The following is a 72,089-nucleotide window of genomic DNA, read 5'->3' as shown; positions in this document are numbered from 1 at the left end:
GGAAATCGTAAAAAAATGGAACTACGCAGACTCTTCCTAGAGCTGGCCTTCCGACCAAACTGAGGAACCGGGCAAGAAGGACCTTGGTCAGAGAGGTGACCAAGAACCCAATGGCCACTCTGACAGAACTACAGAGTTCCTTGGCTGAGATGGGAGAACCTGCCAGAAGGACAACAGTCTCTACAGCACTTCACCAATCTGGGCTTTAAGGGAGAGTGGCCAGATGGAAGCCACTCCTGAGAAAAAGGCACATGACAGCACGCCTGGAGTTAGCAAAAAGGCAGGTGAAAGACTCCGATCATAAGGCAGAAGATTCTGTGGTCTGATGAGACAAAATGGAATTCTTTGGCCTGAATGCAAAGCGCTATTTCTGGAGAACCAGGCACAGCTCATCACCCATCTAACTCCTATCCCTACTGTGAAGCATGGTGGTGGCAGCATCATGCTATGGGGATGCTTTTCAGCGGCAGGGACTGGGAGACTGGTAAGGATAGAGGGAACAATGAATGGAGCCAAATGCAGGCAAATCCTTGATGGGAACCTGCTTCAGAGTGCAAACGACCTTAGACTGCCCCGAAGATTTACGTTTCAACAGAACAATGCCCCCAAGCATATAGCCAAAGCAACGCTTGAATTATTCAGAACAAGAATGTGAAAGTCCTTGAGTGGCTTAGAATTCAGGCTGTAACACAACATTTACATTTACGTCATTTAGCCGACGTTCTTATCCAGAGCGACTTACAAATTGGTGCATTCACCTTATAGCCAGTGGGATAACCACTTTACAATATGTTTATTTTTTTTATTTTTTTGTGGGGTAAGGGGGGATAGAAGGATTACTTTATCCTAACCCAGGTATTCCTTAAAGAGGTGGGATTTCAAGTGTCTCCGGAAGGTGGTGAGTGACTCCGCTGTCCTGGCGTCGTGAGGGAGCTTGTTCCACCATTGGGGTGACAGAGCAGCGAACAGTTTTGACTGGGCTGAGCGGGAACTGTGCTTCCGCAGAGGTAGGGGGGCCAGCAGGCCAGAGGTGGATGAACGCAATGCCCTCGTTTGGGTGTAGGGACTGATCAGAGCCTGAAGGTACAGAGGTGCCGTTCCCCTCACAGCTCCGTAGGCAAGCACCATGGTCTTGTAGAAGATGCGAGCTTCAACTGGAAGCCAGTGGAGTGTGCGGAGGAGCGGGGTGATGTGAGAGAACTTGGGAAGGTTGAACACCAGACGGGCTGTGGCATTCTGGATGAGTTGTAGGGGTTTAATGGCACAGGCAGGGAGCCCAGCCAACAGCGAGTTGCAGTAATCCAGACGGGAGATGACAAGTGCCTGGATTAGGACCTGTGCCGCTTCCTGTGTAAGGCAGGGTCGTACTCTCCGAATGTTGTAGAGCATGAACCTACAGGATCGGGTCACCGCCTTGATGTTAGCGGAGAACAACAGGGTGTTGTCCAGGGTCACGCCAAGGCTTTTTGCACTCTGGGAGGAGGACACAACGGAGTTGTCAACCGTGATGGCGAGATCATGGAATGGGCAGTCCTTCCCCGGGAGGAAGAGCAGCTCCGTCTTGCCGAGGTTCAGCTTGAGGTGGTGATCCGACATCCACACTGATATGTCTGCCAGACATGCAGAGATGCGATTCGCCACCTGGTTATCAGAAGGTGGAAAGGACAAAATGAATTGTTTGTCGTCTGCGTAGCAATGATAGGAGAGACCATGTGAGGACATGACAGAGCCAAGTGACTTGGTGTATAGCGAGAATAGGAGAGGGCCTAGAACTGACACCAGTGGTGAGAGCACGTGGTGCGGAGACAGATTCTCGCCACGCCACTTAGTAGGAGCGACCTGTCAGGTAGGACGCAATCCAGGAGTGAGCAGTGCCGGAGATGCCCAACTCGGAGAGGGTGGAGAGGAGGATCTGATGGTTCACAGTATCAAAGGCAGCAGACAGGTCTAGAAGGACAAGAGCAGAGGAGAGAGAGTTAGCTTTAGCAGTGCGGAGAGCCTCCGTGACACAGAGAAGAGCAGTCTCAGTTGAACGACCAGTCTTGAAACCTGACTGGTTTGGATCAAGAAGGTCATTCTGAGAGAGATAGCAAGAGAGTTGGTTAAAGACAGCACGCTCAAGAGTTTTGGAGAGAAAAGAAAGAAGGGATACTGGTCTGTAGTTGTTGACATCAGAGGGATCGAGTGTAGGTTTTTTGAGAAGGGGTGCAACTCTCGCTCTCTTGAAGGCTTAAGGGACATAGCCAGCGGTCAAGGATGAGTTGATGAGCGAGGTGAGGTAAGGGAGAAGGTCTCCGGAAATGGTCTGGAGAAGAGAGGAGGGGATTGGGTCAAGCGGGCAGGTTGTTGGGCGGCCGGCCGTCACAAGTCGCAAGATTTCATCTGGAGAGAGAGGGGAGAAAGAAGTCAAAGCATAGGGTAGGGCAGTGTGAGCAGGACCAGCAGTGTCATTTGACTTAACAAACGAGGATCGGATGTCGTCAACCTTCTCTTCAAAATGGTTGACGAAGTCATCCACAGAGAGGGAGGAGGGGGGGGGGGGGGGGGATTCAGCAGGGAGGAGAAGGTGGCAAAGAGCTTCCTAGGGATGGGAAGCTATACTAGGAATTGGAACTGTATTAGGTATGGGAACTATACTCGGAATGGGAACTATACTAGGAATGGGAACTATACTAGGTATGGGTATGGGAACTATACTAGGAATGGGAACTATACTAGGAAGGGGAACTATACTAGGTATGGGAACTATACTAGGTATGGGAACTATACTAGGAATGGGAACTATACTAGGTATGGGAACTATACTAGGAATGGGAACTATACTAGGAATGGGAACTATATTAGGAATGGGAACTATACTAGGTATGGGAACTATACTAGGTATGGGTATGGGAACTATACTAGGAATGGGAACTATACCAGGTATGGGAACTATACTAGGTATGGGAACTATACTAGGAATGGGTACTATACTAGGTATGGGAACTATACTATGAATGGGAACTATACTAGGTATGGGAACTATACTAGGTATGGGAACTATACTATGAATGGAAACTATACTAGGAATGGGAACTATACTAGGAGTGTAGTGTCTTGAAGAGTTGATGATCCTGTTAGATCAGTGTTTTTACTGTAGTGTCTTGAAGAGTTGATGATCCTGTTAGCTCAGTGTTTTTACTGTAGTGTCTTGAAGAGTTGATGATCCTGTTAGCTCAGTGTTTTTACTGTAGTGTCTTGAAGAGTTGATGATCCTGTTAGCTCAGTGTTTTTACTGTAGTGTCTTGAAGAGTTGATGTCTCTGTTAGCTCAGTGTTTTTACTGTAGTGTCTTGAAGAGTTGATTATCCTGTTAGCTCAGTGTTTTTACTGTAGTGTCTTGAAGAGTTGATGATCCTGTTAGCTCAGTGTTTTTACTGTAGTGTCTTGAAGAGTTGATGATCCTGTTAGCTCAGTGTTTTTACTGTAGTGTCTTGAAGAGTTGATTATCCTGTTAGCTCAGTGTTTTTACTGTAGTGTCTTGAAGAGTTGATGATCCTGTTAGCTCAGTGTTTTTACTGTAGTGTCTTGAAGAGTTGATGATCCTGTTAGCTCAGTGTTTTTACTGTAGTGTCTTGAAGAGTTGATGATCCTGTTAGCTCAGTGTTTTTACTGTAGTGTCTTGCAGAGTTGATGATCCTGTTAGCTCAGTGTTTTTACTGTAGTGTCTAGAAGAGTTGATGTCTCTGTTAGCTCAGTGTTTTTACTGTAGTGTCTTGAAGAGTTGATGATCCTGTTAGCTCAGTGTTTTTAATGTAGTGTCTTGAAGAGTTGATGATCCTGTTAGCTCAGTGTTTTTACTGTAGTGTCTTGAAGAGTTGATGATCCTGTTAGCTCAGTGTTTTTACTGTAGTGTCTTGAAGAGTTGATGATCCTGTTAGCTCAGTGTTTTTACTGTAGTGTCTTGAAGAGTTGATGATCCTGTTAGCTCAGTGTTTTTACTGTAGTGTCTTGAAGAGTTGATGTCTCTGTTAGCTCAGTGTTTTTACTGTAGTGTCTTGAAGAGTTGATGAACCTGTTAGCTCAGTGTTTTTACTGTAGTGTCTTGAAGAGTTGATGATCCTGTTAGCTCAGTGTTTTTACTGTAGTGTCTTGAAGAGTTGATGATCCTGTTAGCTCAGTGTTTTTACTGTAGTGTCTTGCAGAGTTGATGATCCTGTTAGCTCAGTGTTTCTACTGTAGTGTCTTGAAGAGTTGATGTCTCTGTTAGCTCAGTGTTTTTACTGTAGTGTCTTGAAGAGTTGATGATCCTGTTAGCTCAGTGTTTTTACTGTAGTGTCTTGAAGAGTTGATGATCCTGTTAGCTCAGTGTTTTTACTGTAGTGTCTTGAAGAGTTGATGATCCTGTTAGCTCAGTGTTTTTACTGTAGTGTCTTCCTGGTGGGCCATCTATTGATAAACATTTAAATTAAACAAATACCTAACGCAACAATGCTGTAACGTTGATTTATGATTCAGCAAAGTACTTTAAGTAGGAAGCAAAGTACTTTAAGCATACAAAGGAGCTGATCGTGGACTTCAGGAGACAGCAGAGGGAGCTTGGCCCCTAAGAACCTCACAAACTTTTACAGATGGACCATTGAGAGCATCCTGTCGGGCTGTTTCATCGCCTGGTATGGCAACTGCACTGTCTGCAACCGTAGGGCTCTACTGAGGGTGGTGCGGTTGTTGGTGATTTTTCTGTAAACGATTAGATAAACAAAGTTAATTACACACATGACAAACAAGGAGTCATAATTAAACATTGGTACATTGCTGTTGCTAGGCAAGAACTTAGTTAATTCCTCTCACTATGTTTGTGTGTGTGTAAAATGGGCATCTGCCCTGTCATTGGGTCAAATTCTACAGTTGTCTTATGTTATCTATGACTGGAACCAGACTATGACCCTGTGGCTCTCCTTGGGCATATCCCTGGAGTGAACCAGGGTTGAACAGAGTTCAGGCTAAAACTTTGTCTCTCCTTGGGCGTCTTCTTGACTGATTACAGCATGATGGGGTGGGGTTTGTGTATGTTTGAAAGATTAAGTATAGACCTGTCATGTCCAACAATCAGTCTTCAGGTCAAGCCCGGGGGAGCCGGGGTTGAACGGAGTTTAAACTAAACATGAGTGTTTTTGCAAGATAAGGGTGTGATTGATTGTAATAATATGGTTTCTAAACTGAATGACAGTTAAATTAAGCCACTATCATAGACGAAGGGAGTGGGCGGAGCGGTAGAGAGACGAAGGGAGTGGGTGGAGCGGTAGAGAGATGAAGGGAGTGGGCGGAGCAGTAGAGAGACGAAGGGAGTGGGTGGAGCAGTAGAGAGACGAAGGGAGTGGGCGGAGCGGTAGAGAGACGAAGGGAGTGGGTGGAGCGGTAGAGAGACGAAGGGAGTGGGTGGAGCGGCAGAGAGACGAAGGGAGTGGGTGGAGCGGTAGAGAGACGAAGGGAGTGGGTGGAGCGGTAGAGAGACGAAGGGAGTGGGTGGAGCGGTAGAGAGAAACGAAGGGAGTGGGTGGAGCGGTAGCGAGACGAAGGGAGTGGTTGGAGCGGTAGAGAGACGAAGGGAGTGGGTGGAGCGGTAGAGAGACGAAGGGAGTGGGTGGAGCGGTAGAGAGACGAAGGGAGTGGGTGGAGCTGTAGAGAGACGAAGGGAGTGGGTGGAGCGGTAGAGAGACGAAGGGAGTGGGTGGAGCGGTAGAGAGACTAAGGGAGTGGGCGGAGCGGTAGAGAGACGAAGGGAGTGGGCGGAGCGGTAGAGAGACGAAGGGAGTGGGCGGAGCGGTAGAGAGACGAAGGGAGTGGGCGGAGCGGTAGAGAGACGAAGGGAGTGGGCGGAGCGGTAGAGAGACGAAGGGAGTGGGTGGAGCGGTAGAGAGACGAAGGGAGTGGGTGGAGCGGTAGAGAGACGAAGGGAGTGGGTGGAGCGGTAGAGAGACGAAGGGAGTGGGTGGAGCGGTAGAGAGACGAAGGGAGTGGGTGGAGCGGTAGAGAGACGAAGGGAGTGGGTGGAGCGGTAGAGAGACGAAGGGAGTGGGTGGAGCGGTAGAGAGACGAAGGGAGTGGGTGGAGCGGTAGAGAGACGAAGGGAGTGGGTGGAGCGGTAGAGAGCGGGAAACTGAAGACAATGGTAGGAGAACCCAAGAGGGAGGGGCTTTTAAGCTAGGATGTGTGGGAATGAGACTATCGAGGAGGAGCAGAGAGAGAGAAGGGAGGATGCTTTGCAAATCACCCCGGCTTTGTCCATTGTAATAAAGTCTCTAGATTCTACAAAAACTCTGTAAGAACTTTGATTTTTAATAAAGTATAGTGACAATTTTCCACATCACAGTCTGCCCAATGCATCACCGGGGGTACATTGCCTGCCCTCCAGGACATATACAGCACCAGGTGTCTCAGGAAGGCCAAGAAGATCATTAAGGACCTCAGCCACCCGAGCCACTGCCTGTTCACCCCGCTACCATCCAGAAGGAGAGGTCAGTACAGGTGAATCAGCTGGGACCGAGAGACTGAAAAACAGCTTCTATCTCAAGGCCATCAGACTGTTAAATAGCCATCACTAGCCGGCCTCCACCCAGTACCCTGCCCTGAACTTAGTCACTGGCACTAATCGGCCTCCACCCAGTACCCTGCCCTGAACCTAGTCACTGGCACTAGCCGGCTACCACCTGGTTACTCATTCCTGCACCTTAGAGGCAGCTGCCCTATGTACATAGACATGGAACACTGGCCACTTTAATAATGGAACACTGGTCACTTTAATGTTTACATCCTGTTTTACCCACTTCATGTGTATATACTGTATTCTAGTCAAGGCCATCATTTAACTATTGCTGTACATATAGTATTCTATCCATTTATTCTACAGATATACCATATATTCTATCCATATACTGTCCATAATGTCTATACATCCCATCACATATATATACACAGTGCATTCGGAAATTATTCAGACCCCTTGATTTTTTCCACATTTTGTTACGTTACAGCCTTATTCTAAAATGGATCAAATAGCAGCTTTATGGTAGAGTGGCCAAACGGAGTTTGCCAAAGGCACTTAAAGGACTCTCAGACCGTGAGAAACAAGATTCTCTGGCCTGATGAAACCAAGATTTAACTCTTTGCCCTGAATGCCAAATGTCACGCCTGGAAGAAAGCAGGCACCGCTCATCACCTGGCCAATCTTGATGGTTGTAAAGTCGTCTCAAATAAAACTGTGAAGGACCTAGGCGTTACTCTTGACCCTGATCTCTCTTTTGACGAACATATCAAGACTGTTTCAAGGACAGCTTTTTTCCATCTACGAACATTGCAAAAATCAGAAATGTTCTGTCCAAAAATGATGCAGAAAAATTAATCCATGCATTTGTTACTTCTAGGTTAGACTACTGCAATGCTCTATTTTCCGGCTACCCGGATAAAGCACTAAATAAACTTCAGTTAGTGCTAAATACGGCTGCTAGAATCCTGACTAGAACCAAGAAATTTGATCATATTACTCCAGTGCTAGCTTCCCTACACTGGCTTCCTGTTAAGGCAAGGGCTGATTTCAAGGTTTTACTGTTAACCTATAAAGCGTTACATGGGCTTGCTCCTACCTATCTTTCCGAGTTGGTCCTGCCGTACATACCAATACGTACGCTACGGTCACAAGACGCAGGCCTCCTAATTGTCCCTAGAATTTCTAAGCAAACAGCGGGAGGCAGGGCTTTCTCCTATAGATCTCCATTTTTATGGAACAGTCTGCCTACCCATGTGAGAGACGCAGACTCGGTCTCAACCTTTAAGTCTTTACTGAAGACTTATCTCTTCAGTAGGTCATATGATTGAGTGTAGTCTGGCCCAGGAGTGTGAAGGTGAACGGAAAGGCTGGAGCAACGAACAGCCCTTGCTGTCTCTGCCAGGCCGGTTCCCCTCTCCACTGGGGTTCTCTGCCTCTAACCCTGTTGCAGGGGCTGAGTCACTGGCTTGCTGGTGCTCTTTCATGCCGTCCCTGGGAGGGGTGCGTCACTTGAGTGGGTTGAGTTACTGACGTGATCTTCCTGTCTGGGTTGGCGCCCCCCCCTTGGTTTGTGCTGTGGTGGAGACCTCTGTGGGCTATACTCGGCCTTGTCTCAGGATTGTAAGTTGGTGGTTGGGGATATCCCTCTAGTGGTGCGGGGGCTGTGCTTTGGCGGAGTGGGTGGGGTTATATCCTTCCTGTTTGGCCCTGTCCGGGGGTTTCTTCGGATGGGGCCACAGTGTCTCCGGACCGCTCCTGTCTCAGCCTCCAGTATTTATGCTGCAGTAGTTTATGTGTCGGGGGGCTGGGGTTAGTTGGTTATACCTGGAGTACTTCTCCTGTCTTATCCAGTGTCCTGTGTGAATTTAAGTATGCTCTCTCTAATTCTCTCGTTCTCTCTTTCTCTCTGAGAACCTGAGCCCTAGGACCATACGTCAGGACTACCGGGCATGATGACACCTTGCTGTCCCCAGTCCGCCTGGCCTTGCTGCTATTCCAGTTTCAACTGTTCTGCCTGCGGCTACGAAACCCCTACCTGTCCCAGACCTGCTGTTTTCAACTCTAAATGATCGGCTATGAAAAGCCAACTGAGAGACCTGAGCCCTAGGACCATACGTCGGGACTACCGGCCGTGGTGACTCCTTGCTGTCCCCAGTCCGCCTGGCCTTGCTGCTATTCCAGTTTAAACTGTTCTGCCTGCGGTTATGGAACCCCTACCTGTCCCAGACCTGCTGTTTTAAACTCTAATGATCGGCTATGAAAAGCCAACTGAGATTTATTCCTGATTATTATTTGACCATGCTTGTCACTTATGAACATTTTTGAACATCTTGGCATGGTTCTGTTATAATCTCCACCCGGCACAGCCAGAAGAGGACTGGCCACCCCTCATAGCCTGGTTCCTCTCTAGGTTTCTTCCTATGTTTTGCCTTTCTAGGGAGTTTTTCCTAGCCACCGTGCTTCTACACCTGCATTACTAGCTGTTTGGGGTTTTAGGCTGGGTTTCTGTACAGCACTTCGAGATATTAGCTGATGTAAGAAGGGCTATATAAAATAAAATTGATTGATTGATTGAATACCATCCCTACGGTGAAGCATGGTGGTGGCAGCATCATGCTGTGGGACTGTTTATCAGCGGCAGGGACTGGGAGACTAGTTAGGATTGAGGGAAAGATGAACGGAGCAAATTACAGCGAAATCCTTGATGAAAACCTGCTCCAGAGCACTCAGGACCTCAGACTGGGGCGAAGGTTCACCTTCCAACAGGACAACGACCCTAAGCACACAGCCAAGACAACGCAGGAGTGGCTTCAGGACAAGTCTCTGAATGTCCTTTAGTGGCCCAGCCAGATCCCGGACTTGAACCCGATCGAACATCTCTGGAGAGAACTGAAAATAGCTGTGCAGCGACGCTCCCCATCCAACCTGACAGAGCATGAGAGGATCTGCAGAGAAGAATGGGAGAAACTCCTCAAATACAGGTGTGCCAAGCTTGTAGCGTCATACCCAAGAAGACTCAAGGCTGTAATCACTGCCAAAGGTGCTTCAACAAGTACTGAGTAAAGGGTCTGAATACTTATGTAAATTGATATTTCCGTTTTTTGTTTTTTTTTATAAATTGGAAAAAAATACAAATACACGTTTATTGCTTTGTCATTATGGGGTATTGTGTGTAGATTAATGAGGGGGGGGGAACTATTTTATCAATTTTAGAATAAGGCTGTAACGTAACAAAATGTGGAAAAAGTCAAGGGGTCTGAATACTTTCCGAATGCACTGCACCTAGTATTAAGCCATCTGAGCTGCTTCAATATTCATATATATTAGGCCTATAGGCTACTATTATCTAAAAGCGACTTTGACTTTATTAATTCTTGTTCAAAAACTGAAGAAATGCAGAATTTACATAATCAAACATCGCAAACAAAATAGCAGGAGAAAACACTTAGAATACAGAACACATGGCCAACATAAAACAAACACTTAGAATACAGAACACATGGCCAACATCATACAAACACTTAGAATACAGAACACATGGCCAACATAATACAAACACTTAGAATACAGAACACATGGCCAACATCATACAAACACTTAGAATACAGAACACATGGCCAACATCATACAAACACTTAGAATACAGAACACATGGCCAACATAATACAAACACTTAGAATACAGAACACATGGCCAACATAATACAAACACTTAGAATACAGAACACATGGCCAACATCATACAAACACTTAGAATACAGAACACATGGCCAACATCATACAAACACTTAGAATACAGAACACATGGCTAACATCATACAAACACTTAGAATACAGAACACATGGCCAACATAATACAAACACTTAGAATACAGAACACATGGCCAACATAAAACAAACACTTAGAATACAGAACACATGGCCAACATAATACAAACACTTGAATACAGAACACATGGCCAACATCATACAAACACTTAGAATACAGAACACATGGCCAACATAATGCAAACACTTAGAATACAGAACACATGGCCAACATCATACAAACACTTAGAATACAGAACACATGGTCAACATAATACAAACACTTAGAATACAGAACACATGAACAACATAATACAAACACTTAGAATATAGAACACATGGCCAACATCATACAAACACTTAGAATACAGAACACATGGCCAACATCATACAAACACTTAGAATACAGAACACATGGCCAACATCATACAAACACTTAGAATACAGAACACATGGCCAACATCATACAAACACTTAGAATACAGAACACATGGCCAACATAAAACAAACACTTAGAATACAGAACACATGGCTAACATAATACAAACACTTAGAATACAGAACACATGGCCAACATCATACAAACACTTAGAAAACAGAACACATGAACAACATAATACAAACACTTAGAATACAGAACACATGGCCAACATCATACAAACACTTAGAAAACAGAACACATGGCCAACATCATACAAACACTTAGAAAACAGAACACATGGCCAACATCATACAAACACTTAGAAAATAGAACACATGAACAACATAATACAAACACTTAGAATACAGAACACATGGCCAACATCATACAAACACTTAGAATACAGAACACATGGCCAACATCATACAAACACTTAGAATATAGAACACATGGCCAACATAATACAAACACTTAGAATACAGAACACATGGCCAACATCATACAAACACTTAGAATACAGAACACATGGCCAACATAATACAAACACTTAGAATACAGAACACATGGCCAACATCATACAAACACTTAGAATACAGAACACATGGCCAACATAATACAAACACTTAGAATACAGAACACATGGCCAACATCATACAAACACTTAGAATACAGAACACATGGCCAACATCATACAAACACTTAGAATACAGAACACATGGCCAACATAATACAAACACTTAGAATACAGAACACATGGCCAACATAATACAAACACTTAGAATACAGAACACATGGCCAACATAATACAAACACTTAGAATACAGAACACATGGCCAACATAATACAAACACTTAGAATACAGAACACATGGCCAACATCATACAAACACTTAGAATACAGAACACATGGCCAACATCATACAAACACTTAGAAAACAGAACACATGAACAACATAATACAAACACTTAGAATACAGAACACATGGCCAACATCATACAAACACTTAGAAAACAGAACACATGGCCAACATCATACAAACACTTAGAATACAGAACACATGGCCAACATCATACAAACACTTAGAATACAGAACACATGGCCAACATAATACAAACACTTAGAATACAGAACACATGGCCAACATCATACAAACACTTAGAATACAGAACACATGGCCAACATAATACAAACACTTAGAATACAGAACACATGGCCAACATCATACAAACACTTAGAATACAGAACACATGGCCAACATAATACAAACACTTAGAATACAGAACACATGGCCAACATCATACAAACACTTAGAATACAGAACACATGGCCAACATCATACAAACACTTAGAATACAGAACACATGGCCAACATCATACAAACACTTAGAATACAGAACACATGGCCAACATCATACAAACACTTAGAATACAGAACACATGGCCAACATCATACAAACACTTAGAATACAGAACACATGGCCAACATCATACAAACACTTAGAATACAGAACACATGGCCAACATCATACAAACACTTAGAATACAGAACACATGGCCAACATAATACAAACACTTAGAATACAGAACACATGGCCAACATCATACAAACACTTAGAATACAGAACACATGGCCAACATAATACAAACACTTAGAATACAGAACACATGGCCAACATAATACAAACACTTAGAATACAGAACACATGGCCAACATCATACAAACACTTAGAATACAGAACACATGGCCAACATCAAATCAAATGTTATTTGCCACATGCGCCGAATACAACAGGTGTAGACATTACAGTGACATGCTTACTGACAAGCCCTTAACCAACAATGCAGTTTTAAGAAAAATAATAGTTAAGTACAAAATATATCAGTAAAAAAAAAAAAAAAAAAAAAAAAATTAAAGAGCAGCAGTAAAATAACAGTAGGGAGGCTATATACTGGGGGGTACCGGTACAGAGTCAATGGGAAATAACAGTAGGGAGGCTAAATACAGGGGGGTACCGGTACAGAGTCAATGGGCAATAACAGTAGAGAGGCTATATACAGGGGGTACCGGTACAGAGTCAATGTGTAATAACAGTAGAGAGGCTATATACAGGGGGGTACCGGTACAGAGTCAATGTGAAGTAACAGTAGAGAGACTATATACAGGGGGTACCGGTACAGAGTCAATGTGAAATAACAGTAGGGAGGCTATATACAGGGGGGTACCGGTACAGAGTCAATGTGTAATAACAGTAGGGAGGCTAAATACAGGGGGGTACCGGTACAGAGTCAATGTGAAATAACAGTAGGGAGGCTATATACAGGGGGGTACCGTACAGAGTCAATGTGAAATAACAGTAGGGAGGCTATATACAGGGGGGTACCGGTACAGAGTCAATGGGAAATAACAGTAGGGAGGCTATATACAGGGGGTACCGGTACAGAGTCAATGTGAAATAACAGTAGGGAGCCTATATACAGGGGGTACCGGTACAGAGTCAATGGGAAATAACAGTAGCGAGGCTATATACAGGGGGCACCGGTACAGAGTCAATGTGAAATAACAGTAGGGAGGCTATATACAGGGGGTACCAGTACAGAGTCAATGTGAAATAACAGTAGGGAGGCTATATACAGGGGGGTACCGGTACAGAGTCAATGGGAAATAACAGTAGAGAGGCTATATACAGGGGGTACCGGTACAGAGTCAATGTGTAATAACAGTAGGGAGGCTAAATACAGGGGGGTACCGGTACAGAGTCAATGTGAAATAACAGTAGGGAGGCTATATACAGGGGGGTACCGTACAGAGTCAATGTGAAATAACAGTAGGGAGGCTATATACAGGGGGGTACCGGTACAGAGTCAATGGGAAATAACAGTAGGGAGGCTATATACAGGGGGTACCGGTACAGAGTCAATGTGAAATAACAGTAGGGAGCCTATATACAGGGGGTACCGGTACAGAGTCAATGGGAAATAACAGTAGCGAGGCTATATACAGGGGGTACCGGTACAGAGTCAATGTGAAATAACAGTAGGGAGGCTATATACAGGGGGTACCAGTACAGAGTCAATGTGAAATAACAGTAGGGAGGCTATAAACAGGGGGGTACCGGTACAGAGTCAATGGGAAATAACAGTAGAGAGGCTATATACAGGGGGTACCGGTACAGAGTCAATGTGCGGGGCGCAGGTTTGTCGACGTAAATGATGTAATATGTACATGTGAGTAGAGGTAAAGTGACTAGGCATAAATAATTAACAGAGTAGCATCAGCGTAAAAAGATGGGGTTGGGGGGCAAATAGTCTGGGTAGCCATGATTAGCTATTCAGGAGTCTTATGGCTTGGGGGTAGAAGCTTGGTGGAGACCTACACGGTATAAATAGGGGGTGGAGACCTACATGGTATAAATAGGGGGTGGAGACCTACATGGTATAAATAGGGGGTGGAGACCTACACGGTATAAATACGGCTCCGGTGCCACACAACGTCACCTGCCTACACCCCTTCACTACGGAGAGAATGTGGAACTTTACACGACTGACTCTCGCACTCCTCTGTGTTGCCGGTGAGTGTTGTTCAATTTTACTTAATTAGTTTCAAGTGGCAGTCAAATAGTTTTATTAAATAACATTAACTTCTAAGAGCAGTTTAGACAAACAGTCAATACTACCCCCGGACTGCCTCTGTTGGCGCCCGCGCAAATCTACGACTAGAGAAAAGATGCGCTATCTGTCGTTTAGATTAGAACGGCTGGAAATCAAATCTGATGTTAAATCATAATTAGTCTAAGGCTTGACATCTTTCTCCATTTTAGTTTTGGCACGAGGAGCGAGTATCCCTGACGGCAGCATAGAGGTAAGCAGGCTAAACCGTTTCTTTTTTTGGAGGGAAAGGCTATGCGCATTCATAAAACACTTTGTCCTATGTGCTGGATTGACAGTAGTTAATAGTGTAGAACACTGGTATGGGCCTTACTCTGTACAAGATTCAATTGTTCACCAAGTACACCTGTATGTATACAGTCACTTCCTGGTCAACAACTAGTTGACATGACAGTCAGGGGTGTATTCATTAGTCCGATTCTGTTGCAAAACGTTTTTCAACCAATGAGAATTTCTATTGGGCAAATTCCCTGTTTGTGTTGCGTTTGCTTCAATTTGTTTGCTTGAGTGAAACGTTTTGCAATAGAATCTGAGAAATGAATACACCCCAGGTGCACTGTGGAAGGGGTGGAAAACGTATGGCTTGTTCCCTGTTATCCATGTTCTCTTCATATGGTGTCATACTAGTACACTATATTACCAACACCTCTTATTTATTTATTACATAACCTGGTTTTTGTCCAACAGCCTAACTGTTCCAAGTACAACCTGCCCGCGTGCAACAAGCTATATGATCCAGTGTGTGGAACCGATGGCATCACCTACGGTAGCGAATGCGAGCTGTGCTATGAAAACATGTAAGTAACCAACTAAAGCTTTCAACAACTTGTCTTGTTCTGTGCTTGTCTGTCTGTGCCTCTGTCTCGTTCTGTGTTTGTGCGTGTCTTTAATTCTGCTCCGTGTGTGTTCCCAGGGTGCATAATCGTCACGTTCACATCAGGAGTAACGGAGAGTGCTGAACCAGACGTGACCGTCCATTGTCTCAGCGACACACCAGGCCCTCAACATTACTTTGAACCATTTCCTGTTGCCTTGTCAAAACACTGACATGTTTTCTGCTGCCTTCTAAAAAACCGGTCTCAAGTGCCTCAATAAACTTTGAACAATTTCTTCAATGCCTGTTTCCTTCTCCAACCCTTATTGGCTCCCTGTTTGTCATAGTCTTCTGTAGAGCACTTCACTACCTAGTCTTTAAGACTTGTGTAGTGTACTTCTTGGTGGTAAAATTGTCAACTTGTAAAATTGTATTTTAAATGGAATAGTCTTCATAGTGTGTGCTTTATTTCTCCACCTTTTTATCTGTAATTAAAACTATTTTAGCAAAGTCAATTGTTTCCTTGTCAACCGGAATAGTCTGGATGAATGGTTGAAATGTGGAGGAACTGGTTCTGCTGCACCCATGACAACTTGTTTGTTTAGTCATTATGATTCCTACAAAGGTACAGTGGGAATGGAAAATGATGACCTTTAAAAGAAAAGGTCAAGTGAAATGTTGTGATAGCCGTACGGGCTGTTGAATTGGGATGGTTACATAGTGGCTGGCTGAGTTACAATGGTTATCACTTTTCAATGCCGAGGCTGCCCCCCTGGGCGTGAATGAACTAAATACACCATACTCACAACACCTGCATGAAGTTAGGGGATGTTTATCTTAGTTAGTGAAAACACCCTCAATCACATCTTGATTCCTGTGCACCATAGAATAAGGGCTCTATTCAAGCAGAAGTACTACAGATTCCACGCTAGAAACGTAAAGGTCATTTCCGATTGAGCCGACATGCAGCGTTTAGTCTCTGCTAGAGCAGGGACGTTGCCTTTAAATGTCAATCACGCTGTAAAGCTGAACTTTTGTGGTAAGGATTGAATAGAGCCCTTAGTAAATACGGTCTTCACATTAGCATTACTCTGAACTCTCCTCATGACCTCAAGGATTTGACCTGGTTGAAATTTGGCTGAAATGTCTGTTTTGTTTAGGCCTGCTGACATCGTCTCTGTCTCTGCATAGACCTCTCTTTAATAGCAAGTTCAATGTGCAATATTAACCATTCCTCACTGATAGTCTTAATGTTTCAATGTATATTTACCGCGCCTTCAGAAAGTATTCATACCCCTTGACCTACTCCACATTTAGTCATACACAAAATGGAGTAAATAGATTTTTCATCCTCCCCCATCTACACACAATACCCCATAATGACAAAGTGAAATCATGTTTTTAGACATTTTGGCAAATGTTTGTTTTGAAAATTAGATCCAGAAATATCTAACTTATATACAGTACCAGTCAAGTTTGGACACCTACTCATTCAAGGGTTCCTTTATTTTTACAATTTTCTACATTGTAGAATAATGGTGAAGACATCAAAACTGAAGTAACATATGGAATCATGTAACCAAAAAAAGTGTTAAACAAATCGAGATATGAGATTCTTCAAAGTAGCAACCATTTGCCTTGATGACAGCTTTGCACACTTGGCATTCTCTCAACCAGCTTCACCTGGAATGCTTTTCCAACAGTCTTGAAGGAGTTCCCACATATGCTGAGCACTTGTTGGCTGCTTTTCCTTCACTCTGCCGTCCGACTCATCCCAAACCATCACAATTGGGTTGAGGTTTGGTGATTGTGGAGGCCAGGTCATCTGATGCAGCACTCCATCACTCTCCTTATTGGTAAAATAGCCCTTACATAGCCTGGAGGTGTGTTGGGTCATTGTCCTGTTGAAAAACCCAAATGATAGTCCCACTAAGCCCAAACCAGATGGGATGGCGTATCGCTGCAGAATGCTGTGGTAGCCATGCTGGTTAAGTGTGCCTTGAATTCTAAATAAATCACAGACAGTGTCACCAGCAAAGCACCCCCACACCATAACACCTCCTCCATGCTTCACGGTGTGAACACCGCGTCTCACAAAGTCACGGCAGTTTGAACCAGAAATCTCACATTTGGACTCAAGACCAAAGGACACATTTCCACCGGTCTAATGTCCATTGCTCGTGTTTCTTGGCCCAAGCAGGTCTCTTCTTCTTATTGGTGTCCTTTAGTAGTGGTATCTTTGCAGCAATTCAACCATGAAGGCCTGATTCACACAGTCCCATCTGAACAGTTGATGTTGAGATGTGTCTGTGACTTGAACTCTGTGAAGCATTTATTTGGGCTGCAATTTCTGAGGCTGGTAACTCTAATGAACTTATACTCTGCAGCAGAGTTAACTCTGGGTCTTCCATTCCTGTGGCGGTCCTCATGAGAGCCAGTTTCATCATAGCACTTGATGGTTTTTGCGACTGCACATGAAGAAACTTTCAAAGGTCTTGACATTTTCCGTGTTGACTGACCTTCATGTCTTAAAGTAATGATGGACAGTTGTTTCTCTTTGCTTATTTGAGCTGTTCTTGCCATAATATGAACTTGGTCTTTTACCAAATCTTCTGTATACCACCCCCCCTACCTTGTCACAACACAACTGATTGGCTCAAACGCATTAAGAAGGAAGAAATTCCACAAATTAACTTTTAACAAGGCACACCTGTTAATTGAAATGCATTCCAGGTGACTACCGCATGAAGCTGGTTGAGAGAATGCCAAGAGTGTGCAAAGCTGTCATCAATGCAAAGGGTGTCTATTTGAAGAATCTCAAATATAAAATATATTTTGATTTGTTTAACACTTGTTTGGTTACTAAATGATTCCATATGTGTTATTTCATAGTTTTGATGTCTTCACTATTATTCTACGATATAAAAAACAGTAAAAATAAAGAAAAACCCTTGAATGAGTAGGTGTGTCCAAACTTGACTGGTAGTGTAAGTATTCACACCCCTTTGCTATCACACTTTGAGATCTGGCACATCCAATTTCCTTTGATCATCCTTGAGATGTCACTACATCTTGATTGGAGTCCACCTGTGGCCAATTCAATTGTTTGGACATGATTTAGAAAGAAACCCACCTGTCTATATAAGGTCCCACAGTTGACAGGTCATGTCAGAGCAGAAACTATACCATGAAGTCCAAGGAACTGTCCGTAAATCTCAGAGATAGAATTGTGATGAGGCATATATCTGGGGAAGGGTATAAAACAATGTCTAGGGTTTTGAAAGTTTCCAAGAACACAGTGGTCTCCATCATTGGGAAATCGTAAAAAAATGGAACTACGCAGACTCTTCCTAGAGCTGGCCTTCCGACCAAACTGAGGAACCGGGCAAGAAGGACCTTGGTCAGAGAGGTGACCAAGAACCCAATGGCCACTCTGACAGAACTACAGAGTTCCTTGGCTGAGATGGGAGAACCTGCCAGAAGGACAACAGTCTCTACAGCACTTCACCAATCTGGGCTTTAAGGGAGAGTGGCCAGATGGAAGCCACTCCTGAGAAAAAGGCACATGACAGCACGCCTGGAGTTAGCAAAAAGGCAGGTGAAAGACTCCGATCATAAGGCAGAAGATTCTGTGGTCTGATGAGACAAAATGGAATTCTTTGGCCTGAATGCAAAGCGCTATTTCTGGAGAACCAGGCACAGCTCATCACCCATCTAACTCCTATCCCTACTGTGAAGCATGGTGGTGGCAGCATCATGCTATGGGGATGCTTTTCAGCGGCAGGGACTGGGAGACTGGTAAGGATAGAGGGAACAATGAATGGAGCCAAATGCAGGCAAATCCTTGATGGGAACCTGCTTCAGAGTGCAAACGACCTTAGACTGCCCCGAAGATTTACGTTTCAACAGAACAATGCCCCCAAGCATATAGCCAAAGCAACGCTTGAATTATTCAGAACAAGAATGTGAAAGTCCTTGAGTGGCTTAGAATTCAGGCTGTAACACAACATTTACATGTACGTCATTTAGCCGACGCTCTTATCCAGAGCGACTTACAAATTGGTGCATTCACCTTATAGCCAGTGGGATAACCACTTTACAATATGTTTATTTTTTTATTTTTTTGTGGGGTAAGGGGGGATAGAAGGATTACTTTATCCTAACCCAGGTATTCCTTAAAGAGGTGGGATTTCAAGTGTCTCCGGAAGGTGGTGAGTGACTCCGCTGTCCTGGCGTCGTGAGGGAGCTTGTTCCACCATTGGGGTGACGGAGCAGCGAACAGTTTTGACTGGGCTGAGCGGGAACTGTGCTTCCAAAGAGGTAGGGTGGCCAGCAGGCCAGAGGTGGATGAACGCAATGCCCTCGTTTGGGTGTAGGGACTGATCAGAGCCTGAAGGTACAGAGGTGCCGTTCCCCTCACAGCTCCGTAGGCAAGCACCATGGTCTTGTAGCAGATGCGAGCTTCAACTGGAAGCCAGTGGAGTGTGCGGAGGAGCGGGGTGATGTGAGAGAACTTGGGAAGGTTGAACACCAGACGGGCTGTGGCATTCTGGATGAGTTGTAGGGGTTTAATGGCACAGGCAGGGAGCCCAGCCAACAGCGAGTTGCAGTAATCCAGACGGGAGATGACAAGTGCCTGGATTAGGACCTGTGCCGCTTCCTGTGTAAGGCAGGGTCGTACTCTCCGAATGTTGTAGAGCATGAACCTACAGGATCGGGTCACCGCCTTGATGTTAGCGGAGAACAACAGGGTGTTGTCCAGGGTCACGCCAAGGCTTTTTGCACTCTGGGAGGAGGACACAACGGAGTTGTCAACCGTGATGGCGAGATCATGGAATGGGCAGTCCTTCCCCGGGAGGAAGAGCAGCTCCGTCTTGCCGAGGTTCAGCTTGAGGTGGTGATCTGACATCCACACTGATATGTCTGCCAGACATGCAGAGATGCGATTCGCCACCCGGTTATCAGAAGGTGGAAAGGAGAAAATGAATTGTTTGTCGTCTGCGTAGCAATGATAGGAGAGACCATGTGAGGACATGACAGAGCCAAGTGACTTGGTGTATAGCGAGAATAGGAGAGGGCCTAGAACTGACACCAGTGGTGAGAGCACGTGGTGCGGAGACAGATTCTCGCCACGCCACTTAGTAGGAGCGACCTGTCAGGTAGGACGCAATCCAGGAGTGAGCAGTGCCGGAGATGCCCAACTCGGAGAGGGTGGAGAGGAGGATCTGATGGTTCACAGTATCAAAGGCAGCAGACAGGTCTAGAAGGACAAGAGCAGAGGAGAGAGAGTTAGCTTTAGCAGTGCGGAGAGCCTCCGTGACACAGAGAAGAGCAGTCTCAGTTGAACGACCAGTCTTGAAACCTGACTGGTTTGGATCAAGAAGGTCATTCTGAGAGAGATAGCAAGAGAGTTGGTTAAAGACAGCACGCTCAAGAGTTTTGGAGAGAAAAGAAAGAAGGGATACTGGTCTGTAGTTGTTGACATCAGAGGGATCGAGTGTAGGTTTTTTGAGAAGGGGTGCAACTCTCGCTCTCTTGAAGGCTTAAGGGACATAGCCAGCGGTCAAGGATGAGTTGATGAGCGAGGTGAGGTAAGGGAGAAGGTCTCCGGAAATGGTCTGGAGAAGAGAGGAGGGGATTGGGTCAAGCGGGCAGGTTGTTGGGCGGCCGGCCGTCACAAGTCGCAAGATTTCATCTGGAGAGAGAGGGGAGAAAGAAGTCAAAGCATAGGGTAGGGCAGTGTGAGCAGGACCAGCAGTGTCATTTGACTTAACAAACGAGGATCGGATGTCGTCAACCTTCTCTTCAAAATGGTTGACGAAGTCATCCACAGAGAGGGAGGAGGGGGGGGGGGGGATTCAGCAGGGAGGAGAAGGTGGCAAAGAGCTTCCTAGGGATGGGAAGCTATACTAGGAATTGGAACTGTATTAGGTATGGGAACTATACTCGGAATGGGAACTATACTAGGAATGGGAACTATACTAGGTATGGGTATGGGAACTATACTAGGAATGGGAACTATACTAGGAAGGGGAACTATACTAGGTATGGGAACTATACTAGGTATGGGAACTATACTAGGAATGGGAACTATACTAGGTATGGGAACTATACTAGGAATGGGAACTATACTAGGAATGGGAACTATACTAGGAATGGGAACTATACTAGGTATGGGAACTATACTAGGTATGGGTATGGGAACTATACTAGGAATGGGAACTATACCAGGTATGGGAACTATACTAGGTATGGGAACTATACTATGAATGGGAACTATACTAGGTATGGGAACTATACTAGGTATGGGAACTATACTATGAATGGAAACTATACTAGGAATGGGAACTATACTAGGAGTGTAGTGTCTTGAAGAGTTGATGATCCTGTTAGATCAGTGTTTTTACTGTAGTGTCTTGAAGAGTTGATGATCCTGTTAGCTCAGTGTTTTTACTGTAGTGTCTTGAAGAGTTGATGATCCTGTTAGCTCAGTGTTTTTACTGTAGTGTCTTGAAGAGTTGATGATCCTGTTAGCTCAGTGTTTTTACTGTAGTGTCTTGAAGAGTTGATGTCTCTGTTAGCTCAGTGTTTTTACTGTAGTGTCTTGAAGAGTTGATTATCCTGTTAGCTCAGTGTTTTTACTGTAGTGTCTTGAAGAGTTGATGATCCTGTTAGCTCAGTGTTTTTACTGTAGTGTCTTGAAGAGTTGATGATCCTGTTAGCTCAGTGTTTTTACTGTAGTGTCTTGAAGAGTTGATGATCCTGTTAGCTCAGTGTTTTTACTGTAGTGTCTTGAAGAGTTGATGATCCTGTTAGCTCAGTGTTTTTACTGTAGTGTCTTGAAGAGTTGATGATCCTGTTAGCTCAGTGTTTTTACAGTAGTGTCTTGCAGAGTTGATGATCCTGTTAGCTCAGTGTTTTTACTGTAGTGTCTTGAAGAGTTGATGTCTCTGTTAGCTCAGTGTTTTTACTGTAGTGTCTTGAAGAGTTGATGATCCTGTTAGCTCAGTGTTTTTAATGTAGTGTCTTGAAGAGTTGATGATCCTGTTAGCTCAGTGTTTTTACTGTAGTGTCTTGAAGAGTTGATGATCCTGTTAGCTCAGTGTTTTTACTGTAGTGTCTTGAAGAGTTGATGATCCTGTTAGCTCAGTGTTTTTACTGTAGTGTCTTGAAGAGTTGATGATCCTGTTAGCTCAGTGTTTTTACTGTAGTGTCTTGAAGAGTTGATGTCTCTGTTAGCTCAGTGTTTTTACTGTAGTGTCTTGAAGAGTTGATGAACCTGTTAGCTCAGTGTTTTTACTGTAGTGTCTTGAAGAGTTGATGATCCTGTTAGCTCAGTGTTTTTACTGTAGTGTCTTGAAGAGTTGATGATCCTGTTAGCTCAGTGTTTTTACTGTAGTGTCTTGCAGAGTTGATGATCCTGTTAGCTCAGTGTTTTTACTGTAGTGTCTTGAAGAGTTGATGTCTCTGTTAGCTCAGTGTTTTTACTGTAGTGTCTTGAAGAGTTGATGATCCTGTTAGCTCAGTGTTTTTACTGTAGTGTCTTGAAGAGTTGATGATCCTGTTAGCTCAGTGTTTTTACTGTAGTGTCTTGAAGAGTTGATGATCCTGTTAGCTCAGTGTTTTTACTGTAGTGTCTTCCTGGTGGGCCATCTATTGGTAAACATTTAAATTAAACAAATACCTAACGCAACAATGCTGTAACGTTGATTTATGATTCAGCAAAGTACTTTAAGCAGGAAGCAAAGTACTTTAAGCATACAAAGGAGCTGATCGTGGACTTCAGGAGACAGCAGAGGGAGCTTGGCCCCTAAGAACCTCACAAACTTTTACAGATGGACCATTGAGAGCATCCTGTCGGGCTGTTTCATCGCCTGGTATGGCAACTGCACTGTCTGCAACCGTAGGGCTCTACTGAGGGTGGTGCGGTTGTTGGTGATTTTTCTGTAAACGATTACATAAACAAAGTTAATTACACACATGACAAACAAGGAGTCATAATTAAACATTGGTACATTGCTGTTGCTAGGCAAGAACTTAGTTAATTCCTCTCACTATGTTTGTGTGTGTGTAAAATGGGCATCTGCCCTGTCATTGGGTCAAATTCTACAGTTGTCTTATGTTATCTATGACTGATACCAGACTATGACCCTGTGGCTCTCCTTGGGCATATCCCTGGAGTGAACCAGGGTTGAACAGAGTTCAGGCTAAAACTTTGTCTCTCCTTGGGCGTCTTCTTGACTGATTACAGCATGATGGGGTGGGGTTTGTGTATGTTTGAAAGATTAAGTATAGACCTGTCATGTCCAACAATCAGTCTTCAGGTCAAGCCCGGGGGAGCCGGGGTTGAACGGAGTTTAAACTAAACATGAGTGTTTTTGCAAGATAAGGGTGTGATTGATTGTAATAATATGGTTTCTAAACTGAATGACAGTTAAATTAAGCCACTATCATAGACGAAGGGAGTGGGCGGAGCGGTAGAGAGACGAAGGGAGTGGGTGGAGCGGTAGAGAGATGAAGGGAGTGGGCGGAGCAGTAGAGAGACGAAGGGAGTGGGTGGAGCAGTAGAGAGACGAAGGGAGTGGGCGGAGCGGTAGAGAGACGAAGGGAGTGGGTGGAGCGGTAGAGAGACGAAGGGAGTGGGTGGAGCGGCAGAGAGACGAAGGGAGTGGGTGGAGCGGTAGAGAGACGAAGGGAGTGGGTGGAGCGGTAGAGAGACGAAGGGAGTGGGTGGAGCGGTAGAGAGACGAAGGGAGTGGGTGGAGCGGTAGCGAGACGAAGGGAGTGGTTGGAGCGGTAGAGAGACGAAGGGAGTGGGTGGAGCGGTAGAGAGACGAAGGGAGTGGGTGGAGCGGTAGAGAGACGAAGGGAGTGGGTGGAGCTGTAGAGAGACGAAGGGAGTGGGTGGAGCGGTAGAGAGACGAAGGGAGTGGGTGGAGCGGTAGAGAGACTAAGGGAGTGGGCGGAGCGGTAGAGAGACGAAGGGAGTGGGCGGAGCGGTAGAGAGACGAAGGGAGTGGGCGGAGCGGTAGAGAGACGAAGGGAGTGGGCGGAGCGGTAGAGAGACGAAGGGAGTGGGTGGAGCGGTAGAGAGACGAAGGGAGTGGGTGGAGCGGTAGAGAGACGAAGGGTGTGGGTGGAGCGGTAGAGAGACGAAGGGAGTGGGTGGAGCGGTAGAGAGACGAAGGGAGTGGGTGGAGCGGTAGAGAGACGAAGGGAGTGGGTGGAGCGGTAGAGAGACGAAGGGAGTGGGTGGAGCGGTAGAGAGACGAAGGGAGTGGGTGGAGCGGTAGAGAGACGAAGGGAGTGGGTGGAGCGGTAGAGAGACGAAGGGAGTGGGTGGAGCGGTAGAGAGCGGGAAACTGAAGACAATGGTAGGAGAACCCAAGAGGGAGGGGCTTTTAAGCTAGGATGTGTGGGAATGAGACTATCGAGGAGGAGCAGAGAGAGAGAAGGGAGGATGCTTTGCAAATCACCCCGGCTTTGTCCATTGTAATAAAGTCTCTAGATTCTACAAAAACTCTGTAAGAACTTTGATTTTTAATAAAGTATAGTGACAATTTTCCACATCACAGTCTGCCCAATGCATCACCGGGGGTACATTGCCTGCCCTCCAGGACATATACAGCACCAGGTGTCTCAGGAAGGCCAAGAAGATCATTAAGGACCTCAGCCACCCGAGCCACTGCCTGTTCACCCCGCTACCATCCAGAAGGAGAGGTCAGTACAGGTGAATCAGCTGGGACCGAGAGACTGAAAAACAGCTTCTATCTCAAGGCCATCAGACTGTTAAATAGCCATCACTAGCCGGCCTCCACCCAGTACCCTGCCCTGAACTTAGTCACTGGCACTAATCGGCCTCCACCCAGTACCCTGCCCTGAACCTAGTCACTGGCACTAGCCGGCTAATACCTGGTTACTCATTCCTGCACCTTAGAGGCAGCTGCCCTATGTACATAGACATGGAACACTGGCCACTTTAATAATGGAACACTGGTCACTTTAATGTTTACATCCTGTTTTACCCACTTCATGTGTATATACTGTATTCTAGTCAAGGCCATCATTTAACTATTGCTGTACATATAGTATTCTATCCATTTATTCTACAGATATACCATATATTCTATCCATATACTGTCCATAATGTCTATACATCCCATCACATATATATACACAGTGCATTCGGAAATTATTCAGACCCCTTGATTTTTTCCACATTTTGTTACGTTACAGCCTTATTCTAAAATGGATCAAATAGCAGCTTTATGGTAGAGTGGCCAAACGGAGTTTGCCAAAGGCACTTAAAGGACTCTCAGACCGTGAGAAACAAGATTCTCTGGCCTGATGAAACCAAGATTTAACTCTTTGCCCTGAATGCCAAATGTCACGCCTGGAAGAAAGCAGGCACCGCTCATCACCTGGCCAATCTTGATGGTTGTAAAGTCGTCTCAAATAAAACTGTGAAGGACCTAGGCGTTACTCTTGACCCTGATCTCTCTTTTGACGAACATATCAAGACTGTTTCAAGGACAGCTTTTTTCCATCTACGAACATTGCAAAAATCAGAAATTTTCTGTCCAAAAATGATGCAGAAAAATTAATCCATGCATTTGTTACTTCTAGGTTAGACTACTGCCATGCTCTATTTTCCGGCTACCCGGATAAAGCACTAAATAAACTTCAGTTAGTGCTAAATACGGCTGCTAGAATCCTGACTAGAACCAAGAAATTTGATCATATTACTCCAGTGCTAGCTTCCCTACACTGGCTTCCTGTTAAGGCAAGGGCTGATTTCAAGGTTTTACTGTTAACCTATAAAGCGTTACATGGGCTTGCTCCTACCTATCTTTCCGAGTTGGTCCTGCCGTACATACCAATACGTACGCTACGGTCACAAGACGCAGGCCTCCTAATTGTCCCTAGAATTTCTAAGCAAACAGCGGGAGGCAGGGCTTTCTCCTATAGATCTCCATTTTTATGGAACAGTCTGCCTACCCATGTGAGAGACGCAGACTCGGTCTCAACCTTTAAGTCTTTACTGAAGACTTATCTCTTCAGTAGGTCATATGATTGAGTGTAGTCTGGCCCAGGAGTGTGAAGGTGAACGGAAAGGCTGGAGCAACGAACAGCCCTTGCTGTCTCTGCCAGGCCGGTTCCCCTCTCCACTGGGGTTCTCTGCCTCTAACCCTGTTGCAGGGGCTGAGTCACTGGCTTGCTGGTGCTCTTTCATGCCGTCCCTGGGAGGGGTGCGTCACTTGAGTGGGTTGAGTTACTGACGTGATCTTCCTGTCTGGGTTGGCGCCCCCCCCTTGGTTTGTGCTGTGGTGGAGACCTCTGTGGGCTATACTCGGCCTTGTCTCAGGATTGTAAGTTGGTGGTTGGGGATATCCCTCTAGTGGTGCGGGGGCTGTGCTTTGGCGGAGTGGGTGGGGTTATATCCTTCCTGTTTGGCCCTGTCCGGGGGTTTCTTCGGATGGGGCCACAGTGTCTCCGGACCGCTCCTGTCTCAGCCTCCAGTATTTATGCTGCAGTAGTTTATGTGTCGGGGGGCTGGGGTTAGTTGGTTATACCTGGAGTACTTCTCCTGTCTTATCCAGTGTCCTGTGTGAATTTAAGTATGCTCTCTCTAATTCTCTCGTTCTCTCTTTCTCTCTGAGAACCTGAGCCCTAGGACCATACGTCAGGACTACCGGGCATGATGACACCTTGCTGTCCCCAGTCCGCCTGGCCTTGCTGCTATTCCAGTTTCAACTGTTCTGCCTGCGGCTACGAAACCCCTACCTGTCCCAGACCTGCTGTTTTCAACTCTAAATGATCGGCTATGAAAAGCCAACTGAGAGACCTGAGCCCTAGGACCATACGTCGGGACTACCGGCCGTGGTGACTCCTTGCTGTCCCCAGTCCGCCTGGCCTTGCTGCTATTCCAGTTTAAACTGTTCTGCCTGCGGTTATGGAACCCCTACCTGTCCCAGACCTGCTGTTTTAAACTCTAATGATCGGCTATGAAAAGCCAACTGAGATTTATTCCTGATTATTATTTGACCATGCTTGTCACTTATGAACATTTTTGAACATCTTGGCATGGTTCTGTTATAATCTCCACCCGGCACAGCCAGAAGAGGACTGGCCACCCCTCATAGCCTGGTTCCTCTCTAGGTTTCTTCCTAGGTTTTGCCTTTCTAGGGAGTTTTTCCTAGCCACCGTGCTTCTACACCTGCATTACTAGCTGTTTGGGGTTTTAGGCTGGGTTTCTGTACAGCACTTCGAGATATTAGCTGATGTAAGAAGGGCTATATAAAATAAAATTGATTGATTGATTGAATACCATCCCTACGGTGAAGCATGGTGGTGGCAGCATCATGCTGTGGGACTGTTTATCAGCGGCAGGGACTGGGAGACTAGTTAGGATTGAGGGAAAGATGAACGGAGCAAATTACAGAGAAATCCTTGATGAAAACCTGCTCCAGAGCACTCAGGACCTCAGACTGGGGCGAAGGTTCACCTTCCAACAGGACAACAACCCTAAGCACACAGCCAAGACAACGCAGGAGTGGCTTCAGGACAAGTCTCTGAATGTCCTTTAGTGGCCCAGCCAGATCCCGGACTTGAACCCGATCGAACATCTCTGGAGAGAACTGAAAATAGCTGTGCAGCGACGCTCCCCATCCAACCTGACAGAGCATGAGAGGATCTGCAGAGAAGAATGGGAGAAACTCCTCAAATACAGGTGTGCCAAGCTTGTAGCGTCATACCCAAGAAGACTCAAGGCTGTAATCACTGCCAAAGGTGCTTCAACAAGTACTGAGTAAAGGGTCTGAATACTTATGTAAATTGATATTTCCGTTTTTTGTTTTTTTTTATAAATTGGAAAAAAATACAAATACACGTTTATTGCTTTGTCATTATGGGGTATTGTGTGTAGATTAATGAGGGGGGGGAAACTATTTTATCAATTTTAGAATAAGGCTGTAACGTAACAAAATGTGGAAAAAGTCAAGGGGTCTGAATACTTTCCGAATGCACTGCACCTAGTATTAAGCCATCTGAGCTGCTTCAATATTCATATATATTAGGCCTATAGGCTACTATTATCTAAAAGCGACTTTGACTTTATTAATTCTTGTTCAAAAACTGAAGAAATGCAGAATTTACATAATCAAACATCGCAAACAAAATAGCAGGAGAAAACACTTAGAATACAGAACACATGGCCAACATAAAACAAACACTTAGAATACAGAACACATGGCCAACATAATACAAACACTTAGAATACAGAACACATGGCCAACATCATACAAACACTTAGAATACAGAACACATGGCCAACATAATACAAACACTTAGAATACAGAACACATGGCCAACATCATACAAACACTTAGAATACAGAACACATGGCCAACATCATACAAACACTGAGAATACAGAACACATGGCCAACATCATACAAACACTTAGAATACAGAACACATGGCGAACATAATACAAACACTTAGAATACAGAACACATGGCCAACATAATACAAACACTTAGAATACAGAACACATGGCCAACATAATACAAACACTTAGAATACAGAACACATGGCCAACATCATACAAACACTTAGAATACAGAACACATGGCCAACATCATACAAACACTTAGAATACAGAACACATGGCCAACATAATACAAACACTTAGAATACAGAACACATGGCCAACATCATACAAACACTTAGAATACAGAACACATGGTCAACATAATACAAACACTTAGAATACAGAACACATGAACAACATAATACAAACACTTAGAATATAGAACACATGGCCAACATCATACAAACACTTAGAATACAGAACACATGGCCAACATCATACAAACACTTAGAATACAGAACACATGGCCAACATCATACAAACACTTAGAATACAGAACACATGGCTAACATAATACAAACACTTAGAATACAGAACACATGGCCAACATCATACAAACACTTAGAATACAGAACACATGGCCAACATCATACAAACACTTAGAATACAGAACACATGGCCAACATCATACAAACACTTAGAATACAGAACACATGGCCAACATAAAACAAACACTTAGAATACAGAACACATGGCTAACATAATACAAACACTTAGAATACAGAACACATGGCCAACATCATACAAACACTTAGAAAACAGAACACATGAACAACATAATACAAACACTTAGAATACAGAACACATGGCCAACATCATACAAACACTTAGAAAACAGAACACATGGCCAACATCATACAAACACTTAGAAAACAGAACACATGGCCAACATCATACAAACACTTAGAAAACAGAACACATGAACAACATAATACAAACACTTAGAATACAGAACACATGGCCAACATCATACAAACACTTAGAATACAGAACACATGGCCAACATCATACAAACACTTAGAATATAGAACACATGGCCAACATAATACAAACACTTAGAATACAGAACACATGGCCAACATAATACAAACACTTAGAACACAGAACACATGGCCAACATCATACAAACACTTAGAATACAGAACACATGGCCAACATCATACAAACACTTAGAATACAGAACACATGGCCAACATCATACAAACACTTAGAATACAGAACACATGGCCAACATCATACAAACACTTAGAATATAGAACACATGGCCAACATCATACAAACACTTAGAATACAGAACACATGGCCAACATCATACAAACACTTAGAATACAGAACACATGGCCAACATCATACAAACACTTAGAATACAGAACACATGGCCAACATCATACAAACACTTAGAATACAGAACACATGGCCAACATCATACAAACACTTAGAATACAGAACACATGGCCAACATCATACAAACACTTAGAATACAGAACACATGGCCAACATCATACAAACACTTAGAATACAGAACACATGGCCAACATAAAACAAACACTTAGAATACAGAACACATGGCTAACATAATACAAACACTTAGAATACAGAACACATGGCCAACATCATACAAACACTTAGAAAACAGAACACATGAACAACATAATACAAACACTTAGAATACAGAACACATGGCCAACATCATACAAACACTTAGAAAACAGAACACATGGCCAACATCATACAAACACTTAGAAAACAGAACACATGGCCAACATCATACAAACACTTAGAAAACAGAACACATGAACAACATAATACAAACACTTAGAATACAGAACACATGGCCAACATCATACAAACACTTAGAATACAGAACACATGGCCAACATCATACAAACACTTAGAATATAGAACACATGGCCAACATAATACAAACACTTAGAATACAGAACACATGGCCAACATAATACAAACACTTAGAACACAGAACACATGGCCAACATCATACAAACACTTAGAATACAGAACACATGGCCAACATCATACAAACACTTAGAATACAGAACACATGGCCAACATCATACAAACACTTAGAATACAGAACACATGGCCAACATCATACAAACACTTAGAATATAGAACACATGGCCAACATCATACAAACACTTAGAATACAGAACACATGGCCAACATCATACAAACACTTAGAATACAGAACACATGGCCAACATCATACAAACACTTAGAATACAGAACACATGGCCAACATCATACAAACACTTAGAATACAGAACACATGGCCAACATCATACAAACACTTAGAATACAGAACACATGGCCAACATCATACAAACACTTAGAATACAGAACACATGGCCAACATCAAATCAAATGTTATTTGCCACATGTGCCGAATACAACAGGTGTAGACATTACAGTGACATGCTTACTGACAAGCCCTTAACCAACAATGCAGTTTTAAGAAAAATAATAGTTAAGTACAAAATATATCAGTAAAAAAAAAAAAAAAAAAAAAAAATTAAAGAGCAGCAGTAAAATAACAGTAGGGAGGCTATATACAGGGGGGTACCGGTACAGAGTCAATGGGAAATAACAGTAGGGAGGCTAAATACAGGGGGGTACCGGTACAGAGTCAATGGGAAATAACAGTAGAGAGGCTATATACAGGGGGTACCGGTACAGAGTCAATGTGTAATAACAGTAGAGAGGCTATATACAGGGGGGTACCGGTACAGAGTCAATGTGAAATAACAGTAGAGAGACTATATACAGGGGGTACCGGTACAGAGTCAATGTGAAATAACAGTAGGGAGGCTATATACAGGGGGGTACCGGTACAGAGTCAATGTGAAATAACAGTAGGGAGGCTATATACAGGGGGTACCAGTACAGAGTCAATGTGAAATAACAGTAGGGAGGCTATATACAGGGGGGTACCGGTACAGAGTCAATGGGAAATAACAGTAGAGAGGCTATATACAGGGGGTACCGGTACAGAGTCAATGGGAAATAACAGTAGGGAGGCTATATACAGGGGGTACCGGTACAGAGTCAATGTGTAATAACAGTAGAGAGGCTATATACAGGGGGGTACCGGTACAGAGTCAATGTGAAATAACAGTAGGGAGGCTATATACAGGGGGGTACCGGTACAGAGTCAATGTGAAATAACAGTAGGGAGGCTATATACAGGGGGGTACCGGTACAGAGTCAATGTGTAATAACAGTAGGGAGGCTATATACAGGGGGGTACCGGTACAGAGTCAATGTGAAATAACAGTAGGGAGGCTATATACAGGGGGGTACCGTACAGAGTCAATGTGAAATAACAGTAGGGAGGCTATATACAGGGGGGTACCGGTACAGAGTCAATGGGAAATAACAGTAGGGAGGCTATATACAGGGGGGTACCGGTACAGAGTCAATGGGAAATAACAGTAGGGAGGCTATATACAGGGGGGTACCGGTACAGAGTCAATGGGAAATAACAGTAGCGAGGCTATATACAGGGGGTACCGGTACAGAGTCAATGTGAAATAACAGTAGGGAGGCTATATACAGGGGGTACCAGTACAGAGTCAATGTGAAATAACAGTAGGGAGGCTATATACAGGGGGGTACCGGTACAGAGTCAATGGGAAATAACAGTAGAGAGGCTATATACAGGGGGTACCGGTACAGAGTCAATGTGCGGGGCGCAGGTTTGTCGACGTAAATGATGTAATATGTACATGTGAGTAGAGGTAAAGTGACTAGGCATAAATAATTAACAGAGTAGCATCAGCGTAAAAAGATGGGGTTGGGGGGCAAATAGTCTGGGTAGCCATGATTAGCTATTCAGGAGTCTTATGGCTTGGGGGTAGAAGCTTGGTGGAGACCTACACGGTATAAATAGGGGGTGGAGACCTACATGGTATAAATAGGGGGTGGAGACCTACACGGTATAAATACGGCTCCGGTACAACACAACGTCACCTGCCTACACCCCTTCACTACGGAGAGAATGTGGAACTTTACACGACTGACTCTCGCACTCCTCTGTGTTGCCGGTGAGTGTTGTTCAATTTTACTTAATTAGTTTCAAGTGGCAGTCAAATAGTTTTATTAAATAACATTAACTTCTAAGAGCAGTTTAGACAAACAGTCGATACTACCCCCGGACTGCCTCTGTTGACGCCCGCGCAAATCTACGACTAGAGAAAAGATGTGCTATCTGTCGTTTAGATTAGAACGGCTGGAAATCAAATCTGATGTTAAATCATAATTAGTCTAAGGCTTGACATCTTTCTCCATTTTAGTTTTGGCACGAGGAGCGAGTCTCCCTGACGGCAGCATAGAGGTAAGCAGGCTAAACCGTTTCTTTTTTTGGAGGGAAAGGCTATGCGCATTCATAAAACACTTTGTCATATGTGCTGGATTGACAGTAGTTAATAATGTAGAACACTGGTATGGGCCTTACTCTGTACAAGATTCAATTGTTCACCAAGTACACCTGTATGTATACAGTCACTTCCTGGTCAACAACTAGTTGACATGACAGTCAGGGGTGTATTCATTAGTCCGATTCTGTTGCATAACGTTTTTCAACCAATGAGAATTTCTATTGGGCAAATTCCCTGTTTGTGTTGCGTTTGCTTCAATTTGTTTGCTTGAGTGAAACGTTTTGCAATAGAATCTGAGAAATGAATACACCCCAGGTGCACTGTGGAAGGGGTGGAAAATGTATGGCTTGTTCCCTGTTATCCATGTTCTCTTCATATGGTGTCATACTAGTACACTATATTACCAACACCTCTTATTTATTTATTACATAACCTGGTTTTTGTCCAACAGCCTAACTGTTCCAAGTACGACCTGCCCGCGTGCAACAAGCTATATGATCCAGTGTGTGGAACCGATGGCATCACCTACGGTAGCGAATGCGAGCTGTGCTATGAAAACATGTAAGTAACCAACTAAAGCTTTCAACAACTTGTCTTGTTCTGTGCTTGTCTGTCTGTGCCTCTGTCTCGTTCTGTGTTTGTGCGTGTCTTTAATTCTGCTCCGTGTGTGTTCCCAGGGTGCATAATCGTCACGTTCACATCAGGAGTAACGGAGAGTGCTGAACCAGACGTGACCGTCCATTGTCTCAGCGACACACCAGGCCCTCAACATTACTTTGAACCATTTCCTGTTGCCTTGTCAAAACACTGACATGTTTTCTGCTGCCTTCTAAAAATCGGTCTCAAGTGCCTCAATAAACTTTGAACAATTTCTTCAATGCCTGTTTCCTTCTCCAACCCTTATTGGCTCCCTGTTTGTCATAGTCTTCTGTAGAGCACTTCACTACCTAGTCTTTAAGACTTGTGTAGTGTACTTCTTGGTGGTAAAATTGTCAACTTGTAAAATTGTATTTTAAATGGAATAGTCTTCATAGTGTGTGCTTTATTTCTCCACCTTTTTATCTGTAATTAAAACTATTTTAGCAAAGTCAATTGTTTCCTTGTCAACCGGAATAGTCTGGATGAATGGTTGAAATGTGGAGGAACTGGTTCTGCTGCACCCATGACAACTTGTTTGTTTAGTCATTATGATTCCTACAAAGGTACAGTGGGAATGGAAAATGATGTCCTTTAAAAGAAAAGGTCAAGTGAAATGTTGTGATAGCCATATGGGCTGTTGAATTGGGATGGTTACATAGTGGCTGGCTGAGTTACAATGGTTATCACTTTTCAATGCCGAGGCTGCCCCCCTGGGCGTGAATGAACTAAATACACCATACTCACAACACCTGCATGAAGTTAGGGGATGTTTATCTTAGTTAGTGAAAACACCCTCAATCACATCTTGATTCCTGTGCACCATAGAATAAGGGCTCTATTCAAGCAGAAGTACTACAGATTCCACGCTAGAAACGTAAAGGTCATTTCCGATTGAGCCGACATGCAGCGTTTAGTCTCTGCTAGAGCAGGGACGTTGCCTTTAAATGTCAATCACGCTGTAAAGCTGAACTTTTGTGGTGCGGATTGAATAGAGCCCTTAGTAAATCCGGTCTTCACATTAGCAGTACTCTGAACTCTCCTCATGACCTCAAGGATTTGACCTGGTTGAAATTTGGCTGAAATGTCTGTTTTGTTTAGGCCTGTTGACATCGTCTCTGTCTCTGCATAGACCTCTCTTTAATAGTAAGTTCAATGTGCAATATTAACCATTCCTCACTGATAGTCTTAATGTTTCAATGTATATTTACAGCGCCTTCAGAAAGTATTCATACCCCTTGACCTACTCCACATTTAGTCATACAGCCTGAATTCAAAATGGAGTAAATAGATTTTTCATCCTCCCCCATCTACACACAATACCCCATAATGACAAAGTGAAATCATGTTTTTAGTACATGTTTGTATTGAAAATTAGATCCAGAAATATCTAACTTATATACAGTACCAGTCAAGTTTGGACACCTACTCATTCAAGGGTTCCTTTATTTTTACAATTTTCTACATTGTAGAATAATGGTGAAAACATCAAAACTGAAGTAACATATGGAATCATGTAACCAAAAAAAGTGTTAAACAAATCGAGATATGAGATTCTTCAAAGTAGCCACCATTTGCCTTGATGACAGCTTTGCACACTTGGCATTCTCTCAACCAGCTTCACCTGGAATGCTTTTCCAACAGTCTTGAAGGAGTTCCCACATATGCTGAGCACTTGTTGGCTGCTTTTCCTTCACTCTGCCGTCCGACTCATCCCAAACCATCACAATTGGGTTGAGGTTGGGTGATTGTGGAGGCCAGGTCATCTGATGCAGCACTCCATCACTCTCCTTATTGGTAAAATAGCCCTTACATAGCCTGGAGGTGTGTTGGGTCATTGTCCTGTTGAAAAACAAATGATAGTCCCACTAAGCCCAAACTAGATGGGATGGCGTATCGCTGCAGAATGCTGTGGTAGCCATGCTGGTTAAGTGTGCCTTGAATTCTAAATAAATCACAGACAGTGTCACCAGCAAAGCACCCCCACACCATAACACCTCCTCCATGCTTCACGGTGTGAACACCGCGTCTCACAAAGACACGGCAGTTTGAACCAGAAATCTCACATTTGGACTCAAGACCAAAGGACACATTTCCACCGGTCTAATGTCCATTGCTCGTGTTTCTTGGCCCAAGCAGGTCTCTTCTTCTTATTGGTGTCCTTTAGTAGTGGTATCTTTGCAGCAATTCAACCATGAAGGCCTGATTCACACAGTCCCCTCTAAACAGTTGATGTTGAGATGTGTCTGTGACTTGAACTCTGTGAAGCATTTATTTGGGCTGCAATTCTGAGGCTGGTAACTCTAATGAACTTATACTCTGCAGCAGAGTTAACTCTGGGTCTTCCATTCCTGTGGCGGTTCTCATGAGAGCCAGTTTCATCATAGCACTTGATGGTTTTTGCGATTGCACATGAAGAAACTTTCAAAGGTCTTGACATTTTCCGTGTTGACTGACCTTCATGTCTTAAAGTAATGATGGACAGTTGTTTCTCTTTGCTTATTTGAGCTGTTCTTGCCATAATATGAACTTGGTCTTTTACCAAATCTTCTGTATACCACCCCCCCTACCTTGTCACAACACAACTGATTGGCTCAAACGCATTAAGAAGGAAGAAATTCCACAAATTAACTTTTAACAAGGCACACCTGTTAATTGAAATGCATTCCAGGTGACTACCGCATGAAGCTGGTTGAGAGAATGCCAAGAGTGTGCAAAGCTGTCATCAATGCAAAGGGTGTCTATTTGAAGAATCTCAAATATAAAATATATTTTGATGTGTTTAACACTTTTTTGGTTACTAAATGATTCCATATGTGTTATTTCATAGTTTTGATGTCTTCACTATTATTCTACAATATAAAAAATAGTAAAAATAAAGAAAAACCCTTGAATGAGTAGGTGTGTCCAAACTTGACTGGTAGTGTAAGTATTCACACCCCTTTGCTATCACACTTTGAGATCTGGCACATTCAATTTCCTTTGATCATCCTTGAGATGTCACTACATCTTGATTGGAGTCCACCTGTGGCCAATTCAATTGTTTGGACATGATTTAGAAAGAAACCCACCTGTCTATATAAGGTCCCACAGTTGACAGGTCATGTCAGAGCAGAAACTATACTATGAAATCTCAGAGATAGAATTGTGATGAGGCATATATCTGGGGAAGGGTATAAAACAATGTCTAGGGTGTTGAAAGTTTCCAAGAACACGGTGGTCTCCATCATTGGGAAATCGTAAAAAAATGGAACTACGCAGACTCTTCCTAGAGCTGGCCTTCCGACCAAACTGAGGAACCGGGCAAGAAGGACATTGGTCAAAGAGGTGACCAAGAACCCAATGGCCACTCTGACAGAACTACAGAGTTCCTTGGCTGAGATGGGAGAACCTGCCAGAAGGACAACAGTCTCTACAGCACTTCACCAATCTGGGCTTTAAGGGAGAGTGGCCAGACTGAAGCCACTCCTGAGAAAAAGGCACATGACAGCACGCCTGGAGTTAGCAAAAAGGCAGGTGAAAGACTCCGATCATAAGGCAGAAGATTCTGTGGTCTGATGAGACAAAATGGAATTCTTTGGCCTGAATGCAAAGCGCTATTTCTGGAGAACCAGGCACAGCTCATCACCCATCTAACTCCTATCCCTACTGTGAAGCATGGTGGTGGCAGCATCATGCTATGGGGATGCTTTTCAGCGGCAGGGACTGGGAGACTGGTAAGGATAGAGGGAACAATGAATGGAGCCAAATGCAGGCAAATCCTTGATGGGAACCTGCTTCAGAGTGCAAACGACCTTAGACTGCCCCGAAGATTTACGTTTCAACAGAACAATGCCCCCAAGCATATAGCCAAAGCAACGCTTGAATTATTCAGAACAAGAATGTGAAAGTCCTTGAGTGGCTTAGAATTCAGGCTGTAACACAACATTTACATGTACGTCATTTAGCCGACGCTCTTATCCAGAGCGACTTACAAATTGGTGCATTCACCTTATAGCCAGTGGGATAACCACTTTACAATATGTTTATTTTTTTATTTTTTTGTGGGGTAAGGGGGGATAGAAGGATTACTTTATCCTAACCCAGGTATTCCTTAAAGAGGTGGGATTTCAAGTGTCTCCGGAAGGTGGTGAGTGACTCCGCTGTCCTGGCGTCGTGAGGGAGCTTGTTCCACCATTGGGGTGACAGAGCAGCGAACAGTTTTGACTGGGCTGAGCGGGAACTGTGCTTCCAAAGAGGTAGGGTGGCCAGCAGGCCAGAGGTGGATGAACGCAATGCCCTCGTTTGGGTGTAGGGACTGATCAGAGCCTGAAGGTACAGAGGTGCCGTTCCCCTCACAGCTCCGTAGGCAAGCACCATGGTCTTGTAGCAGATGCGAGCTTCAACTGGAAGCCAGTGGAGTGTGCGGAGGAGCGGGGTGATGTGAGAGAACTTGGGAAGGTTGAACACCAGACGGGCTGTGGCATTCTGGATGAGTTGTAGGGGTTTAATGGCACAGGCAGGGAGCCCAGCCAACAGCGAGTTGCAGTAATCCAGACGGGAGATGACAAGTGCCTGGATTAGGACCTGTGCCGCTTCCTGTGTAAGGCAGGGTCGTACTCTCCGAATGTTGTAGAGCATGAACCTACAGGATCGGGTCACCGCCTTGATGTTAGCGGAGAACAACAGGGTGTTGTCCAGGGTCACGCCAAGGCTTTTTGCACTCTGGGAGGAGGACACAACGGAGTTGTCAACCGTGATGGCGAGATCATGGAATGGGCAGTCCTTCCCCGGGAGGAAGAGCAGCTCCGTCTTGCCGAGGTTCAGCTTGAGGTGGTGATCTGACATCCACACTGATATGTCTGCCAGACATGCAGAGATGCGATTCGCCACCCGGTTATCAGAAGGTGGAAAGGAGAAAATGAATTGTTTGTCGTCTGCGTAGCAATGATAGGAGAGACCATGTGAGGACATGACAGAGCCAAGTGACTTGGTGTATAGCGAGAATAGGAGAGGGCCTAGAACTGACACCAGTGGTGAGAGCACGTGGTGCGGAGACAGATTCTCGCCACGCCACTTAGTAGGAGCGACCTGTCAGGTAGGACGCAATCCAGGAGTGAGCCGCGCCGGAGATGCCCAACTCGGAGAGGGTGGAGAGGAGGATCTGATGGTTCACAGTATCAAAGGCAGCAGACAGGTCTAGAAGGACAAGAGCAGAGGAGAGAGAGTTAGCTTTAGCAGTGCGGAGAGCCTCCGTGACACAGAGAAGAGCAGTCTCAGTTGAACGACCAGTCTTGAAACCTGACTGGTTTGGATCAAGAAGGTCATTCTGAGAGAGATAGCAAGAGAGTTGGTTAAAGACAGCACGCTCAAGAGTTTTGGAGAGAAAAGAAAGAAGGGATACTGGTCTGTAGTTGTTGACATCAGAGGGATCGAGTGTAGGTTTTTTGAGAAGGGGTGCAACTCTCGCTCTCTTGAAGGCGGAAGGGACATAGCCAGCGGTCAAGGATGAGTTGATGAGCGAGGTGAGGTAAGGGAGAAGGTCTCCGGAAATGGTCTGGAGAAGAGAGGAGGGGATTGGGTCAAGCGGGCAGGTTGTTGGGCGGCCGGCCGTCACAAGTCGCAAGATTTCATCTGGAGAGAGAGGGGAGAAAGAAGTCAAAGCATAGGGTAGGGCAGTGTGAGCAGGACCAGCAGTGTCATTTGACTTAACAAACGAGGATCGGATGTCGTCAACTTTCTCTTCAAAATGGTTGACGAAGTCATCCACAGAGAGGGAGGAGGTGGGGGGGGATTCAGCAGGGAGGAGAAGGTGGCAAAGAGCTTCCTAGGGTTAGAGGCAGATGCTTGGAATTTAGAGTGGTAGAAAGTGGCTTTAGCAGCAGAAACAGAGGAAGAAAATGTAGAGAGGAGGGAGTGAAAAGATGCCAGGTCAGGACAGGCGTAGGCTCAGGTTTTCTGGGTCTCTATGTTTTTGGTTGGATAGGTTTCTCAATTTCTTTCTAAGTTTTTAGCATTCTACATCAAACCATTTTTCATTGTTGTTAACTTTAGTTGGCTGTCTTGACATTTTTATATTTGATAGGGAAGCTGAAATTAATAGGGTTTTTGTTTCCCAATAGTTTTTTGGTAGGTTTCGACACTATTTTCCTTCCATCTATAGTGTTTCTTAATACTATGTAGTTTATTCGGCTTTGATGCCTCATGATTGAGTATTGCTCTGATTTTGCTGTGATCTGATAGGGGTGTCAGTGGGCTGACTGTGAACGAGACTCTGGGTTGAGGTCTGTGATAAAGTAGGTCACCACAGACTAGTATGTAATAAAGTATGGGGATTCTATTGGGGTGACCTTCTCCCCTACCTCACCTCGCTCATCAACTCATCCTTGACCGCTGGCTATGTCCCTTCCGTCTTCAAGAGAGCGAGAGTTGCACCCCTCCTCAAAAAACCTACACTCAATCCCTCCGATGTCAACAACTACAGACCAGTATCCCTTCTTTCTTTTCTCTCCAAAACTCTTGAGTATTTAGTCAACTCTCCTGCTATCTCTCTCAGAATGACCTTCTTGATCCAAACCAGTCAGGTTTCAAGACTGGTCATTCAACTGAGACTGCTCTTCTCTGTGTCACGGAGGCTCTCCGCACTGCTAAAGCTAACTCTCTCTCCTCTGCTCTTTTCCTTCTAGACCTGTCTGCTGCCTTTGATACTGTGAACCATCAGATCCTCCTCTCCACCCTCTCCGAGTTGGGCATCTCCGGCACTGCTCACTCTTGGATTGCGTCCTACACGACCGGTCGCTCCTACCAGGTTGCGTGGCGAGAATCTGTCTCCGCACCACGTGCTCTCACCACTGGTGTCCCCCAGGGCTCAGTTCTAGGCCCTCTCCTATTCTCTCTATACACCAAGTCACTTGGCTCTGTCATATCCTCACATGGTCTCTCCTATCATTGCTACGCAGACGACACACAATTCATTTTCTCCTTTCCACCTTCTGATAACCAGGTGGCGAATCGCATCTCTGCATGTCTGGCAGACATATCAGTGTGGATGTCGGATCACCACCTCAAGCTGAACCTCGGCAAGACGGAGCTGCTCTTCCTCCCGGGGAAGGACTGCCCACTCCATGATCTCGCCATCACGGTTGACAACTCCATTGTGTCCTCCTCCCAGAGTGCAAAGAACCTTGGCGTGACCCTGGACAACACCCTGTCGTTCTCCGCTAACATCAAAGCTGTGACCCGATCCTGCAGGTTTATGCTCTACAACATTCGCAGAGTACACAGAAAGCGGCACAGGTCCTAATCCAGGCACTTGTCATCTCCCGTCTGGATTACTGCAACTCGCTGTTGGCTGGGCTCCCTGCCTGTGCCATTAAACCCCTACAACTCATCCAGAACGCTGCAGCCCGTCTGGTGTTCAACCTTCCCATGTTCTCTCATGTCACCCCGCTCCTCCGCACACTCCACTGGCTTCCAGTTGAAGATCGCATCTACTACAAAACCATGGTGCTTGCCTACGGAGCTGTTAGGGGAACGGCACCTCCTTACCTTCAGGCTCTGATCAGACCCTACACCCAAACAAGGGCACTGCGTTCATCCACCTCTGGCCTGCTGGCTCCCCTACCTCTACGGAAGCACAGTTCCCGCTCAGCCCAGTCAAAGCTATTCGCTGCTCTGGCACCCCAATGGTGGAACAAGCTCCCCCACGACGCCAGGACAGCAGAGTCACTGACCACCTTCCGGAGACACTTGAAACCCTACCTCTTTAAGGAATACCTGGAATAGTATAACAGTAATCCTTCTACCCCCCCCCACCACCCCATAAAAAAAAAAGAAGGGTGGTTGTCCCACTGGCTATGCTAAGTTGAATGCACCAATTTGTAAGTCGCTCTGGATAAGAGCGTCTGCTAAATGACTTAAATGTAAATGTAATTGGAGGTGTACCTGTGGATGTATTTCAAGGCCTACCTTCAAACTCAGTGCCTCTTTGCTTGACATCATGGGAAAATCAAAAGAAATCAGTCAAGACCTCAGAAAAAAAATTGTAGACCTCCACAAGTCTGGTTCATCCTTGGGAGCAATTTCCAAACGCCTGAAGGTACCACGTTCATCCGTACAAACAATAGTATGCAAGTATAAACACCATGGGACCACGCAGCCATCTTACCGCTCAGGAAGGAGACGCGTTCTCTCTCCTAGAGATGAACGTACTTTGGTGCGAAAAGTGCAAATCAATCCCAGAACAACAGCAAAGGACCTTGTGAAGATGCTGGAGGAAACAGGTACAAAAGTATCTATATCCACAGTAAAATGAGTCCTATATCGACATAACCTGAAAGGCCGCTCAGCAAGGAAGATGCCACTGCTCCAAAACCGCCATAAAAAAGCCAGACTACGGTTTGCAACTGCACATGGGGACTAAGATCGTACTTTTTGGAGAAATGTCCTCTGGTCTGATGAAACAAAAATAGAACTGTTTGGCCATAATGACCATCGTTATGTTTGAAGGAAAAAGGGGAACGCTTGCAAGCCGAAGAACACCATCCCAACCGTGAAGCACGGCGGTGGTAGCATCAGGCTGTGGGGGTGCTTTGCTGCAGGAGGGTCTGGTGCACTTCACAAAATAGATGGCATCATGAGGAAGGAAAATTATGTGGACATATTGAAGCAACATCTCAAGACATCAGTCTGGAAGTTAAAGCTTGGTCGTAAATGGGTCTTCCAAATGGACAATGACCCCAAGCATACTTCCAAAGTTGTGGCAAAATGGCTTAAGGACAACAAAGTCAAGGTATTGGAGTGGCCATCACAAAGCCCTGAGCGTGTGCGAGCAAGGAGGCCTACAAACCTGACTCAGTTACACCAGCTCTGTCAGGAGGAATGGGCCAAAATTTACCCAACTTATTGTGGGAAGCTTGTGGAAGGCTACCCGAAACGTTTGACCCAAGTTAAACAATTTAAAGGCAATGCTACCAAATACTAATTGAGTGTATGTAAACTTCTGACCCACTGGGAATGTGATGAAATAAATAAAAGCTGAAATAAATCATTCTCTCTACTATTATTCTGACATTTCACATTCTTAAAATAAAGTGGTGATCCTAACTGACCTAAGACAGGGAATTTTTACTAGGATGAAATGTCAGGAATTGTGAAAAACTGAGTTTAAATGTATTTGGCTAAGGTGTATGTAAACTTCCGACTTCAACTGTACCTTTAAAAAAAAGGTAGGGTCATGGATCAGAAAACCAGTCAGTATCGGGTGACCACCATCTGACTCATGCAGTGCGACACATCTCCTTCGCATAGAGTTGATCAGGCTGTTGATTGTGGCCTGTCGAATGCTGTCCCACTCCTCTTCAATGGCTGTGTGAAGTTGCTGGATATTGGTGGGAACTGGAACACGCTGTCGTACACGTCGATCCAGAGCATCCCAAACATGCTCAAAGGGTGACGTCTGGTAAGTATGCAGGCCATGGAAGAACTGGGACATTTTCAGCTTCCAGGAATTGTGTACAAATCCTTGCGACATGGGGCCGTGCATTATCATGCTGAAACATGAGGTGATGGCGGTGGATGAATGGCACGACAATGGGCCTCAGGATCTCGTCACGGTATTACGCGTACACAGACGTTTCGGCTTCTTCAGCGTGTAGGTTTTCAATTTTATTTTAATTCAGAACAGCATTTGAACAACTAATGAGCAGCAGGTGCTTCTAATCAGCCAATCAGGGATGTGGCTTCTCTGGTCTACCTTGTATACAAGTTAGTCACAAAGACATACAGATTTATAGGGTATGGGAGTGGGCACGAATCACCTGCCCCAGGTGTCTGCTCACCTAAATACGTCATATCAATTCATGAGATAGCCCACCACCTGCCTCAGGTGTCTGCTCACCTAAATACGTCATATCAATTCATGAGATAGGCCACCACAAAGGACATCAGGCACAGCCGTTCATAAATATGTGGGGCTAACTCATATGCAAAATCTGATATGGACAGTGTTCTTGTTTGACAGTCTAAATATGGCCTTTAGGAAGGAGGTGAAATCTAATGATTTGTTTAAACCATATGGGGATATGGAATTTAATGTATATATCCACATGGCTTCTCTTTAGAGTCATTTGTTGTCATAGTTACTCCCTTTATGTGGTGGATGAACTTTTCGATCCCGACGGAACGCAATTCATTAATAGAATGATTTTGTTCTATAAAGTGTCTTGTTACTGGCGAGGTGATATCTTGACGTGTAATAGTGGATTTATGTTCTCCAAGGTGTACTCCAAGGGCCTCTGTAGCTCAGTTGGTAGAGCATGGGCGTTTGCAATGCCAGGGTTGTGGGTTCGATTCCCACAGTGGGCCAGTATGAAAATGTATGCACTCACTAACTGTAAGTCGCACTGGATAAGAGCGTCTGCTAAATGACTAAAATGTAAATGTAAAATGTACTTTCAAGGCGTGGAATGTTTTTCTGATATAAATCTTATTACAAGAACACTGTAAAATATAAATAACTTCTTTAGTAGTGCCAGTTATACATTACTTTATCTCATAGGTCCTAGAAGTCTGAGGGCCTACAATTGTTTTTTAAAAAGTTTTATTTAACCAGGCAATTAAGTTAAGAACAAATTCTTATTTACAATGACGGCCTACACCGGCCAAACCCGGACGACGCTGGGCATGATCTACAGGGGAAGCATCCTTTATGAATGTCTCTTCTCTCTCTCTGACCACATCATATTTAACCAATATGTTTGATACATTTCTTGATTGTTTATAGGTGAAGAAATGTGGATTCTGGAAGGCAGAATTTAAAGAGGAGTCTGATGATAACCTGTGCCAGTGTTTATTGACGATAGCCCATTATGGCTATCATCGAAAGTAAGTATATAGTTTACAGAAAACAGTTTGTTCTATTTTGATGGGATTTATTAAGTAACTGGCTTCTGTTCAAGCGTTTAACTTGTTTTGGAGCTTTATCAAGCCAGGTATCGGGGTATCCTCTACAGCTTTATCAAGCCAGGTATCGGGGTATCCTCTACAGCTTTATCAAGCCAGGTATCAGGGTATCCTCTACAGCTTTATCAAGCCAGGTATCGGGGTATCCTCTACAGCTTCATCAAGCCAGGTATCGGGGTATCCTCTACAGCTTCATCAAGCCAGGTATCAGGGTATCCTCTACAGCTTCATCAAGCCAGGTATCAAGGTATCCTATATAGCTTTATCAAGCCAGGTATCGGGGTATCCTCTACAGCTTCATCAAGCCAGGTATCGGGGTATCCTCTACAGCTTTATCAAGCCAGGTATCAAGGTATCCTCTATAGCTTTATCAAGCTAAAGAAACCTTTCAATTGATATTACGTAAAAACTTAAATAGTTAAATGATAACTTGAAAAGGATTTGTGACTGTATATGTTACAAAGGATAACCCTTTGCTTAAAACATCAATTTGTTCACTACAAAACTTTTTATCTGATAGGTTAAAAACTACATTCTCTCGGGGGGCATTGTTGCTTTGGGTATCTTCGTTCACCTCCTTCCGCCGACCTCTTGTACCTCTCCTTGTGCGTCTTTGTCTTTGGCATGGGTACGTTTGGAGCGTCGGAGGGGCAGGGGGCCCAAAAAAGTATTTCTGGACCTGGAGGATGGAGAAGACATCGCTGAGGTAGAGGATTCACCGGATTCTGATGCGTTGGCCTGTTGTGTGGGATGTCGTCTGCAAGTGCTTGGGTTTCTCAGACAACCAGGTGTAGAAGTTCTGCTCCTTGTAGTCGACTGTGTTGTGCTTGAACTTTCCCAGGTTGAACTTCAGTAGATCGGCTTGGAGGTTATCGATCTTGGTTTTGATCTTCTGCTGGAGTCTGTCCACTTCTTCTTGATTATATGTCTGCTCAATGTCCATTTTGCAGTCATTGGTAGCTTGTTTTAAAGTAGCAAGCTCTTTAGAGGAATGGTCAATGATGAGTAGCAGTAGGTCCATAGAGCAGTGATTCAGCACCAGCGTCTCCTTTCCTTATGGACGGCTCCTTTTGGATACGTAAACCTTTATAAAATGATTCTGTTCTTGTAGTATTCGCTGAGCGTTATTGTGCTGGGAGCTCTAAGCAAATTTCTCTCTCTTGTAGTTTTGTTAAGTTTTATTTCATACTCTTCCTTTTCTGGGACTATGGTGGTGATTAAGTCCCCAGTATTACCTTTCCTGCCTTGCCTCCAGACCGTAGTCGGGACGGCTCAGGGAATTCCTTCACTTGCTAGCTCCAGGGCCAGAGCAATTTACAGATGCTCTGGGGGGTAAATCCCACATTTGGGGATCTTATCTACTGCTAATGACGAGTTAGTCTGGAATTCCACTGAAGCAGTTGACATTTATTAAACTTGTACTGACTGAGGTAGTCTGAATGACAAAATAAAATAGTGGGCTAACGGAGCGAAAAGAGCATGGCTCACAGGTCGGCTACATCCTCCACACCACAACATTTGAATCAAAAAAACTAAAGTAAACTTACTACGTTACCCATAATGCACTTTAGTGTTTTAAAGCTATATCCCTACTTTACCAACACCAGGGAGTAGAATTTTATCCGCATCTCCTTTGCTGAATGTGAACGTTCGGGCTCTCGCCTCAGTAAACTTGCTGATAGTTTCAAAAGACATGGTTCAGAGTTCAGAGTTCAGGGCTGCTGATGGAGGGGGATAGTAACTCATCAAAAGAGAACCATCGCGCTCTCCCAGAAGCTTGTCTGTTGCGTGTTTGTCTGAATTAGCTGGTTTTACACACCAGCCAAGCTTCTGGGAGAGCGGGATGGTTCTCTTTTCATATGTAAACACATTTGTGCACAGCATTTTAGAGAAATACGATTTTTGTGCACATGGAACATTTCTGGGATCTTTTATTTCATCTCATGAAACATGGGACCAACATTTTACATGTTACCTTTATATTTTGGTTCAGTATGGATTGAAGCATTCATTCTATCGTTCATGAAATTCTTCTGGTGAACAAGGGTTTCTTTAGTCTTCTAGGGCAACATATAATGGCAGAAGAGAAGCTGCATGTATCTAATTATAGACAAGTTGACTAACAAATAACCTACCAAAATGTTGGAAATTGTAAGCAGAAACATATCGAAATCAGGCACACCCTGTCAAAAAATAGTTCCAGCATCTCTGACTGTAGCCTACAGCGCTATTTTATTTTTATTTTAGCGGGTTAAAGCCAGCTTATGCTTGATCCGAAAATGTGGTCAGAGGAGGGTGTGACACAATTACGGAGCCTCTGGGGCACGCAGAGGCCAAATTGAGCTCCTTACCACATCTGCAGTGCGCCTCCCAAATGTTGTAACAATGTGGAGGGCTCTGTATAGCTTTGCATTGCCATGATTGGTTGACGGTAGGTGGGGGCGGGAGGTCCTGTATAAACACAAACTCACTTCCTTGCCAACTTCCTTCACAACAGCACTGCTCAACAGCTCTGTGCTGTTCCACAAAGCGCAATAAGTATGAATGCCCTGACTTCTGCAGAGGCCCGTATCACCGCCAATGCAGAAGACAGATTGACCATGCAGCGCCTTCTAGGATCGGCTGCGGCCATCCGAGTTTCACGTTATCTTGTATAGTCGGGCGTTGCGGATGGGTTATTACCAATTGCTGGCAGTGCGGGTGAACGAACAGCTGACCCGCACACCACTAGTGTGTGTGTCTATTCTTTGTTGTTGCCTAATTTTAGGTTCAGTTTAAGGTTTAATTTATTTGCGCCAAAGAAAATAAGTGATAAACAACAATACAGATGTTTTAAAAATTATTAAAAGAGGTGTGCTGGTTGGAAGCCGAAGGGCTTATAATGAAACCACACCAAAAAAAAACAATATACAATACATAAGTAAAAAACAAAAAACAAAAAAAGAAACAAAAAAAAAATTAAAAGGTTGGTTAAACAGATAACAAAACCCATTAATCATAAATGTACAAATTAACCGATCAGCAATCGCAAAACTTTTTTTTGTAAGTGTGTGTGTGTGCATGTGTGGATGTGTGTGTGTGAGAGTTGGGCTATATGGAGGAGATTACTGAGTAGTTTGGTTCATCAGGCTGACCCCCAGTCTTCATGGAGGAGATTACTGAGTAGTTTGGTTCATCAGGCTGATCCCCCAGTCTTCATGGAGGAGATTACTGAGTAGTTTGGTTCATCAGGCTGACCCCCAGTCTTCATGGAGGAGATTACTGAGTAGTTTGGTTCATCAGGCTGATCCCCCAGTCTTCATGGAGGAGATTACTGAGTAGTTTGGTTCATCAGGCTGATCCCCCAGTCTTCATGGAGGAGATTACTGAGTAGTTTGGTTCATCAGGCTGACCCCCAGTCTTCATGGAGGAGATTACTGAGTAGTTTGGTTCATCAGGCTGATCCCCCCAGTCTTCATGGAGGAGATTACTGAGTAGTTTGGTTCATCAGGCTGATCCCCCAGTCTTCATGGAGGAGATTACTGAGTAGTTTGGTTCATCAGGCTGATCCCCCAGTCTTCATGGAGGAGATTACTGAGTAGTTTGGTTCATCAGGCTGACCCCCAGTCTTCATGGAGGAGATTACTGAGTAGTTTGGTTCATCAGGCTGATGCCCCAGTCTTCATGGAGGAGATTACTGAGTAGTTTGGTTCATCAGGCTGATCCCCCAGTCTTCATGGAGGAGATTACTGAGTAGTTTGGTTCATCAGGCTGACCCCCAGTCTTCATGGAGGAGATTACTGAGTAGTTTGGTTCATCAGGCTGATCCCCCAGTCTTCATGGAGGAGATTACTGAGTAGTTTGGTTCATCAGGCTGACCCCCAGTCTTCATGGAGGAGATTACTGAGTAGTTTGGTTCATCAGGCTGATCCCCCAGTCTTCATGGAGGAGATTACTGAGTAGTTTGGTTCATCAGGCTGACCCCCAGTCTTCATGGAGGGGATTATTGGGTAGTTTGGTTCATCAGGCTGACCCCCAGTCTTCATGGAGGAGATTACTGAGTAGTTTGGTTCATCAGGCTGACCCCCAGTCTTCATGGAGGGGATTATTGGGTAGTTTGATTCATCAGGCTGACCCCCAGTCTTCATGGAGGGGATTATTGGGTAGTTTGGTTCATCAGGCTGACCCCCAGTCTTCATGGAGGAGATTACTGAGTAGTTTGGTTCATCAGGCTGACCCCCAGTCTTCATGGAGGGGATTACTGAGTAGTTTGGTTCATCAGGCTGACCCCCAGTCTTCATGGAGGGGATTATTGGGTAGTTTGGTTCATCAGGCTGACCCCCAGTCTTCATGGAGGAGATTACTGAGTAGTTTGGTTCATCAGGCTGACCCCCAGTCTTCATGGAGGGGATTACTGAGTAGTTTGGTTCATCAGGCTGACCCCCAGTCTTCATGGAGGGGATTATTGTGTAGTTTGGTTCATCAGGCTGATCCCCAGTCTTCATGGAGGGGATTATTGGGTAGTTTGATTCATCAGGCTGACCCCCAGTCTTCATGGAGGGTATTATTGGGTAGTGTGGTTCATCAGGCTGACCCCCAGTCTTCATGGAGGGGATTATTGGGTAGTTTGGTTCATCAGGCTGACCCCCAGTCTTCATGGAGGGGATTATTGGGTAGTTTGGTTCATCAGGCTGACCCCCAGTCTTCATGGAGGGGATTATTGGGTAGTTTGGTTCATCAGGCTGACCCCCAGTCTTCATGGAGGGGATTATTGGGTAGTTTGGTTCATCAGGCTGACCCCCAGTCTTCATGGAGGGGATTATTGGGTAGTTTGGTTCATCAGGCTGACCCCCAGTCTTCATGGAGGGGATTATTGGGTAGTTTGGTTCATCAGGCTGACCCCCAGTCTTCATGGAGGGGATTATTGGGTAGTTTGGTTCATTAGGCTGACCCCCAGTCTTCATGGAGGAGATTACTGAGTAGTTTGGTTCATCAGGCTGACCCCCAGTCTTCGTTGGAAGTTATTGAGGGATGATGAGGTTTATCGGCAATGTGAAGATAAGAATTCCAGAGTATTCCAGTAGTCTGATTCAATAGCCAGTCATTGTTCTCTTTCACAGCCCATTACCAAAGAGACTCTCACTGAGTTAAGATCGTGATGTGGATCAATGTATAAAAATATAACTTCCATGAAAAGTTCTTCATTGATCCAGTTTATGTCAACAACAAAAAATGCTGTTTTGTTACGTCTTGAACCTCAAAACAGGACATCTGGTTGGGGATTTCAAGGTACCCAAAATGCCCTAGATATGGGAACTACAGCATACTAGATATGGGAACTATACTAGGTATTGGTATGGGAACTATACTAGGTATTGGTATGGGAACTATACTAGGTATGGGAACTATACTAGGTATGGGTATGGGAACTATACTAGGAATGGGAACTATACTAGGTATGGGAACTATACTAGGAATGGGAACTATACTAGGTATGGGTATGGGAACTATACTAGGAATGGGAACTATACTAGGTATGGGAACTATACTAGGAATGGGAACTATACTAGGAATGGGAACTATACTAGGTATGGGTATGGGAACTATACTAGGAATGGGAACTATACTAGGTATGGGAACTATACTAGGAATGGGAACTATACTAGGAATGGGAACTGTATTAGGCATGGGAACTATACTCGGAATGGGAACTATACTAGGAATGGGAACTATACTAGGTATGTGTATGGGAACTATACTAGGAATGGGAACTATACTAGGAAGGGGAACTATACTAGGTATGGGAACTATACTAGGTATGGGAACTATACTAGGAATGGGAACTATACGAGGAATGGGAACTATACTAGGTATGGGAACTATACTAGGAATGGGAACTATACTAGGAATGGGAACTATACTAGGAATGGGAACTATACTAGGTAAGGGAACTATATTAGGTATGGGTATGGGAACTATACTAGGAATGGGAACTATACCAGGTATGGGAACTATACTAGGTATGGGAACTATACTAGGAATGGGTACTATACTAGGTATGGGAACTATACTAGGAATGCTAGCTGTGCCACTAGAGATCCTGGTTCGAATCCAGGCTCTGTCGTAGCCGGCCGCGACCGGGAGACCCATGGGACGGCGCACAATTGGCCCAGCGTCGTCCAGGGTAGGGGAGGGAATGGCCAGCAGGGGATGTAGCTCAGTTGGTAGAGCATGGCGTTTGCAACACCAGGGTTGTGGGTTCGATAAAATAATGTATGTGCTAACTGTAAGTCGCTCTGGATAAGAGCGTCTGCTAAATGACTTAAATGTAAATGTAATGAATGGGAACTATACTAGGTATGGGAACTATACTAGGTATGGGAACTATACTATGAATGGGAACTATACTAGGAATGGGAACTATACTAGGAATGGGTATGGGAACTATACTAAGTATGGGAACTATACTAGGAATGGGAACTATACTAGGAATGGTAACTATACTAGGAATGGGAACTATACTAGGAATGGGAACTATACTAGGAATGGGTATGGGAACTATACTAGGAATGGGAACTATACTAGGTATGGGAACTATACTAGGAATGGGAACTAACTAGGTATGGGAACTATACTAGGAATGGGAACTATACTAGGAATGGGAACTATACAAGGTATGGGAACTATACTGGGAATGGGAACTATACTAGGAAGGGGAACTATACTAGGAATGGGAAATATACTAGGTATGGGAACTATACTAGGAATGGGAACTATACTAGGAATGGGAACTATACTAGGAATGGGAACTATACTAGGAATGGGAACTATACTAGGAATGGGAACTATACTAGGTATGGGAACTATACTAGGAATGGGAACTATACTAGGAATGTGAATTATACTAGGTATGGGAACTATACTAGGTATGGGAACTATACTAGGAATGGGAACTATACTAAGAATGGGAACTATACTAGGAATGGGAACTATACTAGGTATGGGAGCTATACTGGGAATGGGAACTATACTAGGAATGGGAACTATACTAGGAATGGGAAATATACTAGGTATGGGAACCATAGTAGGAATGGGAACTACACTAGGAATGGGAACTATACTAGGAATGGGAACTATACTAGGAATGGGAACTATACTAGGAATGGGAACTATACTAGGTATGGGAACTATACTAGGAATGGGAACTATACTAGGAATGGGAACTATACTAGGTATGGGAACTATACTAGGTATGGGAACTATACTAGGAATGGGAACTATACTAGGAATGGGAACTATACTAGGTATGGGAACTATACTAGGTATGGGAACTATACTAGGAATGGGAACTATACTAGAAATGGGAACAATACTAGGAATGGGAACTATACTAGGTATCGGAACTATACTAGGTATGGGAAATATACTAGGAATGGGAACTATACTAGGAATGGGAACTATACTAGGAATGGGAACTATACTAGGTATGGGAATCGCTTTGTGCTTCCGACATGTTGTATGGGTTCAGGATCTAACCACTTTGTGTTCAGACACGTTGTATTTTTAAAACTTATTTTTCAGATGTTTCAAGAGAATTTCAAGATAAATGTTGCTTTTTTCTGTAATGTGTATCCTAACAGATCAGTCCCAACACTGCTACACTGTGATGTTTATCCTGAAAGATCAGTCCCAACACTGCTACACTGTAATGTTTATCCTGAAAGATCAGTCCCAACACTGTAATGTTTATCCTGAAAGATCAGTCCCAACACTGCTACACTTTAATGTTTATCCTGAAAGATCAGTCCCAACACTGCTACACTGTAATGTTTATCCTGACAGATCAGTCCCAACACTGTAATGTTTATCCTGAAAGATCAGTCCCAACACTGCTACACTGTAATGTTTATCCTGACAGATCAGTCCCAACACTGTAATGTTTATCCTGACAGATCAGTCCCAACACTGCTACACTGTAATGTTTATCCTGACAGATCAGTCCCAACACTGTAATGTTTATCCTGACAGATCAGTCCCAACACTGCTACACTGTAATGTTTATCCTGACAGATCAGTCCCAACACTGCTACACTGTAATGTTTATCCTGACAGATCAGTCCCAACACTGTAATGTTTATCCTGACAGATCAGTCCCAACACTGCTACACTGTAATGTTTATCCTGACAGATCAGTCCCAACACTGTAATGTTTATCCTGACAGATCAGTCCCAACACTGCTACACTGTAATGTTTATCCTGACAGATCAGTCCCAACACTGTAATGTTTATCCTGACAGATCAGTCCCAACACTGCTACACTGTAATGTTTATCCTGACAGATCAGTCCCAACACTGTAATGTTTATCCTGACAGATCAGTCCCAACACTGCTACACTGTTATGTTTATCCTATTTGTAGGCCTAGATATCAGTGTTACAGTAGATTGATGATGTAGGACTATGTGTGTAGTCTTCCTATCTTAATGTATATAACATAGATGATGGTTCATTTGCGTCTACTATATTTAAGACAAAGTTCTGCAACGAAGTACAAAAGACTAATAGGATTTATTCAGTGGTATCAAAAACAACTACTAACAAACAAATGCAAAAATAGATATGATATAATAAGAAATATATTACTTTAGTTCAATAAATATCACATAGGTAATCAGACAGACAGCAGTCTCTGGTGAGTCTGTTCCCTGTCTTAGTGCTTTAGGGGTTCTGACTCTCTCCCAGAGCTGTTAATAGTACAAGATGCTAACAGAGCTAGCATGCTAATAATGCTAACTGAGCTGCTATTAACAGTACACGATGCTAACAGAACTAGCAGGCTAATAATGCTAACAGAGCTAGCAGCTGCTAACAGTACATAATGCTAACAGAGCTAGCATGATACTAACAGTGCTAGCGTTATGCTAACAGCTGCTAGCACTACAGAGGCATGGTGGCGTTTCAGAGGTATCTGATGGTTGGTTGTCAGGATCGTCAGGGTCTCATGGTGTTTTTTAAAAGACCGCCATTTGCATCTGAATGTCCACTTTAAACTAAACCTTCTGGCGCTCTCCGAGCCGAGCTGGCTGATTGGCCAGAGATACATTAATTGTTCGTCAACAATAAAGAGTCTGAGGAGTGATTTATCCAAACCTGCGTCGTTCGGCGAGGCATTAGCGGGATTCCCTCAGGAAGACAGTGAACGAAGCTAAATTGTAATTTTAACTATTTTGCACTATGGCCTATTTATTGCCTTACCTCCATAACTTACTACATTTGCACACACTGTATATAGATTTTCTGTTGTATTTTTGACTTTATGTTTTGTTTGTCCCATATGTAACTCTGTGTTGTTGTTTTAATCGCACTGCTATGCTTTATCTTGGCCAGGTCGCAGTTGTAAATGAGAACTTGTTCTCAACTGGCTTACCTGGTTAAATAAAGGTGAAAAAAAGGGACATTGAAAGTAATTAATGATTCCTGAGAGTCTATTGGTATCAATAAATATGATAACTGTCTGTGAGTGACCAAGGGAGGGTTTACATTTTGTTAAGAGTTGTGGCAGGTCCAAAAAATTATTTGACTACAATCTCTTCTCTTCATCCAATTAAAATACTTCTAACTTCTTTTAATGGATTGACCCTTCCCCAAGTCACCTTCAGCCATTGACTTCTCTGTCTTTTCCTAGACTAGAAGTTGAGGGTATTCTAGGTAGATCTGTGGGTGTCATTTACCTTCTACAGAGGATGTTGTGATAACCATACTGACATATTGGTAGCGAGAGAAACTCCTTTCAAGGCGATGGGGCAGACCTGTGGATTTAACCCATAAACTGGGCCACTTGGATTGTCTCTCCAAAAGTTTGCCCTTTTGTCCAGTGATGCCAGGATCACTTCTTTATGACCTCTACACCAGGAAGGGCATCAGTGACCTTTACACCAGGAAGGGCATCAGTGACCTTTACACCAGGAAGGGCATCAGTGACCTTTACACCAGGAAGGGCATTAGTGACCTTTACACCAGGAAGGGCATCAATGAGGGTTCCATCAGTTCTAGAACTCAACGATTAGTCACCTGTAGTTGAGTGACACTGATAGTACAGTGGCAATGACCCTGTCACTACCCTGTCACTACCCTGGCACTACCCTGTTACTACCCTGTCACTCACTACCCTGTCACTACCAGTATTGTGACAGTACAGTTCAAGTCCAGGCTAAGACAGACAACCCTCCATATGATCCTACTCTCCACCTTAGCAGCTGGGTGAGGTGGTGATGGGGCTGTGGAGGAAGGAGAGCTGTCCATGTCCAGCAGAGCCGTGGATGGGGATAGACACTGGGAAGTTAAAGACCGTACTGCTCTTCCCCAGGGCAGGACTCCCGGCCTCCGACGAGCAGGACGACGTAGCCAGGACCTGGGACTCAAACCGCAGCAGTTGGCCCATGAAGCTGAAGTTAGGACTGATGATGCTGCGCCGCTGCTTGACGAACTCGAAGGCCTCGTCCAGCTTCACGCGGTTGGTCCTCATCAAGTAGGCCAGACAGATGGTGGCGGAGCGGGAGAAGCCGGCTTGGCAGTGGACAAACACACGGCCGCCTTTATTACGGATGGAGTCTATAGGAGAGAGAGAAGGTGAGGGGAGATTATTACAGATGGAGTCTATAGGACAGAAGGAAGGAGAGGGGAGATTAGTACGGATGGAGTCTATAGGAGAGAGAGAAGGAGAGGGGAGATTATTACGGATGGAGTCTATAGGAGAGAGAGATAAGGAGAGGGGAGATTAGTACGGATGGAGTCTATAGGAGAGAGAGAAGGAGAGGGGAGATTAGTACGGATGGAGTCTATAGGAGTGAGAGAAGGAGAGGGGAGATTAGTACGGATGGAGTCTATAGGAGTGAGAGAAGGAGAGGGGAGATTATTACGGATGGAGTCTATAGGAGAGAGAGATAAAGAGAGGGGGGATTATTACGGATGGAGTCTATAGGAGAGAGAGAAGGAGAGGGGAGATTATTACGGATGGAGTCTATAGGAGAGAGAGATAAGGAGAGGGGAGATTATTACGGATGGAGTCTATAGGAGAGAGAGAAGGAGAGGGGAGATTAGTACAACGTTCAACTTTGTTTCAATACAACATATTCAACTTAGTTATGGTGTAAGTGTAGGACAGTTGTGTAAGTTGCCAGATTCTGAAAGGTTTCTCTTGACTGTGTTAGAACACCGTTGGTCCTTTGTAGCTCAGTTGGTAGAGCATGGCGCTTGTAATGACGGCGTAGTGGGTTCGATTCCCGGGACCACACATATGTAAAATAGTGGTCCTCTGTAGCTCAGCTGGTAGAGCACGGCGCTTGTAACGCTAAGGTAGTGGGTTCGATCCCCGGGACCACCAATACACAAAAATGTATGCACGCATGACTGTAAGTCGCTTTGGATAAAAGCGTCTGCTAAATGGCATATTATTATTATTATTTATTATATAAAATGTATATACACGTGACTGTAAAATGCTTTGGATGAAAGTGGCTGCTAAAAAGGTGTTTACAATATTATATATTACCATTACCTGGCTATTGTTATTCCAGTGATACTAACAAGTCTGTCGTCTGTCTGTCTACACTGTTCTCCTTGCTCAGTCAGTAGACCTACTAAAGGCATCTGCGTGCTTCCCAGCCGGAACAGTTTGTGCACGTTTTTTGTTCGTTTTGGACTTCGGTAAGGGTTTTTTCGGCTGTTCGGGCAAACAAACATTTTTCTCAATGCAAGCCGAAGTTGGTAGCCGAAGTCTACACCCCTTTCGTCGGTGATTGGTCAGCAGTAGGGATTCTTCAATAAAGTATTTGTTGTCATTCAGAGACGACTTGCTTTCATGCAAAAAAATTTCATTGAGAAATACTGCACCAAACATCTTAGTCAGATGTAAAATTGCGCGACTAAGATCTCCTCTGCAAAAACATCCAAATGAATGACAGATTTCTTGAGTTATCTTAGATTAACTCTGACTATTTTGAGGAAGTGTATACTGGCTACTGCGTCTCAAGAAATAGCGGGTAGCTACTGGTAACTTTTAGCAATGGTGGATAGTTGTTTCCAATGTTATTTCACGCTTAAGAGTACCTGTAATTAAGCCAGCTAGCTACCTACCATTCAGCTGTTTTTCTAACCTCATTATCTGAGGCATCAACGTTAGGTAGTTAGTAGCTACTGTACTTAATTACAGCTACTGATTGCAGAAGACAAATGTCTTCTTGTCTGCCACCCAGACAGCTGGCGTCGGGTAAGTTTGGCTTTATACATAGCTTGGGCTTTGTCGAGTAAGGCTTCAATTATGTATTTAGATTGTAGTTAGGTATTGTAGGTAGGCATCGTGGGCTGTTGTGGGTAGTTATTGTAGGTTAGCATTGTATTCGTCGGTGCCGGGTGTAGCACGAAGCTAGCTAACTAGCTAACTCACCTCCTGGACTAGCTGGCGAGTAGCTATTAGCAACAGTAGCAACTAGATACAATATCCTTTTAGCCAGCTACATTTGTTCGCAGCACCGCCGTTTTTCAAACAAAGTCAACACAGCAGCCATTGCAAGCTAGCCAACATGACCAGCTAGCTGTACTGTAGCAGCTAAATACAATATATTTGTGCTAGCTAGCCAACGTTTAATTATTGCTGCGTTATGAAAGGAACTAGACACGGACACGAATTATCTGTTTAGTGTGTTAACACACTATTGGTAGTTTGTTGTAACCAAGTATTGGTGCTAAACTGTGTGTTATTGGATGCTAGCATGCTAGTTAGCTATGGCGTCATAGTTAGCTAGCTGAATAAAGTAAGTTGAGTCTATTCCTTGAAACATTGAACCGCTGTAGTTCACAACAATTCTAATTTCTAAAGTGGAAGTTGGGAGAGTTTTTATTCGGGTGGTTCAGTGAAACAATTATAGTTTCTGAGGTGGAAGTTGGGTGAGTTATATTTGGGAGTTTTGGTGAGGGAGGCCCTACTCTCTCCTTTCCCAGATGTTTAGTTCATTTCATTCCGATCTCCTCTGCATTATTGTAGCCATTTGCTACAGCCTGTCAACTATGCCTCTGCCTATCCCTGTTCTCTCCTCTCCGCACAGGCTACACAAACGCCTCACACCGCGTGGCTGCTGCCTCTCTAACCTGGTGGTCCCTGCACGCACCCCACACCTGGAGTTCCAGGTCTCAGGCAGCCTCTGGAACTGCCGTTCAGCTGCCAACAAGGCTGACTTCATCCCAGCCTATGCTAACCTCCAGTCCCTCAACTTCCTGGCGCTGACGGAAACATGGATTACCACTGAAAACACTGCTACTCCTACTGCTCTCTCCTCGTCTGACCATGTGTTCTCGCATACCCCGAGAGCATCTGGTCAGAGGGGTGGTGGCACAGGAATCCTCATCTCTCCCAAGTGGACATTCTCAATTTTTCCCCTAACCCATCTGTCTATCTCCTCATTTGAATTCCATGCTGTCACAGTCACTAGCCCATTTAAGCTTAATATCCTTGTCATCTATCGCCCTCCAGGTTCCCTTGGAGAGTTCATCAATGAGCTTGACGCCTTGATAAGTTCCTTTCCTGAGGATGGCTCACCCCTCACAGTTCTGGGGGATTTCAACCTCCCTACGTCTACATTTGACTCATTTCTCTCTGCCTCCTTCTTTCCACTCCTCTCCTCTTTTGACCTCACCCTCTCACCGTCCCCCCCTACTCACAAGGCAGGCAATACGCTTGACCTCATCTTTACTAGATGTTGCTCTTCTACTAATCTCACTGTAACTCCCCTCCATGTCTCCGACCACTACTTTGTATCCTTTTCTCTCTCGCTCTCCTCCAACACTACTCACTCTGCCCCTACACAGATGGTAATGCGCCGCCGCAACCTTCGCTCTCTCTCTCCCACTACTCTCTCCTCTTCCATCCAATCATCTCTTCCCTCTGCTCAATCCTTCTCCCTCCAATCTCCTGATTCTGCCTCCTCAACCCTCCTCTCCTCCCTTTCTGCATCCTTTGACTCTCTGTGTCCCCTATCCTCCCGGCCGGCTCGGTCCTCCCCTCCAGCTCCGTGGCTTGATGACTCATTGCGAGCTCACAGAACAGAGCTCCGGGCAGCGGAGCGGAAATGGAAGAAAACTAAACTCCCTGCCGACCTGGCATCTTTTCACTCCCTCCTCTCTACACTTTCTTCATCTGTTTCTGCTGCTAAGGCCACTTTCTACCACTCTAAATTCCAAGCATCTGCCTCTAACCCTAGGAAGCTCTTTGCCACATTCTCCTCCCTGCTGAATCCCCCCCCCCCCCCCCCCCCCTCCTCTCTCTCTGTGGATGACTTCGTCAACCACTTTGAAAAGACGGTTGACGACATCCGATCCTCGTTTGTTAAGTCTAATGACACTGCTGGTCCTGCTCACACTGCCCTACCCTATGCTTTGACTTCTTTCTCCCCTCTCTCTCCAGATAAAATCCTGCGACTTGTGACTGCAGGCCGCCCAACAACCTGCCCGCTTGACCCCATCCCCTCCTCTCTTCTCCAGACCATCTCCGGTGACCTTCTCCCCTACCTCACCTCGCTGATCAACTCATCCTTGACCGCTGGCCATGTCCCTTCCGTCTTCAAGAGAGCGAGAGTTGCTCCCCTTCTCAAAAAACCAACACTCGATCCCACTGATGTCAACAACTACAGACCAGTATCCCTTCTTTCTTTTCTTTCCAAAACTATTGAGCTTGCCGTCTTTAGCCAACTCTCTTGCTATCTCTCTCAGAATGACCTTCTTGATCCAAACCAGTCAGGTTTCAGGACTGGTCATTCAACTGAGACTGCTCTTCTCTGTGTCACGGAGGCTCTCCGCACTGCTAAAGCTAACTCTCTCTCCTCTGCTCTTGTCCTTCTAGACCTGTCTGCTGCCTTTGATACTGTGAACCATCAGATCCTCCTCTCCACCCTCTCCGAGCTGGGCATCTCCGGCGCGGCTCACTCCTGGAGTGCGTCCTACCTGACCGGTCGCTCCTACCAAGTGGCGTGGAGAGAAGATGTCTCCGCACCACGTGCTCTCACCACTGGTGTCCCCCAGGGCTCAGTTCTAGGCCCTCTCCTTTTCTCCCTATACACCAAGTCACTTGGCTCTGTCATATCCTCACATGGCCTCTCCTATCATTGCTACGCTGACGATACACAACTAATCTTCTCCTTTCCCCCTTTTGATAACCAGCTGGCGAATCGCATCTCTGCATGTCTGGCAGACATATCAGTATGGATGACGGATCACCACCTCAAGCTGAACCCTGGCAAGACGGAGCTGCTCTTCCTCCCGGGGAAGGACTGCCCATTCCATGATCTCGCCATCACGGTTGACAACTCCGTTGTGTCCTCCTCCCAGAGTGCGAAGAGCCTTGGCGTGACCCTGGACAACACCCTGTCGTTCTCCGCTAACATCAAGGCGATGACCCACTCCTGCAGTCAAAACTGTTCGCTGCTCTGGCACCCCAATGGTGGAACAAGCTCCCTCACGACGCCAGGACAGCGGAGTCATTCACCACCTTCCGGAGACATTTGAAACCCCACCTCTTTAAGGAATACCTGGGATAGGATAAAGTAATCCTTCTACCCCCCCCCCCAAAAAAAAAATGTGTAAAGTGGTTATCCCACTGGCTATAGGGTGAATGCACCAATTTGTGAGTCGCTCTGGATAAGAGCGTCTGCTAAATGACGTAAATGTGCCCTTGAGCAAGGCACTTAACCCTAATTGCTCCTGTAAGTCGCTCTGGATAAGAGCGTCTGCTAAATGACTAAAATATAATGTAAATGTAGACTGTAGTCATGACTGGTACTGCTGTGGTTAGACTGTAGTCATGACTGGTACTGCTGTGGTTAGACTGTAGTCATGACTGGTACTGCTGTGGTTAGACTGTAGTCATTACTGGTACTGCTGTGGTTAGACTGTAGTCATGACTGGTACTGCTGTGGTTAGACTGTAGTCATGACTGGTACTGCTGTGGTTAGACTGTAGTCATGACTGGTACTGCTGTGGTTAGACTGTAGTATGACTGGTACTGCTGTGGTTAGACTGTAGTCATGACTGGTACTGCTGTGGTTAGACTGTAGTCATGACTGGTACCGCTGTGGTTAGACTGCAGTCTTACTGGTACTGCTGTGGTTAGACTGTAGTCATGACTGGTACTGCTGTGGTTAGACTGTAGTCATTACTGATACTGCTGTGGTTAGACTGTAGTCTTACTGGTACTGCTGTGGTTAGACTGTAGTCATTACTGGTACTGCTGTGGTTAGACTGTATTCATGACTGGTACTGCTGTGGTTAGACTGTAGTCATGACTGGTACTGCTGTGGTTAGACTGTAGTCATGACTGGTACTGCTGTGGTTAGACTGTAGTCATGACTGGTACTGCTGTGGTTAGACTGTAGTCATGACTGGTACTGCTGTTGTTAGACTGTAGTCATGACTGGTACTGCTGTGGTTAGACTCTAGTCATGACTGATACTGCTGTGGTTAGACTGTAGTCATTACTGGTACTGCTGTGGTTAGACTGTAGTCATGACTGGTACTGCTGTGGTTAACTGTAGTCATGACTGGTACTGCTGTGGTTAGACTGTAGTCATGACTGGTACTGCTGTGGTTAGACTGTAGTCATTACTGATACTGCTGTGGTTAGACTGTAGTCATGACTTGTACTGCTGTGGTTAGACTGTAGTCATTACTGGTACTGCTGTGGTTAGACTGTAGTCATGACTGGTACTGCTCTGGTTAGACTGTAGTCATTACTGGTACTGCTGTGGTTAGACTGTGGTCATGACTGGTACTGCTGTGGTTAGACTGTAGTCATGACTGGTACTGCTGTGGTTAGACTGTAGTCATGACTGGTACTGCTGTGGTTAGACTGTAGTCATTACTGATACTGCTGTGGTTAGACTGTAGTCATGAATGGTACTGCTGTGGTTAGACTGTAGTCATGACTGGTACTGCTGTGGTTAGACTGTAGTCATGACTGGTACTGCTGTGGTTAGACTGTAGTAATGACTGGTACTGCTGTGGTTAGACTGTAGTCATTACTGGTACTGCTGTGGTTAGACTGTAGTCATGACTGGTACTGCTGTGGCTAGACTGTAGTCATGACTGGTACTGCTGTGGTTAGACTGTAGTCTTACTGGTACTGTTGTGGTTAGACTGTAGTCATGACTGGTACTGCTGTGGTTAGACTGTAGTCATTACTGGTACTGCTGTGGTTAGACTGTAGTCATGACTGGTACTGCTGTGGTTAGACTGTAGTCATTACTGATACTGCTGTGGTTAGACTGTAGTCATGACTGGTACTGCTGTGGTTAGACTGTAGTCAAGACTGGTACTGCTGTGGTTAGACTGTAGTCATGACTGGTACTGCTGTGGTTAGACTGTAGTCATTACTGATACTGCTGTGGTTAGACTGTAGTCATGAATGGTACTGCTGTGGTTAGACTGTAGTCATGACTGGTACTGCTGTGGTTAGACTGTAGTCATGACTGGTACTGCTGTGGTTAGACTGTAGTAATGACTGGTACTGCTGTGGTTAGACTGTAGTCATTACTGGTACTGCTGTGGTTAGACTGTAGTCATGACTGGTACTGCTGTGGCTAGACTGTAGTCATGACTGGTACTGCTGTGGTTAGACTGTAGTCTTACTGGTACTGTTGTGGTTAGACTGTAGTCATGACTGGTACTGCTGTGGTTAGACTGTAGTCATGACTGGTACTGCTGTGGTTAGACTGTAGTCATGACTGGTACTGCTGTGGTTAGACTGTATTAATGACTGGTACTGCTGTGGTTAGACTGTAGTCATTACTGGTACTGCTGTGGTTAGACTGTAGTCATGACTGGTACTGCTGTGGCTAGACTGTAGTCATGACTGGTACTGCTGTGGTTAGACTGTAGTCTTACTGGTACTGTTGTGGTTAGACTGTAGTCATGACTGGTACTGCTGTGGTTAGACTGTAGTCATTACTGGTACTGCTGTGGTTAGACTGTAGTCATGACTGGTACTGCTGTGGTTAGACTGTAGTCATTACTGATACTGCTGTGGTTAGACTGTAGTCATGACTGGTACTGCTGTGGTTAGACTGTAGTCAAGACTGGTACTGCTGTGGTTAGACTGTAGTCATGACTGGTACTGCTGTGGTTAGACTGTAGTCATGACTGGTACTGCTGTGGTTAGACTGTAGTCATGACTGGTACTGCTGTGTTTAGACTGTAGTCATGACTGGTACTGCTGTGGTTAGACTGTAGTATGACTGGTACTGCTGTGGTTAGACTGTAGTCTTACTGGTACTGCTGTGGTTAGACTGTAGTCATTACTGGTACTGCTGTGGTTAGACTGTAGTCATGACTGGTACTGCTGTGGCTAGACTGTAGTCATGACTGGTACTGCTGTGGTTAGACTGTAGTCATGACTGGTACTTTTGTGGTTAGAATGTAGTCATGACTGGTACTTCTGTGGTTAGACTGTAGTCTTACTGGTACTGCTGTGGTTAGACTGTAGTCATGACTGGTACTGCTGTGGTTAGACTGTAGTCATGACTGGTACTGCTGTGGTTAGACAGTAGTCATGACTGGTACTGCTGTGGTTAGACTGTAGTCATGACTGGTACTGCTGTTGTTAGACTGTAGTATGACTGGTACTGCTGTGGTTAGACTGTAGTCTTACTGGTACTGCTGTGGTTAGACTGTAGTCTTACTGGTACTGCTGTGGTTAGACTGTAGTCATGACTGGTACTACTGTGGTTAGACTGTAGTCATTACTGGTACTGCTGTGGTTAGACTGTAGTCTTGACTGGTACTGCTGTGGTTAGACTGTAGTCATGACTGGTACTGCTGTGGTTAGACTGTAGTCATGACTGGTACTGCTGTGGTTAGACTGTAGTCTTGACTGGTACTGCTGTGGTTAGACTGTAGTCATGACTGGTACTGCTGTGGTTAGACTGTAGTCATGACTGGTACTGCTGTGGTTAGACTGTAGTCATTACTGATACTGCTGTGGTTAGACTGTAGTCATGACTGGTACTGCTGTGGTTAGACTGTAGTCATTACTGGTACTGCTGTGGTTAGACTGTAGTCATGACTTGTACTGCTGTGGTTAGACTGTAGTCATGACTGGTACTTCTGTGGTTAGACTGTAGTCTTACTGGTACTGCTGTGGTTAGACTGTAGTCATGACTGGTACTGCTGTGGTTAGACTGTAGTCATTACTGATACTGCTGTGGTTAGACTGTAGTCATGACTGGTACTGCTGTTGTTAGACTGTAGTCATTACCGATACTGCTGTGGTTAGACTGTAGTCATGACTGGTACTGCTGTGGTTAGACTGTAGTCATTACTGATACTGCTGTGGTTAGACTGTAGTCATGACTGGTACTGCTGTGGTAAAACTGTAGTCATGACTGGTACTGCTGTGGTTAGACTGTAGTCATGACTGGTACTGCTGTGGTTAGACTGTAGTCATGACTGGTACTGCTGTGGTTAGACTGTAGTCATGACTGGTACTGCTGTGGTTAGACTGTAGTCATTACTGATACTGCTGTGGTTAGACTGTAGTCTTACTGGTACTGCTGTGGTTAGACTGTAGTCATGAATGGTACTGCTGTGGTTAGACTGTAGTCATTACTGGTACTGCTGTGGTTAGACTGTAGTCATGACTGGTACTTCTGTGGTTAGACTGTAGTCTTACTGGTACTGCTGTGGTTAGACTGTAGTCATGACTGGTACTGCTGTGGTTAGACTGTAGTCATTACTGATACTGCTGTGGTTAGACTGTAGTCATGACTGGTACTGCTGTTGTTAGACTGTAGTCATTACCGATACTGCTGTGGTTAGACTGTAGTCATGACTGGTACTGCTGTGGTTAGACTGTAGTCATCACTGATACTGCTGTGGTTAGACTGTAGTTTTACTGGTACTGCTGTGGTTAGACTGTAGTCATGACTGGTACTGCTGTGGTTAGACTGTAGTCATTACTGATACTGCTGTGGTTAGACTGTAGTCATGACTGGTACTGCTGTGGTAAAACTGTAGTCATGACTGGTACTGCTGTGGTTAGACTGTAGTCATGACTGGTACTGCTGTGGTTAGACTGTAGTCATGACTGGTACTGCTGTGGTTAGACTGTAGTCATGACTGGTACTGCTGTGGTTAGACTGTAGTCATTACTGATACTGCTGTGGTTAGACTGTAGTCTTACTGGTACTGCTGTGGTTAGACTGTAGTCATGAATGGTACTGCTGTGGTTAGACTGTAGTCATTACTGGTACTGCTGTGGTTAGACTGTAGTCATGACTGGTACTGCTGTGGTTAGACTGTATTCATGACTGGTACTGCTGTGGTTAGACTGTAGTCATGACTGGTACTGATGTGGTTAGACTGTAGTCATGACTGGTACTGCTGTGGTTAGACTGTAGTCATGACTGGTACTGCTGTGGTTAGAATGTAGTCATTACTGGTACTGCTGTGGTTAGACTGTAGTCATGACTGGTACTGCTGTGGTTAGACTGTAGTCATTACTGGTACTGCTGTGGTTAGACTGTAGTCATGACTGATACTGCTGTGGTTAGACTGTAGTCATTACTGGTACTGCTGTGGTTAGACTGTAGTCATGACTGGTACTGATGTGGTTAGACTGTAGTCATGACTGATACTGCTGTGGTTAGACTGTAGTCATGACTGGTACTGCTGTGGTTAGACTGTAGTCATGACTGATACTGCTGTGGTTAGACTGTAGTCATTACTGGTACTGCTGTGGTTAAACTGTAGTCATGACTGGTACTGCTGTGGTTAGACTGTAGTCATTACTGGTACTGCTGTGGTTAGACTGTAGTCATGACTGGTACTGCTGTGGTTAGACTGTAGTCATTACTGGTACTGCTGGGGTTAGACTGTAGTCATGACTGGTACTGCTGTGGTTAGACTGAAGTCATGACTGGTACTGCTGTGGTTAGACTGTAGTCATTACTGATACTGCTGTGGTTAGACTGTAGTCATGACTGGTACTGCTGTGGTTAGACTGTAGTCATTACTGGTACTGCTGTGGTTAGACTGTAGTCATGACTGGTATTGCTGTTGTTAGACTGTAGGCATGACTGGTACTGCTGTGGTTAGACTGTAGTCATTACTGATACTGCTGTGGTTAGACTGTAGTCATGACTGGTACTGCTGTGGTTAGACTGTGGTCATGACTGGTACTGCTGTGGTTAGACTGTAGTCATAACTGGTACTGCTGTGGTTAGACTGTAGTCATGACTGGTACTGCTGTGGTTAGACTGTAGTCATTACTGATACAGCTGTGGTTAGACTGTAGTCATGACTGGTACTGCTGTGGTTAGACTGTAGTCATTACTGATACTGCTGTGGTTAGACTGTAGTCATTACTGATACTGCTGTGGTTAGACTGTAGTCATTACTGGTACTGCTGGGGTTAGACTGTAGTCATGACTGGTACTGCTGTTGTTAGACTGTAGTCATGACTGGTACTGCTGTGGTTAGACTGTAGTTATTACTGATACTGCTGTGGTTAGACTGTAGTCATGACTGGTACTGCTGTGGTTAGACTGTAGTCATTACTGGTACTGCTGTGGTTAGACTGTAGTCATGACTGGTATTGCTGTTGTTAGACTGTAGTCATGACTGGTACTGCTGTGGTTAGACTGTAGTCATTACTGATACTGCTGTGGTTAGACTGTAGTCATGACTGGTACTGCTGTGGTTAGACTGTGGTCATGACTGGTACTGCTGTGGTTAGACTGTAGTCATGACTGGTACTGCTGTGGTTAGACTGTAGTCATGACTGGTACTGCTGTGGTTAGACTGTAGTCATGACTGGTACTGCTGTGGTTAGACTGTAGTCATTACTGGTACTGCTGTGGTTAGACTGTAGTCATTACTGATACAGCTGTGGTTAGACTGTAGTCATGACTGAGAAATAGCCATTATGAACTTTCTGAGAAATAGCCATTATTTACTATTTTTCACCTAGGGTTACTATACATAACTTTAACCCATTTTATAAGAGATTCTCCAAAATTGAAATAATCTAGGCATTTACAGTGGGGAGAACAAGTATTTGATACACTGCCGATTTTGCAGGTTTTCCTACTCACAAAGCATGTAGAGGTCTGTAATTTTTACATAGGTACACTTCAACTGTGAGAGACGGAATCTAAAACAAAAATCCAGAAAATCACATTGTATGATTTTTAAGTAATTAATTTGCATTTTATTGCATGACATAAGTATTTGATACATCAGAAAAGCAGAACTTTAATATTTGGTACAGAAACTTTTGTTTGCAATTACAGAGATCATACGTTTCCTGTAGGTCTTGACCAGGTTTGCACACACTGCAGCAGGGATTTTGGCCCACTCCTCCATACAGACCTTCTCCAGATCCTTCAGGTTTCGGGGCTGTCGCTGGGCAATACTGACTTTCAGCTACCTCCAAAGATTTTCTATTGGGTTCAGGTCTGGAGACTGGCTAGGCCACTCCAGGACCTTGAGATGCTTCTTACGGAGCCACTCCTTAGTTGCCTTGGCTGTGTGTTTCGGGTCGTTTTCATGCTGGAAGACCCAGCCTCGACCCATCTTCAATGCTCTTACTGAGGGAAGGAGGTTGTTGGCCAAGATCTCGCGATACATGGCCCCATCCATCCTCCCCTCAATACGGTGCAGTCGTCCTGTCCCCTTTGCAGAAAAGCATCCCCAAAGAATGATGTTTCCACCTCCATGCTTCACGGTTGGGATGGTGTTCTTGGGGTTGTACTCATCCTTCTTCTTCCTCCAAACACGACGAGTGGAGTTTATACCAAAAAGCTCTATTTTTGTCTCATCAGACCACATGACCTTCTCCCATTCCTCCTCTGGATCATCCAGATGGTCATTGGCAAACTTCAGACGGGCCTGGACATGCGCTGGCTTGAGCAGGGGGACCTGGCGTGTGCTGCAGGATTTTAATCCATGACAGCGTAGTGTGTTACTAATGGTTTTCTTTGAGAAAGTGGTCCCAGCTCTCTTCAGGTCATTGACCAGGTCCTGCTGTGTAGTTCTGGGCTGATCCCTCACCTTCCTCATGATCATTGATGCCCCATGAGTTGAGATCTTGCATGGAGCCCCAGACCGAGGGTGATTGACCGTCATCTTGAACTTCTTCCATTTTCTAATAATTGCACCAACAGTTGTTGGCTTCTCACCAAGCTGCTTGCCTATTGTCTTGTAGCCCATCCCAGCCTTGTGCAGGTCTACAATTTTATCCCTGATGTCCTTACACAGCTCTCTGGTCTTGGCCATTGTGAAGAGGTTGGAGACTGTTTGATTGAGTGTGTGGACAGGTGTCTTTTATACAGGTAACGAGTTCAAACAGGTGCAGTCAATACAGGTAATGAGTGGAGAACAGGAGGGCTTCTTAAAGAAAAACTAACAGGTCTGTGAGAGCCGGAATTCTTACTGGTTGGTAGGTGATCAAATACTTATGTCATGCAATAAAATGCAAAATAATTACTTAAAAATCATACAATGTGATTTTCTGGATGTTTGTTTTAGATTCCGTCTCTCACAGTTGAAGTGTACCTATGACAAAAATTACAGACCTCTACATGCTTTGTAAGTAGCAAAACCTGCAAAATCGGCAGTGTATCAAATACTTGTTCTCCCCACTGTATATATAAATTCCAGTCGTACTTTATCAAATGCATTTTCAAAGTCTGCTATGAATAGCAGGCCTGGTTTCCCAGATTTTTCAAAGTGTTCTATTATTTCCAGTACTTGTCTTATATTATCTCCAATGTATCGTCCATGTAAAAAACCTGTCTGATTAGAATGAATAATATCCGACAATAACTTTTTAAATTCTATGCGTTATGCATTTTACTAGAATTTTTGCATCACAACACTGAAGTATAAGAGGCCTCCAATTTTTTGAATGGACTGGATCTTTATATTTACCACTTGTGTCCTGTTTCAGTAATAATGAAATCAGACCTTCTTGCGGAGTATCTGATAGTCCATCATTTTTACCTCTGAGTACATGGAAAAAGTTTTGATATACTTCAGCTGGTATGCCATCCAGCCCTGGAGGTTTCCCAGACTTAAAGGCTTTAATTGCATTAAGAAGTTCCTCCTCTCTAATTTGGCCTTCACATGAGTCTTTCTGTACAGCTGTTAATTTTACACTATTAATAAATAAAAAAATCCTTACAATTAACTTCAGTTAGAGGAGATGGAGGAGACTGAAAAGAAAACATGTAAAATCAATTGGTATTGGTCGCATACACATATTTAGAAGATCTTATTGCAGGTGTAATGAAATGCTTGTGTTCCTAGTTCCAACAGTGCAGTAATATCTAAAAATACACAACAATACACACAAATCAAAAAGTAAAATAATGGAATTAAGAAATATATAAATATTAGGACAAGCAATGTCGGATTCCAGAGAATATATATATATACAGTGCCTTCGGAAAGTATTCAGACCCCTTGACTTTTTCCACATTTTGTTATGTTACAGCCATATTCTGAAATTGATTAAATTGTTTTTTCCCTCATCAACCTACAGACAATACCCCATAGAATGTTTTGTTAATAAAAAATAAAAAAAAACTGAAATATAACATTTACATAAGTATTCAGACCCTTTACTCAGAAGTTTGTTGAAGCACCTTTGGCAGCATTGCTGCACAGCTATTTTAAGATCTCTCCAGAGATGTTTGATCGGGTTCAAGTCTGGGCTCTGGCTGGGCCACTAAAGGACATTCAGAGACTTGTCCTGAAGCCACTCCTGCGTTGTCTTGACTGTGTGCTTAGGGTCGTTGTCCTGTTGGAAGGTGAACCGTCGCCCCAGTCTGAGGACCTGAGCGCTCTGGAGCAGGTTTTCATCAAAGATCTCTCTGTACTTTGCTCCGTTCATCTTTGCCTCGATCCTGACTAGTCTCCCAGTCCCTACCTCTGAAAAACATCCCCACAGCATGATGCTGCCACCACCATGCTTCACTGTAGGGATGGTGCCAGGTTTCCTCCAGATGTGACGCTTGGCATTCAGGCCAAAGAGTTCAATCTTGGTTTCATCAGACCAGAGAATCTTGTTTCTCATGGTCTGAGAGTCCTTTAGGTGCCTTTTGGCAAACTCCAAGCGGGCTGTCATGTGCCTTTTACTGAGGAGTGGCTTCCGTCTGGCCACCCTACCATAAGGGCCTGATTGGTGGAGTGCTGCAGAGATGGTTGTCCTTCTGGAAGGCTCTCCCATAACATTTACATTTTAGTCATTTAGCAGTCGCTCTTATCCAGAGCGACTTACAGTTAGTGAGTGCATACATTTTCATATTGGCCCCCTGTGGGAATCGAACCCACAACCCTGGCGTTGCAAACACCATGCTCTACCAACTGAGCTACACGGGACTATCTCCACAGAGGAACTCTATAGCTCTGTCAGAGTGATCATCAGGTTCTTGGTCACCTCCCTGACCAAGGCCCTTCTCCCTCGATTGCTCAGTTTGGCCGGGCAGCCAGCTCTAGGAAGAGTCTTGGTGGTTCCAAACTTATTCCATTTAAGAATGATGGAGGCCACTGTGTTCTTGGGGACCTTCAATGCTGCAGAAAGTTTTTGGTACACTTCCCCAGATCTGTGCCTCGACACAATGCTGTCTCGGAGCTCTACTGACAATTCCTTTGACCTCATGGCTTGGTTTTTGCTCTGACATGCACTGTCAACTGTTGGACCTTATATAGACAGGTGTGTGCCTTTCCAAATCATGTCCAATCAATTGAATTTACCACAGGTGGACTCCAATCAAGTTGTAGAAACATCTCAAGGATGATCAATGGAAACAGGATGTGCCTAAGCTCAATTTCGAGTCTCATAGCAAAGGGTCTAAATACTTATGTAAATACGTCTGTTTTATTTTTTTGCAAACATTATTCCGGACTCTGACATTCCGGCTCTGTATTCTGGACTTGGGCTTCTTCTGTTATGGCTTGTTCTGTTATTTCTTAATTAATTTTTTGATTTTTTGATTATGTGGCGCTAGATTACTGTTGGAGCTAGAAACACAAGCATTTCGCTGCACCTGTGATCATAACTGCAAATCTGTGTACGCGACCAATAAACGTTGATTTGACACACACACACACACACACACACACACACACACACACACACACACACACACACACACACACACACACACACACACACACACACACACACACACACACACACACACACACACACACACACACACACACACACACACACACACACACACACACACACACACACACACACACACACACACACACACACACACACACAGGTAGCCTAGCGGTTAGAGTGTTGGGACAGTGACCGAAATGTCGCTAGTTCCAATCCCCGACAAGGTGAAAAATCTGTCTATCTGCCCTTGAGCAAGGCACTTGACCCTGGCTGTCACCCCACCCTCCAAGGGTATCTCAGGGAGAGTTGGGCTATGGAAAAATTACATTTCCAATTAACACACGTATAAAACACACTTATAATGGTATAACAAATATACCATTATTATTATTATTATTATTAGTACACACAACTCAGCTCACAGTCAGGGAGGTTGTTTCAACAGAAACCCACACAGCCTCGCAGACAACTATCTAATTAATACTTGTCACGTCATTGGCTGCTGAATACCTCTAGTTACATCAGCAATTAAACAAGGAAACTAAAATAGCATCCGTGACTCACTACTACATGATTCATTAGTACTGGCCTCATACTGGCCCCCCCTGGAGCTCAGTTGCAACGCCAGGGTTGTGGGTTCGTTTCCCACGGGGGGCCAGTATGAAAATGTATGCACTCACTAACTGTAAGTCGTTCTGGATAAGAGCGTCTGCTAAATGACTAAAATGTAAAAATGTAATTAGGTTAGACTAGCTAGGCCCCCATGTACCGGTGCAGAGGGCATATTGGAGGGATGGTGGTCGAAGGATACTGCTGCGTCCCAGAGGACACCCCTATTCCCTATATAGTGCACTACCCTATACTTGGGCTCTGGTCAACAGAAGTGCACTATATAGGGAGTTGGGTGCCGTTTGGGAGCCTATGTAAATAACATTTAAACCAGTTGCTGATGTTTCTAAAGGTCACATTTCTTTATTTACAGTGAGGGAAAAAAGTATTTGATCCCCTTCTGATTTTGTACGTTTGCCCACTGACAAAGAAATGATCAGTCTATAATTTTAATGGTAGGTTTATTTGAACAGTGAGAGACAGAATAACAACAACAAAATCCAGAAAAACGCATGTCAAAAATGTTATAAATTGATTTGCATTTTAATGAGGGAAATAAGTATTTGACCCCCTCTCAATCAGAAAGATTTCTGCCTCCCAGGTGTCTTTTATACAGGTTAACGAGCTGAGATTAGGAGCACACTCTTAAAGGGAGTGCTCCTAATCTCAGTTTGTTACCTGTATAAAATAC

General features: G+C 44.5%; 2 protein-coding genes across 2 annotated transcripts; both read left to right on the top strand.

Annotated features, from left to right (window-relative positions):
* The first annotated feature begins 14,211 nt into the window (after positions 1 to 14,211).
* On the top strand, positions 14,212 to 15,484 carry LOC311142189 (trypsin inhibitor ClTI-1-like). The gene is made up of 4 exons (XM_084177784.1): positions 14,212 to 14,321; positions 14,571 to 14,611; positions 15,106 to 15,215; positions 15,332 to 15,484. The coding sequence occupies exons 1-4, from the start codon at positions 14,276 to 14,278 to the stop codon at positions 15,375 to 15,377; spliced, it is 243 nt and encodes an 80-aa protein (XP_084033910.1). The 5' UTR covers positions 14,212 to 14,275; the 3' UTR covers positions 15,378 to 15,484.
* A 17,160-nt stretch (positions 15,485 to 32,644) lies between these two features.
* LOC311142169 (trypsin inhibitor ClTI-1-like) lies at positions 32,645 to 33,887 on the top strand. The gene is made up of 4 exons (XM_084177761.1): positions 32,645 to 32,724; positions 32,974 to 33,014; positions 33,509 to 33,618; positions 33,735 to 33,887. Exons 1-4 carry the CDS (start codon positions 32,679 to 32,681, stop codon positions 33,778 to 33,780), a joined length of 243 nt encoding a protein of 80 aa, XP_084033887.1. The 5' UTR covers positions 32,645 to 32,678; the 3' UTR covers positions 33,781 to 33,887.
* Positions 33,888 to 72,089: the final 38,202 nt, after the last annotated feature.

This window comes from Coregonus lavaretus, assembly GCF_964263955.1.
Source record: "Coregonus lavaretus genome assembly, chromosome: 2".
In the NCBI taxonomy this organism is placed as follows: domain Eukaryota; kingdom Metazoa; phylum Chordata; class Actinopteri; order Salmoniformes; family Salmonidae; genus Coregonus; species Coregonus lavaretus.
This window is presented reverse-complemented; position numbering and strand designations above follow the sequence as displayed.

Coding starts and splice junctions, on each gene's coding strand:
- LOC311142169 (XM_084177761.1), top strand. CDS start 32,679: ATGTGGAACTTTACACGACTGACTCTCGCACTCCTCTGTGTTGCCG. Junction 33,015..33,508: donor TCCCTGACGGCAGCATAGAG/GTAAGCAGGCTA, acceptor TTTGTCCAACAG/CCTAACTGTTCCAAGTACGA. Junction 33,619..33,734: donor GAGCTGTGCTATGAAAACAT/GTAAGTAACCAA, acceptor GTGTGTTCCCAG/GGTGCATAATCGTCACGTTC.
- LOC311142189 (XM_084177784.1), top strand. CDS start 14,276: ATGTGGAACTTTACACGACTGACTCTCGCACTCCTCTGTGTTGCCG. Junction 14,612..15,105: donor TCCCTGACGGCAGCATAGAG/GTAAGCAGGCTA, acceptor TTTGTCCAACAG/CCTAACTGTTCCAAGTACAA. Junction 15,216..15,331: donor GAGCTGTGCTATGAAAACAT/GTAAGTAACCAA, acceptor GTGTGTTCCCAG/GGTGCATAATCGTCACGTTC.